Source organism: Dreissena polymorpha, chromosome 5 (assembly GCF_020536995.1).
Source record: "Dreissena polymorpha isolate Duluth1 chromosome 5, UMN_Dpol_1.0, whole genome shotgun sequence".
NCBI classification, from domain to species: domain Eukaryota; kingdom Metazoa; phylum Mollusca; class Bivalvia; order Myida; family Dreissenidae; genus Dreissena; species Dreissena polymorpha.
Genome location: NC_068359.1, coordinates 77,610,914 through 77,683,002, shown reverse-complemented (window position 1 = coordinate 77,683,002; position 72,089 = coordinate 77,610,914). Strand labels below are relative to the sequence as shown.

General features: G+C 34.9%; 4 protein-coding genes and 1 long non-coding RNA gene across 9 annotated transcripts in view; 3 read left to right on the top strand and 2 right to left on the bottom strand.

The window, feature by feature from the left end:
• The window catches only part of LOC127882432 (G-protein coupled receptor 157-like), a 68,446-nt gene extending 64,150 nt beyond the window's left edge, over positions 1-4,296 (bottom strand). Inside the window, exon 1 of one of the 2 annotated variants that reach the window (XM_052431068.1) lies at positions 4,277-4,296. The gene's annotated coding sequence lies outside the window, so the exon portion shown is untranslated. The remainder of the gene's footprint in view (positions 1-4,276) is intronic. The other variant, XM_052431069.1, reaches the window with a different exon arrangement.
• Positions 4,297-26,833: 22,537 nt separating this feature from the next.
• LOC127832051 (G-protein coupled receptor 157-like) lies at positions 26,834-30,451 on the bottom strand. 4 transcript variants are annotated; one of them, XM_052357199.1, is made up of 5 exons: positions 30,428-30,451; positions 29,701-29,908; positions 29,025-29,249; positions 28,382-28,596; positions 26,834-27,712 (listed from the first exon to the last, which is right to left on the bottom strand). In XM_052357199.1, exons 2-5 carry the CDS (start codon positions 29,903-29,905, stop codon positions 27,209-27,211), a joined length of 1,149 nt encoding a protein of 382 aa, XP_052213159.1. In that variant the 5' UTR covers positions 29,906-29,908; positions 30,428-30,451; the 3' UTR covers positions 26,834-27,208. The 4 variants fall into 4 exon arrangements, with proteins under 4 accessions (XP_052213159.1, XP_052213156.1, XP_052213155.1 ...); XM_052357196.1 differs by having other exon boundaries at positions 30,351-30,431; XM_052357195.1 differs by lacking the exon at positions 30,428-30,451 and adding an exon at positions 30,344-30,411.
• A 4,263-nt stretch (positions 30,452-34,714) lies between these two features.
• LOC127832437 (uncharacterized) lies at positions 34,715-36,487 on the top strand. Its single transcript, XR_008026896.1, has 2 exons — positions 34,715-35,687; positions 35,957-36,487. It is a non-coding gene; the product is annotated as an uncharacterized LOC127832437 (long non-coding RNA).
• An 18,411-nt stretch (positions 36,488-54,898) lies between these two features.
• Positions 54,899-58,794, top strand: LOC127830944 (TPR-containing protein DDB_G0280363-like). The gene is made up of 2 exons (XM_052355881.1): positions 54,899-55,623; positions 56,635-58,794. Exons 1-2 carry the CDS (start codon positions 55,116-55,118, stop codon positions 57,900-57,902), a joined length of 1,776 nt encoding a protein of 591 aa, XP_052211841.1. The 5' UTR covers positions 54,899-55,115; the 3' UTR covers positions 57,903-58,794.
• A 1,351-nt stretch (positions 58,795-60,145) lies between these two features.
• Positions 60,146-62,717, top strand: LOC127831794 (uncharacterized). The gene is made up of 2 exons (XM_052356864.1): positions 60,146-60,567; positions 61,282-62,717. The coding sequence occupies exon 2, from the start codon at positions 61,430-61,432 to the stop codon at positions 62,051-62,053; it is 624 nt and encodes a 207-aa protein (XP_052212824.1). The 5' UTR covers positions 60,146-60,567; positions 61,282-61,429; the 3' UTR covers positions 62,054-62,717.
• Positions 62,718-72,089: the final 9,372 nt, after the last annotated feature.

The following is a 72,089-nucleotide window of genomic DNA, read 5'->3' as shown; positions in this document are numbered from 1 at the left end:
AGTGATATAAGGAACTTATAAATGAACTGGCGGAGTCACAAAGGTTTATCAACTGGACTGATAACAATTAAATATAAGTTGCAAACTAATTTAAAAGTCACGATCTTATGGCTGTTTTGATGAAATGTGTCAGATATCGTTTCTACAATATCAGGGCGGAGATGTACAATACAAAAGAGCAAATTATATAACTGCATAGTTTCGTAGTTATACAAACAAAGTTGTGTAAAACTTATATGTAATGAAAATATCAAGGTTACTTGTCGCTTAACATTCAAAGCCATACATATCTAAAATTATTGGTGATTGTTTGTACTTATCGATATAATTAGCATATATATCAAAATATATGTATCATATCATAACATTATAAAAATCGGGAAGAACACACTTTCAAAAATGTCATATACACCTAACCAACAAATTAACGACAATTGAAATCAGAACGAACATGCTATAGATCCTATTTAATGTATTACATTAATTGTACGTTTACACAGGCGAAATCAAACTGTGAGTGAACAACACTAAAATGTTACAAATAACGTTGTCATTACAGATTCTTGCCGATTCGCATTATTACCTACATTCATACGGACAACTCTAGAAATGTCACTTGACATTTTTATTGTTAACATGCCTATATATTTGCAAACTTCGGTATCATAATGCTGAAAATGATTTAGTTTGAAGCTGTAGATTTTTTATACCATAACACGCAGAACTTGGTACATAAATGATATTATGTAATAAATTGCAAAATCAATGAAACTTTTGAAGTTATGCATGAAGAGGCCTTAATGCATCTGAAACACGTTCTACATTAAACCCTCGTTTGATTCTTTCCAACAATGGTTCACCGACTGATAAAGTTTTTCATGCCCAGGATTCTCTTTGTCTACAAGTTTTGCTCTTTCTGAAACATCTAGAATCTCTGAAGACGAGACCGACGAATGGCTGTCTTCAACACTTGAGTCAACAGAAGGCAAGCTTGAAGAGGCATCAGGCTCATTTGATGCACTCTGGGTCTTGCGGGGAACACAACAACTAATCGCATTGGCAATCCTGCCTCTTACCTCGGCGTCAAAGAGGCAGAAAAGAATACAGTTGAAGAACGCCTGTGACGGATCGCAGATCGCTTGGAGATATAATACAACCTTGCTGGGTCTCGTGTTAAGTAGTTTGTCATTCTTCGAGAAGGCAGTGATTATAAACCGAATTGTCCCCCATATCCAAATGGCAAGTAGTACTATCCAGACATACAGGAAATTCCTATGGTCTGATACTACAATTGCATAAATAAAAATACAAGACAATTCTCATGTTTAATTATAATATATATTTTTTTTCAATTAACGATTCAACATGCTATTTATGCTGCTAACTTCATAGCTCGCAAAGTATAAAACTTGGTTTGATGACTTACTATAAAATATTTAAATAAAATGCGAGTATTATTGACCTTACCAATTTCAATTTGAGGAGAATGTAAAATCCCGCTGTCAGAACATAACATCCAATTTCCCAAAACTTTCCAGTGAACAGCATATATAATAATGTATGTGTGAAATTGTCCTCATTAGTGCATTTTACCCTGCACCACGGTCCGGTGCCAATTGTGTATCTGTCATTTGCTTCACGACCCAGCATGTTTTGTTGTAAAGCAACTGCTATCACGACGCCTGTAGAAATATAATACATTGATAAATGAATTAGTTATTGCACCTTATACTGATGTTGTAAATACATTATTTTACTATGATTCGACAACAGCGCAAAATATACAGCTTTCATAAAACACAGTTTCCTACTTATTTATGTTTTGTATTCGGGTGCAAGTAGAGTACGATATTGAAATTTTAATATCATCATAATCATTTTCAAACACTTACCTCTTATAATGTTATTCAAATCACATTGTGCCATAACCATTTTATTTTAATATAATAGAACAATTACTTAATCACTCACATAAAGAGTTGCTGTTCATACTTTAAAAATGTTAAGATTTAAAGCGGGTATATACGATTTTGTCAAATATTTATGAATCTATATAAAATGTGTAAAAAACGTATTATATATATATACATTTCAAAATAAATTAAAATAAAAGTTAAGAAGGACATGTGTTGAAAAATGCGAAATAAGCCAGATATTTAATTCTGAAATTGAAAACGGCTGTACAGCCGAATTCGCCAGCATGTATATCATACATGTACGATGTGAATCTAAACTTAGTTTAACGGTTTATTTCAATTCCTGCAACGATATCTATTCATAGGACACATGAACACTAGCTCCAATCCTAATAAAAAGACGAATGCTTCGGTTATTGTAGGAAAATATGTACGTCACAATCGGCTCGGACCGCTAATTTGTCTTTGCTGCATTTTATGAAATTCGGCTTTAATGTATAATTTTTCTTGCCTATTTTGTGTGATTGTAACATATTCTATCAATATATTACAATTAAACACATATAAAAATCGTATATACCCGCTTTAAGTCCATAATAACATATACTAGATTTAAAAAGTTATATAACAATTATGAATACTGTGACGGTGAATTCAAAGTGTACAATTCTGATTTTTCTAGCAAAATATATAGAAAGCCGATAATACCCGGAATCATCTAGGACACAATATTTGTAGGCAGATAAAATCTTTTTCCAGGAACGGCCTCGCGGTAGATTGCAAAGAACAAATAGGCAGCAATAGCCACAGTGAGGAAAAACGACACCATGCTTGACTTTGTGGTAACAGCGCTTTGTACACGACAGAAAGTATTTTGATAGAACATAACCGAAGCGTATTTGTTTACCACAATAGCTGACAGGTATCCTGGAAATAACAAACATGTAGCTTCTAAAAATTAAACACTAGGAAATATGCATTATTTAACTATTTGTTTACAAATCATTATACACACAAAAGCTTATCAAACACATAGAGCAATATTTATATTTGTGAAAATAGATTGGAAACTGATGTGTTATTTAGAACTATGACGCTGCATTATATTAGTGTGATTCGGTTGTCTAATAAACGTTACCTAGTTATTATTTCCTATATTTTTGATGCACCATTGACTATTAAAGAACACCATGTATGGGCCTAGTAAAATAGGCATGTTGGATAATTAAATGATAACTATATTTTTTAATTGGTAAAACTGATTTTAAAGAAGTGTTCTGTAATGGTCGAGAAAAGTTATCTTAATTCGAATATCCGGCGTGAATAAATCGTGATATCTGACAAACCCGCTGAAGTGAAGAAATCTGCAACACTCAGTACAGTGAACAGCTTCCTGGTAGTATTACGGATGGTTTCCATGCAACAGTAAGTCAGCATGATGACAACCGCGCCAAGCATTGACAGAACCCAACTGACTGTGGACGCGATTTGAAGGTCCTTGCTATCGTCCGTAGCGTTCTTTGCGTTGTTTGGACAAACATTTCGTCTTCATAAAATCACAACAATCGTTGATCTGTAAAAGTATTATTGTTATCCGTAAGCATATTGCTATAGTGATTCTCTTATCAAATTAATTCAAATCTTGGATAAACAATATCAATTTATTACTATATATACACGATAATAAATATTTTTCTACATTTAATAAATAAAATTAAAACTTTGTCCTATATTTCAAGTGGAAAGAGTCATTTTAAGAGTGAATATTTTTTGTTAAAGGAATTTAAAAAACGCCGAATCAATATAGTGGAATGCGAATTGTAAATAATAAATCAAAATATTGTTTTCTCCAGTATGATGAACTGTGTAGATATTTCCTATTACTGAATGCAGTGTAATCTCAATAGGCCTACATGTGTCGAGATGTTTTGCTATACTCAACACAATATCAAACATGCTTATGTGTAAAGCTTTAACCGGAATGCATATAAACTTCAATGTAAACGCTAGACCGTATGTATAACTGAAAGTTCGTAAATTGTAACAGTCAGTCCTGGAAAAATCACCGGCTATGTTAATGGCTAATAAACATATGCCATTATCGTAATCATAACTGCAAAAGACACATCTGCATCGTCATTACACTAAGTTTATTGTTCAGTGTTTATTTCATAAAACATATTTGATTGAAGTATAGTTATAAACCACTACGGACTTAAATAGAGTATGTTAAATATGACAACATACCTGTTTAAGCACAGTGAACATATCAACATATATACACATAGTGGTAATATTAGAAAGTTTAAGTTAACATACATTAAGCCAATTGAATCCATCATTGAAAAAGTGAACGATACCTTTATGTAGTCCTTATATTTATTTCTAAATTAACAAACAAAATCTCACGGTAAACTTGTTTTCAATGAATATATCGAATGCATGTCTATTTAAGGTTGAAAACGTTTTAAACCCACGCCGCATAAGTTATACCTGCACTTTGTATCATTAATCACTGTTACATAATAGCCATATTGATATTCAATTGTGTTCTGCGCTATATTTATCACGCATCTCAATGTCAAAAGGTCAAGACAGAAGATTTCATTATTTCCGGTCAAGATGTCTTGGATTCCATAAAAGTTATGAAAACGGGAAAGGCATCAGGCCCAGACCAAATAAATAGTCAAGTCCTAAAGCAAATTGCATCTGAAATTGCAGGTCCACTACAAAATCTTTTTAATTTTTCTATTAGTAATGGTAGGGTCCCACGGAGCTGGAAAGAAGCAATTGTTTGTGCACTGCACAAAAAGTCTGATCCTCAGGATGTTGAAAATTATAGACCGATCTCCCTTTTAAGTGTTTTAAGTAAATGTCTCGAGAGAATTCTCCACAAATATATTTTTTACCATTTAAGGGCTATTGAATTTATAACCCCATTTCAATCAGGCTTCATTCCAAAAGAGTCCACTGCCAACCAATTAGTCTCTGTTTATCAGTCCTTTTGTAAAGCTCTTGACGAAGGTAAAGAGGTTCGAGCCGTGTTTTGCGACATTTCTAAGGCCTTCGACAGTGTATGGTATGAAGGACTTATCCACAAGCTCCGACTAAGTGGTATCTCGGGCAATCTTCTATCTTGGATAAAAGACTACCTACATGAGAGGACCCAGTAAGTTGTAATCTCTGGCTGCCAATCTGACCCTTACCTATACACGCTGGTGTCCCTCAAGGGTCTATATTAGGGCCCCTACTCTTTCTTATATATATATAAATGACATTGTACGAGATATTCACTGTCCTTCGCCTATTTGCAGACGACACCACACTATATATCATCGTCGAAAACCCTGTCGATGCGGCTAATTATCTTAACTCTAATCCTGAAAAAATTCGTCTTGGGCTGATAAGTGGTTGGTTACCTTCAATCCATCCAAAACGGAATTCTTAGTTATATCTAGAAAAATCAACCGCCCAATCCATCCCCCTCTTTTTTTCAACGACTGCCGAATCACTGAGGTTTCGTCTCACAAGCATCTAGGCTTAACTTTTTCTGATACGTGTTCCTGGCATGATCATATTGAATCTCGCTCGATAGAAAGTCCCTTTTATCGATATACACAACATTTATTAGACCAGTTCTTGAATACGCTGATATAGTCTGGGATAACATTAATACACAAGATGAAATTGAACTTTAGCAGTTTCAGCAAGAGGCAGCAAGGATAATAAGCGGGGGAACACGTTTGGCATCTTTGCAAAACCTATATAATGAAACTGCTCTCGAACCATTAAAAAACATAAACTTACCCACTTCTAAAGAAATGTATAATTCACTATCTCCCCCATACTTGTTCACACTTATCCCCTCTAGCGTGGGAGAAAGATCGGCTTATCCTATTCGTAACTCTAACAATATTCGCAGTATTCAATGCAGATCACAACTTTTTACACGATCTTTCCTTCCATGAACTATAAACTTATGGAACAATCTACCGGAATCGGTATAAACGGCTCCTTCTCTCTCTGCTTTCAAAGAAAATCTTTGTTAAGATAAGAAAATAATTCCCCAGCATTACAACGATGGGGAGCGGACGTCTAATGTTTTACATGCCCGTTTACGAATACACTGTAGCAGTTTAAATGAACATTTGTATCATATTGTCAATGCGGTGCGATTGAATATACAATTCACTTTTTCTTCAATTGCCCCATTTATACAGAAAAAAAAGTTATCCTTTTAAACAATCTGTCCAGTTTTCAACCCATAACTTTGCAACTACTTCTTTTCGGAGTAAAAGACGGATCATATGAAGTAAACTCATTAATATTCAAACATGTTCAGTCTTTCATCCGAGAAAGTCATTGATTCTAACCCAACTCTATCTCAGGAACAAACCATATTCTGCTAACGATGCCCCGTTTCCGCAACTGCTTCTTTTTCTTACCGCAACTTCTCTTATTCTGAAACTCTACTCTTTCACTTCTGTCCCTTTTCTTCTCATTTTATTAGCTATTATGCTATCTGCATTACTCTGTTATACTTTTTGTATTATAGCTTATACTACTTTTTCATTTCTAAACGGTATGCAATTACCTATCACTGTAATATATTGTTCGTAATTTTGACATGTCTTTAATTAGTTGTTATACGTTTGGTTGTTTACACCATTACAGCAGCGCTTCTAACTGACAGAAGAGAGACATATATAAGCCTCGAGCTTCCTTCTCAATTCGGTCCAGTTGTATTTTACAGCCTTTATGTTAAGCAATACTGCAATTCTACCTGCCTAGCATATTTTTAAAATAATATGTATGTTTGTATTGTATTGTTTTGCTTATATGTACTTTCAACGAACTAAATAAATAGTGTTTAAACCAAAAGGTCAAGGCAGGATGCATGATAGTGTTTATCCATATGATACATGGTACATGCAAAGGATTAAGTATATAATGCAATTTTAAAGCTACCGTCCATGGAATTAAAGCGAGTATATACGATAGTATTATGTTTATCAAAACAAATTAAACATTAATGAATAAAGCATAGATTTAAAGTCAAGAATAAGTACAACAAAAAATATACAAAGCTAGAGTTCAAATCAAGTGAAAATGATTTTCTGTAGTGCAGCATAAATCTCCTTCATAAATACAATGCATGTGAACTGTAGAAAAATCCCAGAAATTTGTAAAGATTTATTGATACGACACACTAACAATAGTTGTTCTGCAAGTAATACGAGTAAACGCATCGGTATCGGGTCAAATTGCTGTTCGTTATAAATTTAAATGATTGATACAATGTGAATGATATGATATAACACACTTATTCATATTCATATGTTGTTTTAAATTTGCCAGAATTAATGTTAATGTTGAAAATCGTATATACTAGCTTTAAGCCATTATTAGCGTGCACTTGTTATAATGTTGATTACCTTTTAGGAAATGGATCTAGTACCTTTTTTAGAAATCACTTTGTGGAAACGTTGTACCCTAATGTAAACTTTATTGTCACGTAATCTTTCATAGTTCATGGACGACACATAGTTATAACAATGTTCATTACTCTTAAATTACTGGTGTGTAGCCTATCATTCGATATCTCGTCATGCGCGTATTGCCAAGAGGACGAGTTTTGCATTAACTACCATTTTCTCGTGTCGCGCATGGGACAAGTCCGTCCCTCCCTATTTATGTTGGTTTCTCTGCATAACGTAGGAATAAATATTCAACAACACCATATATCAGTTTCTAGTCCAATTTAATGTCTGACTTAACTAATATTTCAGTTATACAAATACGTTGTGATTGCTACATGATTGTGTCTTTTTTCCATCTGTGCACCTCTAGGTCTAAACGCTAACTGAACTATTTCCCTCAAACATTTGCCCTGTGAAAGTCAGTTATGAATCCCATTGGTCAGTCTTCTAAATAAGCTCGTTGGCTAGATTACTAAGAATTCCATTGGTCAGTGTTGTATACGTGCTTGTTGCTGGTTGGTTGAATTACAACCTAGGACTGGAGAAGTCACTATTCAAGTATGTACACGCTAATCAGCATTGTGATACAAATAAATAATGCAAATACAGCCCATGCCTTGTGTCAACAGAATCGTTTCCTTTTTGTTGTTAAACATACACCAGATCTAAATATTTAATCTTTTGACTGTCATGTATACTCGCTATTGATAAACTTGTCAATATTTCTTACATAAAGAAAACCCAAATATTTCACCTAATTTCCTATCATTATGTGACAATATATCAGCAGCTGACGCATTCACCAATTATGCAACATCATGGTTTTTAGAGTTTATCAAGCACTTAGCTAATTTATGTATTAATGCATTTAAATTAAGAGCCGAAAACATATAGAGAATATTTTCCTCGGAATTGCAATTTTGTTTATAATTTATATAACTGCATAATTTTTTCTCTCCATCTATTACGGATTTCGAACATCCATTTAACTTTATTGAAAAGAGAGCATTCTCATACATATTACATTCTCACAAAAACCATATGTTATAAAAATGTATAGACATTTGTTTTGCTATTTTACGCATGTTTATTTATTATTGCTTTATTGTTATTTTGACGATGAGATGTATATGCTAAAGTTTTAAATAATCTGTTCTGTTCTAGCTGGGTAGTGCCTTACCACCCAACTTGTTGTAGTGGTTTGATATGTCCTGCACGCGTAATAATTCCATTTCTAATGAGTATACGTGCATAATAAGAAAAAAGTTGATCAATGAATTAACATTGTGTTCCCAGGCGTTATATTAACAGTAAATACAAATATCATAATCCAATAACTAATCATGCTCTTGCTTATTCCGAGGCATAAAGTGACACGGTCGCCTTTCCACAAACACAAAAACATTCCATTTAAAATTCACTTTTGTTAACAGTAAACTATGAGAATATTTTTACTTTATACATTTTGCACATTAAACATTTATTGTAGCGCATTTCTTATCTTATGCTTGTATTGATATATGGTCATAAGTGTCATCATTATCATAACTGGCATCTTTAGTGGACTGAAATGTTATGTGTGAACACCTTGGCACACTCATAATCAAGGTTGTTCAGCCCTCGCGATGTGCGCTGCTGCCGACGACTGCTCTGGCTGTTGAAACCACGATTGGTATTTCGTGGACTGCAAGTGTCGCTTCCGATACGGATTCGGAGGAGTAAATAGACCTTATAAACGATTTGGTGGTCATTTTTGGCTTTAATAACTTAACCAAATTCGTGCATCAATAATTAACTTATAAATATAAATGTCAAATTAATTATATTAATTTAGACCTTTGGTTAACATCATATGAAAAATATATAGCCAAAAATATATATAAAAACCATAACGTTTAAATGCAGTATCGTTTATTATTATCTACAACGATTATTGTGTTCTTTCTCGTTTGAAAAAAAACGAGTATTGTTTAAAAAGTTTGTACTGAATGTCACAAATTTAATTGGTTAATCATAAATGCTAATACAGGTAGGTGTGTTTGAATTAAATTTTGAAGCAGAAGGGTAAGGTCCATTTATGAAATGCGGCAATAAAACTGCTGTGTTGATGTCAATTCCAACCACAAATTACACTTTATAGAATATATGAACACTTTTCGTTATGTACGTTATGCACTTATTTGCTACGGTGCGTATTTAATGTCATTTAATGCGAGATAGACATTATATTCAGGTAATATTTACCTTCGTATAATGTATACGGAGTCAACATTTTGTGAAGTCATTCTAGGAGAATGTCTTGACACAAAGTATAGTAATAATTTGACCATTTTGTCTTATTTCTCCGCTCATTGCATTATTTGATTTTGGTTATATCTGATTAAGGTAAACGTTGTTTAAATTATGTTAAATTCTTAACATTAACAAAGATAATTGTAATATCAAATACCGTGAAAATATACGGACTTCAGCGTTAACATTCAACACAAAGCTCTAATTTTCCCCATAAATTTGATTTGAGTGCCTCTTTAAGCTTAACGCTATCAATGTCATAGGGCTAAAATAGGCTTTAACTAGTAAATAAAGTGTTATGCCATTGTGAGTAATACACCTGATTTAATTATTTCTCACATAAGCATAGCGGGATTTACAAGCAACGCCACAATATAAACATCAAAGGCGTTAACACAGTCTGTATTGCAATATTGGGTAAAAATAAAGTTGTTTAAAATTAGCATAGTTATTTGTTATATGCTGTACATGATATTGGCGAAATAATCACATGTAAACAAGAAGGTTTCTGGAGAATAAAATATAGTTTGTCGCTCTAGAATGCTTTCGTTACATACGGCGACCTTGAACATGGGTGCACGATTAATAGTCGTGGTAACCCACACAATGGCGCTCTTACCGGTGGTTATCAATCATATTTATTAGATAGTGCAACATGTTACGTTTTTCTTGTTCAGCCACGAAACAGGCACTGGATTATCATTACAAAAGAGAACTAAAAGAAACTGTATTTATATTGATTAATCTGTTAAGTAAGAAAATGTCACTTCCTTTTTCAAACCGAATAAGGAACTATGTTATCATTAAATAAAACAAAGTAGAAATGTACTGCAAATGTACTGCAATTATTATTTTTATACCCGACCTACATTTACCATAATTTTCGTTGATGTATTCGTCTCGTTGGTTCATTTTTATTGATAATTTATAGAAAGAACATTCCAGTTCCTTAATCGATTTGAATAAGGAATAAGGAACCAGTTCCTTGTTCCTTATTCCAACTTAATAAGGGACTTGATTATCATTCTTAGAACTATGTAGAAATGTATTGCACTTAGTATTTTAAATATACAACCTATATATATATAGTGCCAGTTACGCGGTCTCGGTAGTTTTCAGACGATACTTACGAGGTCAATATAACCTTTAATTACTATGAGGAGGGTGTAGGGGAGGTAATGCAACCAAATGTCACGATAAGGTCTTAAATCGAAAACCACAATCACGTCTGAAATTGAAATTTTATAAACCTCGCAATTAATGTCGCTATATATTTTCTTGTATAAGACGTTAAATAAATGACGTACATAATATATTATGTACCCTATATATCTTAATCCGTGCTTATATCGGATAAAAAAGGGTATGGAGATACATGTATTTAAACTGGGAACCCCATATCCTATTTCTAAATCAGAGACCCCGTAACTGGCCATATGTGTGAATATATATGATATTTGACTAGGCCGGGTATCAAATATTTATCAACACGATTTATATAAAAACAATAACATCAAAGATTTATTCTCAGTTGTAAATCACGATTTTTTTTATCAAGATAGTAAGCTTTAAAAAGCACAATCTGATATAATAACATAAATGTATGAATTCATAAAAATAAAAATATAGTTCATTTTGCAATACCGTTGACCGAAAATGATAACGCGGCGTGTTATTGTGGCTACACAATCGCAATTGTATTATAGTGACATATATAACGCAGAACACGCGATTAAATATGAAGACTAATTTAAGAACTCATTAGCTTCGGTTTAGCTTGTTCAAGTATGGCTTTGTTTACAGATATTGATATCATAGAATGTTGAAAACCATGAATATTGCTCGTACACGATTTAAGAAATTAATAGTAATTGAAACATCATAGGACGTTCGAGTAGAGGGAAAATTAGGCTTCTGGGACAGAACCGTTTCCCATCCGTTTCCCATCCGTTTCCCATCCGTGTCCCAGGCAATTCTATATATAAATGTATAATATCTTTTTCAAGATATTATATATCCCTCAGGAAATTCTATATATATATAAATGTATAATATCTTTTTCATATTTCAGGGCGGCATCCCATTCGCAAACGCGGCGGCTCGAGGACTTTTGACCACTACCATTATTCGTGCATTTTACAAAAATAAAAAATAAAATAAAAATGACTTAAGTATTTTTTTACTATATAAATTGGATGACAAAACGGTACAAGAATTGATTCAACGGCGTATTCAGCAAATTGAAAATCCACCACCAAAGGTGCATCTAAATAAATTTTTACAAGACTTAAAATTTACACAAAAATTATTTAATTGCAAAAAATGCAAAAGCCATACATTTGTTAAAAACAGTTGGATTTATGATGAACGTGTTATGGATTTAGTAGATTTTAAAAAGGATTAAGGTCCATTTCCAAACCCTCACTTGGGTATGAAAATGACTATTATAAATCTATTAGGTTTTTATTGTCAACCCATGAATTAAACGATTCGGGATATCCAAGCCACTTGACTAACGACTTGTCCCCGCGTTTTCTAATAACTTTTTCTATTCTATATACTTCTTGACTTGTTTTTTGAAGTTCTTGTTCATAAAACGTACCCTGTATTTCCTCATCATTGTAATCAGTGATTTTATACGTTGGCGGATCTGTATATTGAACTTGTGACACTGTAAACACCTCCTCAGTCCATCTCGGTGTATATCCTTTTTCAAATATTCCCTTTTTCTTAGTTATTCTTACCTTATCGCCGACTTCAAATATTGGCTTACCGTACTTTTGTGGGTGTTTGGAGTACAAATTTACCCAAACAACACTTTCATTTTTTTTATCACTAGCATCATCAGGTGTCATTTTGATTGATGAATGCTTTGTGTTGTTATAGTCATTGACCATTTCATCTAAGACATCAACATATTTTTTGGTAGAGTTGGCTGAAAAGTATTTGAACATTTTTTCCTTCATTGTTCTGTTCCATCGCTCTACCACGGAACTTTTCTCTTCGTTTTCTGTGGAATACAACTCGACTCCCAACGCCATAACGTTTTTATTGTAGAACTCCTTTCCTTTATCGACCCACAACTTTTGAGGTTGTCTGTTTTTAAATATTTTGTTAAATGCTTCAGCAACCTCAACTCCGGTTTTACTCTTTAATGGAACAATCCATCCATATTTTGAAAATACATCAATAACTGTTAGCAAGTATTTTACACCATTATTAAACTTAGCAAAAGCTTGCATGTCAACTAAATCCGCAGCCCATATGTTATCAATGCCATGGGCAACGACTATTCTTTTTCTAAAACGTTTTACAACGGGTCTATGCAGTTCGACTGCGAGCTGATCAGACCATTTTATTTCTTTAGCCACGACTTTTTTTTCCCATTATAACCCAACCCAAACTTTGCCTTGGTAGATATTATCGGCTTTATTATACTACGCTCAATTTTTTCACGGAGTGTTGGGTCTTTAATAGCATCCATTTGTTCAAGCATAATTTGATCAGCTACGTTTCTACCTGCTGTATCTGGAAAGTGTTGGTAAGCTAAATCATGAAGGTATGCGGCATTATCAACTCGATCAACTGGTTTACTCCAGTCTTTATATGCGCCAGTTGAAGTTAATCTCTCGTTTAAATTAGTTCCAGGTCCTGCAAAGTTCATTCCTGGAATATGCATTTCACCGGGAAATTTAGCCCACGGAAGCTTGACTTTACTCGTCACCTTATTCAACGTCGAAACCAAGTCTCCGCCAGTTTTAGTATGCATTTTTACAAACTGTGTTTTAACACAACCGCAAACGGAGCACTTTCCGCGAAGCATTGGTTTATTGTTCTTACTGACAACATTTTTTACATCAACCGTTTCAGTTTTGCTTTTGCACTTTACACAATACATTTTTTTATGAAAAAATAATTTATATTTAAAAATGGAAGTTACAGATCTTTCGTGGAATGATGATATTTCAAAAAGATGCAACAGTAGACTTTTACCGAGATCAATACGAGGTCTTATTATTGGTAAAAGCGGATGCGGAAAAACTATACTATTGTTAAACCTTTTACTACGACCAGGATGGTTAGACTACAACAACTTGCAAGTTTTTGGCAAGTCGCTATTTCAGCCGGAGTACAGAATTATTAAGAAAGCGTTTGAAGAAAAGCTGTCTAAAGAAGAGATTCTGAAATTGTTTGCCAAACAAGACTATATAATAGAGAATGGCGTTTCACCAGCTCTTTTTGTTGAATTAATTGCTAAAAGTTTAGATAAGCCAGCTGATATTGAATGTAAGTTTTTTGAAACGTCTGATGATGTACCTGATCCTAGAGACTTGAATAGCTCTAAAAAGAATTTAATGATTGTTGACGACCTTCAGTTGGAAAAACAAAACAAATGTGAAACTTATTACATAAGAGGACGCCACAGCAATGTAGACTGCTTTTATCTCGCACAAAACTACTTTAAACTTCCAAGACAAACAATACGTGAAAATACAAACTTTATGTGTTTGTTTCCACAGGACATGAAAAATATTAATCACATCTACTACGATCACGTTTCAACTGATATGTCAAAAGAAGAATTTAGAAATTTTTGTAAAGTAGCCTGGGACCGCCCTCATGGATTTGCTGTTATAGATCTTACTAGTAAAAAAAATAATGGTAAGTATAGATCAGGATTTGACTATTTCTACATACCTCAATAAAAAAAAATATATATAAAATGGAACGAGTACTAGAACAAATGTTGACGGAAATAAAACAAATTAGAATTAATACCAGTCCGAAAAATTCTTTTTATATTATATTGCAGGGTAATAGCTCAAGAATTTGTACTTCTTTAGGACCCCCAATTCAACTAGATGTAGACAAAACATATGAAATGGCCCTAGTTAGTTTGGAGACCTACTATTCATTTCCAAATATAGACTCTTCAAACAATAACTTTCGCTATAGCCCTAACGACGGAAAAAATTATGTTGATATAAATATTCCCGAAGGTTCATACGAATTGGATGATATAGGCGATTACATTCAACGAATAATGAAGGAGAATAATCATTACAAATCTGACACGGACGAGTACAATATAACCCTAGAGCCGAACGACAACACACTCAGAACAGTACTAAATATAGCACCAAAGTATAAAATAGACTTTACACCTGCAAACTCTATAAGATCGTTATTGGGTTTTAATGCTAAAATATACTCATCAGGATATAATGAGGCTGAAAATATTGTCGAAATATTAAGTATTAGTAGCTTGAAAGTAACTAGTGATATAATTAGCTCATCATATGTTAACAATTCGACTGAAAACGTAATATACAGCTTTTTCCCTTCGGTTGGACCTGGGTATAAAATTATGGAAACACCAGCTAATTTGGTTTATTTACCTGTTAATTTGTCGACAATTTCGTCAATTGAGACAAAACTCATTGACCAGAACGGAAAACTTATAAATATGCGTGGTGAAAATATTTTTATTAAATTTCATATAAAAGAAAAGTAAAAAAGTTTTTTTTTATATCATGTATAAAATGAGTCGTTTCGTAAATGTACCAGTAAATATTAGCGAAGGTCAGAGAGAAAAAATCAAAAAAGCTATTCAATCAGGAGCTCCCGTGTCTATTCGCCTATCACACGAGGATTTATCTGGAGAACACGTGCTAGCCCTCACTCAAGCACAGATTAACAAAATGACAAAAGCTTACCAAAGTGGTAAAGGAGTGACGATTAAAATGTCAAAAACACAAATAGAACACAACAAAACAGTTGAAGGGGGATTTATTGGAGCTATTTTGCCGATGTTGGCTACCGCGGGTAAGTTTCTTATGTCAAGCGTTTTACCAGGACTTGCAACCGGTTTGCTAACCGGCGTTGGAGCCGCAGCCGGTAGTAAAGTTATCGACAAAATTAGTGGATCGGGTGTTTTGTATTTAAAGAAAAACGGAAGCGGTTGTAAAGTAATACAAGCAGGTAAAGGATTGTATTTAGCTCCGTGGAAGAAAGGTAGTTCGTTAGGACAGGGGCTGTATCTTAAATCTGGAAAAGGAATGTACATGAGAGCAGGATCAGGATTGCTACTAGGACCGAATTCACCATTTAGCAGTATTCCAATACTAGGAATGCTTTTATAAAAAATATTCACATATATAAAAATGCAAAGATATAGTATGCCACCAATTCACAAATTTATTCACAAGCATAAACGACCAACACCAGCGTCAGTTAAATGGCTGCCACACGAGAATCTTGCACATCCTGCAAAACAACTGAATGGTAAATGGATTATTTCGATGCAGCAATCGCTCACTATTAAACCGAAAGAAGCACTTCCTATTAAATTAAAAATAGGTTTACGGCTAGTTCAAGGTGTTTGTTCGGTATCGCTCAAACAAAGTTTAAAGGAAAAGAGATGAAGTTTACATGATGGAATTATTGCTGAATCTGTTGACGACATAATTGTTACAATTCAAAACAACAACTTAGACGTTGCAGTTGATATTGTTGAAGGTGAATCTTTTTGCTTTGTTACACATCAGTCGCTTTAAAAAATATTTTTTTCAAATATAAAAATGGAGTACAAAGAGTCAAAATGTATTGCTAAATTATATCCATCTTTACCACCAGTTGCCGTTCCGTCGGCTCCTCCAGAACCGACTAGCGATGAAGGAACTGCTCAGTCATACAGGCTTCAAAAGATAAACGAAATTCAAAAAGAAATTGCCACAGAAAGAGACAAGCGTGCAAACTTGTCTAAAAAGTATCACAGAGGAGTGAGAGTTATAGCAGGAGTGGACAACGCTCTTGTTGTTTCTTCAATGGTGCTAGGTGCGGCGGGGATAGGAGTATTGAGCACAATCATTGCGGCACCAGTTGCAATAGCAATGGAGGGAGCTGCAATAGGTATAGGACTATTGTCTATCATTGGAGGTCAAACCAATAAAAAGCTATTAATAAAAGCTGAAAAACACGAAAAAATTAAAACACTTGCAGAAGCAAAATTAAACACAATAAGTGATCTTATATCAACGGCATTGGCAGACGATCAAATTTCCGATAAAGAATACTCACTGATTCTAAGTGAACTAAACAAATTCAATCAGATGAAAGAAGAAATAAGATCTAAAATAAGAGTAGGTATAGACGAGGAAACAAAACAGTCCCTTATTGCGAAAGGACGTGAAGATGCAATTTTGTTGTTTCAAAACACGTTTAGTAAATCGAAAGAAAAACAGACGAACACCTCTCAATCGACGTAATTTTTAACGTATAAAATTACGTCTCAATTCACGTCAAAAATTACGTCTCAATTCACGTCAAAAATTACGTCTCAATTCACGTCAAAAATTACGTCTCAATTCACGTCAAAAATTACGTCTCAATTCACGTCAAAAATTACGTCAAAAATTATGTCAAAAATTACGTCTCAAATCACGTCTAAAAACATTATTATTTCTATTTAAAAATGTCGTTTTTAAAGATAACAGATCCGGAAAAAAGGGACTCCATGGTGCATGAGTATCTTATGTTAAGAAATAAAATTCGTCAAGACTCTTTATCTGAAAAGCTAGGAGACATTGATCAACACATAGAACTAACAAAACTTTACAAACCTATCACCGATTCGCAAAGAGAGTTAAAAGAAGCAACGTCAAGTGCGATACAAGCACTGCCAGCAGCATTAGCAGCTACAACACCAAATGCTATTACTTTCCCTCAATACCCAAGCATACAAGCAGAAGAGGATAAAAGACCGAAAGAAACATTAATAGAACTAGGTTCAATAGCAACTGAATACTTGAGATCGATGGCGGGCAAACAATTAACCGATAAAACATTTGGACTGTATGATAAAGGTGGCGCTTTTTATATTGGAGATTCAGAGGTAAAACTATTTGGAGATGATATAATTGTTGGAGAAACAAAATATAATGGAACCCAAGGACTTTGGGAGCTAATAACATCGAAATATCCTGATTCCGATAAATATACTTCACAAGACATTGACTCCTACAAAACAATTTTACTAAACACCAATGCTATTGTGAATCCTGACACGGGAAAGGTTAAATCAAGTTCAGGAGAAAAGTACAGAAAAATTATTAAACCAATCTATGAAGAATATTTAAAACCTAAAAAGACACCCAAAATAATGAACTTATTCAAGAAAAAAGGAGAAGGAATAGCGTTAATGCCTTCTGATCCAAACAGACTCGTTGAAATGCTTACATTACGAGTTAATAGTTATAATGCAGGTAATACTGGAGTAAAAAATGAAATCATAGACATAGCAGATGAACTGGTGAGACAAGCGGTAATAGACAAAGAATATTATAAAAAATTAATGTTACGTATTTAAAAAAATGATTGTTAAACGCAGGTATAAAAAAAATACGTTATCGGCGGTTCTGGAATGTTTGATACCGTCTCAAATTTCTTTAAGCGAATGGTAGGATCAACGGCTGCGAAAACTGCTGCAAATGTCGCAAAAACGGTGGCATCAAAAGTGAGTAGCGCATCGAAAACAGAAATAGGTAAAACGGCTATCGAAGCCGGAAAGTCGGTTGTAAAAGAAGTTGGTTTAAAAGCTATTGATGTTGGAAAAGATGTAGCTATAGCCAAAGCTAAAGCTTTAATTGATGGATATAATGCACCAAAAAATCACGAAGTAACGCAAGAATCGAGGGATGCGTTAGCGTCTCTCGTAAATATGGGTTCTATTAAAGAAACAAACATTAACAACTTGCTTGCGGGTTACGGCATCGGGGTGAAGAAAGGTGTCGCAAGGGCAAACGCAAGGGCAAACGCAATATCAATTCAAGATCTTGTAAAAAGGTTGAACACAGGATCCGGTCTTCGTCTGGCTTAAAAAAAATTATTCTTTCTTATAAAAAAGTAAGAATGTCGAGCGAAATATTAAATTTTACAGAAGCTATAACCGTTGATGAATCCATTGAAAAATATGAGTTTAAGGCGTATGAGTCTGTAAATGGTACGAATTTAAATTCACCGGGTACCATAAATATCGATATCGGGATGTATGATGTATTTGCTCATCCTGCGGAATCGTACCTACTCATTGAAGGTAGACTAACTAAAGCTGATGGGACTGCATACGCAAACGGTGACATGGTATCGTTAACAAACAATGGGCTTATGCATTTGTTTTCCAATATTACGTATAAGCTATCCGATCAACAAATAGAATCGTTGAATCATCCTGGACAGGCTACGACCATGATTGGAATGCTAAAGTATCCGGATGGGTTTTCAAAAGCGCAAGGACTCAATCAGCTTTGGATTAAAGATACGACGACAGCAATTGCAGATAACGAAGGCTTTAAAATCAGGCAGGCATACCTTATTAAGAAGCCTGACCCCAAGGGAACATTTTCGTTCGTTGTTCCGCTGAAACACATTTTCGGCTTTTGTGATGACTATGACAAGATTGTGTATGGATTTAAACATACGCTCGCACTTGCTAGAAAAACTGACGACGATGCCATATTTCGAGCAGCTACAGCAGAGGATGGATTGCATGCTGCGGGTAAAGTAAGCATTGATAAATTGGCATGGTTTATGCCTATGATTTTACCTGCAGATAGTGAAAAATTTCAACTGTACAAATCAATTGAATCAAAGGTAACAGTACCCGTTCCTTTTAGGTCTAGACATTGCGAAAGTATTACAGTGCCACAGTCTACATCGTTCAACTGGAGACTAAGTGTAAGAACACCAACCGAAAAACCGCGATACATTTTGGTTGGATTCCAAACTGCGCGCAGAAATGAGCAAACAAAAAATGCAGCGCTATTCGATCATTGCAATCTAAATAACATATATGTGACTGTTAACAATCAACGATACCCTGAGGCTGATTACAACTTATCTTTTCCAAACCAAAAATTCTCACGAGCTTACTATGACGCGGCTAGATTTAGCGAAAAGTTTTATGGAATGGATCCGCTGGTAACACAGAGTAACATTACACCGGCGGATTTCAAAGACATGTTTCCTATTATGGTGTTTGATGTCAGCAAACAAAGTGAGCGGTTAAAATATGCATCGGTAGAAATGCAAATCCAGGCAACATTCAACGGCCCGGATGGTGTGCCAGCGGGAACAGAAGCGTACGCAGTTGTTATTTCCGACCAAATGATTAAATTTACCTCTGACGGATCTAAAATGTATATAGTGATGAAATAATAAATTAGCTTAAGTTTTTTTTTATTATTAAAAAAATGAAGTACACAAAGAAAGTATTAATTAAAATGCTCGAAAGTATTAACGTTCCTGCTACGACTAATCAAAGTATAATGGAGTTAATGTTAATTGCAAAGGAAAACGGACTAGATTGGAAACGAGAAGATGTTGTTATACCAGAACCTAATGAAAAAAGACGGCGGGGCAGACCTATACAGTTTTCGCCTAAAGTAATTGTTAAGTTAACGAATGTTGAAACTGGAGAGGAAACAACCTATAACTCAAAATACCAAGCAATAAAAGCGCTTGGTTGTAATATAAAAAAGAGAAACAACGGACAAGTGGTAAATGGAATGAGGTATGAGGTCATGTTTTTATAAGCAAAACACATGCTTATAAAAAAATTGAAATGATCTAAATATTTTTTTATATATATAAAATGAATAACAAAACTGTAAAAGAGTTGAAGAAAGCCGCAAAAGATCAGGGTCTGGGCGGATATGCGAAGCTCACAAAAGCTGAGTTGATAGCGAGGCTGAGCAGACACAACGATGAGGATTCGGGTGATGATGTATGGGAAAATGCAAGGGAGGATGCATGGGATAATGATGTATGGGAAAATGCGAGGGAGGATACAAGGGCTGAACCAGCTAAAAAACCTACTATGATAAATAGGTTATTTAATTGGGCTGTTAAACCTGTAAAGACTGCTGTAAAAAATAGCTATGATTGGGCTGTTAAACCTGTAAAGACTGCTGTAAAAAATAGCTATGATTGGGCTGTTAAACCTGTAAAGACAGCTGCAAAAAATAGCTATGATTGGATTATTACACATACACCAGAGCCTTTAAGAAAAGCAATAAGCGAAAAGGCTAATGCGTTTAAAGCAGAAGTCGAATCTATTTATAATAATTACTATAAGAAGCAGCAAAGAAGTGAAAGTGCCATTAAAATTAGTGAAAGTGCCATAGTAATTAAAGAAAGTAAAACTGCACTTAAACGTTTTGCAAGGCAATATGTTATTGATGGGGTTGAAAAAACTGATGCTCCAACATTTTTAGATATTGTTAAACCCGAAGTTGTAAAGTTTATGAGCAAACATCGTCAAATAAAAATGAATCTAGTGCTAGTGTGTGAAATGGAGCGGCATTCTATGGAACATGAAACTGGTGTAATCGAAAAAATACCCTTTGTTTCAAGAACTGAAATAGTATTGGAGGGAACTGATGTTGCTGAATTATTTACCCAAATGGTAGATAGGATTTTGGAATCGTTTGCAAATTTTCAAATGAAGGGAAGCAATTGGAGGCTAAAGTCCGTCATTAGACTGGAAATTAACACCGGTACGTATAAGCCGTTAAAAGGTAAATCATACATTCCATTGCCGAAAGAGTTGGCTGCTAAAAAGGCAATTATTAACATAAAGAATGAAGATGACGAATGTTTCAAGTGGTGCGTCACGAGAGCATTAAATCCTATTGTAAAACATTCCGAAAGAATAACCGAAGAATTAAAGAAACACGCAAAGTCGTTAAATTGGGATGGTATTAAATTTCCTGTTGCAGTGGATGAAAATGTAATAAGTAAATTTGAAAGAAACAACAACTTGAACATCAATATATTCGGTTATGATTCTAAAAAAATGGATATTTTCCCACTAATAATAAGTAAAAACAAAAGTGAAAAGGCTATTGATTTATTGCTGATTTCAAATGGAAAAACAAAACATTATTGCTTAATTAAAAATTTTAACAAATTAGCTTCAGGGCGAACTGAAACCAGTCACAATAAAATGAATTATTGTAAAAGGTGCTTAACAGGTTATCGAACAGTTGAGGGTCTTCAAAAACACAATGAATATTGTTCATTACACGGCGCACAAAAAATAGTGATGCCGGCAGAGGGAGCCAAAGAGTATTTCAAGCATTACTGTAGATCAATGAGGGTTCCGTTTGTAATATATGCAGACTTCGAATCGTTTATCGAGCCTATTAGTTCTTGTAATCCGAATCCTGCGACGTCGTTTACACACAAGTTCCAAAAGCATACGCCTAGCGCGTTTTGCTATCACGTGGTATGCTCTGATGGTTCATTGTATAGTCGAGAGCCAGTTGTGTATTCAGCTAAGAATCAAACAGATGATGTCGCGCAATTATTTGTTAACTCGGTTGAACAAACCACTAAGGATATTTACAACAAATTTAAATTTTCCGCGGAAAAAATATTCACAAAAGATGATCAAGTTAAATACGATGCTGCAACCACATGTTGTATATGCGAAGGTGACAAAGGCAAGTTTAGGTTAGAAGACAACACTGATAGCTATACAAAGGTTCGCAATCATTGTCACTTGACTGGAAAGTTTAGAGGAGCGGCACATTCAAAGTGTAATTTAGGGTATAAAATCCCTAAATTTTTTCCAGTATTACTACACAATCTTTCTGGATATGACTGTCATCTATTTATTAAAAAGTTAAGTATTGGAGGAAAAATTTGCTGCATTCCAAATAACGAGGAAAAGTATATTTCGTTCAGTAAAAAGGTTGTTTTTGACACGTATACAAACAAAAAAGGACGGAAAAAGCCTATTTATCGTGATATTAGGTTTATCGATACCTTTAGGTTTATGCAATGTAGTTTGGATTCTTTATCAGGAAATCTTACCGATGATCAGTTTCATGAATTGGCTAAGGTCTATAGCGGTAATGAGTTTACACTCTTGAAACAAAAGGGCATCTTTCCATATGATTATGTGAGCTCTGTTGAAAAACTCGCAGAAACGTCATTGCCCCCAAAGGAAGCATTCTACTCAAAGCTCTCGGGTGAGGCTATTAGTAATGATGATTATGAATTTGTAAACAAAGTATGGAAGGCTTTTGGCTGTAAATCAATAAGAGACTACCTTGAACTCTACATAAAGAGTGATGTCTTGCTGCTAGCCGACGTTTTCGAAAACTTCAGAGATGCTAGCAATAAATACTATAAACTAGATCCGGCATGGTATTATACAGCGCCAGGACTATCTATGGATGCGTGTCTTAAGTTGACAAAGGTAAAACTTGAGCTTATAAACGATTATGACGTGTTGCTAATGTTAAAGCAAGGTATTCGAGGTGGGGTTAGTACAATTTCAACGCGTCTTGGTATTGGAAACAATAAGTATATGGGCAATGATTATGATGAAAGCAAAGACTCATCGTTTATCATTTATCTGGATGCTAACAATCTCTACGGGTGCGCGATGAGTAAGCCACTTCCAACCGGGGGGTTTAAGTGGATGAATGAAAATGAGCTTAACGATTGGAAAAACATTTCATGCACAGAAGGACAGGGGTGTATTTTAGAAGTTGACTTGGAATATCCTGATGAATTACATAATCTTCATAATGACTATCCATTAGCCCCTGAAAACATTATACCTAAGGGATCAAAAGTTAAAAAGCTTATTCCAAACTTGAACAACAAAACCAAGTATGTAGTACATTATGAAAACTTGCAGCAGTATGAAAAGCTAGGGCTCAGAGTTACCAAAATTCACAAAGGAATTAGGTTTAATGAAAGCCCATGGTTAAAAACATATATCGACTTGAACACTAAATTGCGAACAGCTGCAGCTAACAACTTTGAAAAAGACTTCTTCAAGTTGATGAACAACAGTGTGTTTGGAAAAACAATGGAGAACATCGAAAATCGTGTTGATATCCGATTGGTTAATAATAATACTCAGGCGGAAAAGCTCGTTGCAATGGTTAATTTTGACCGCATGACTATATTTGATGAAAATTTAATAGCAGTACATATGAGAAAAACCAAGTTATGTTATAACAAACCCATTTATCTCGGAATGTCTATTCTAGACTTGAGCAAGACAATCATGTATGAGTTTCACTTTAATTACATCAAGGCTAAATATGGGCAAATGGCCAAGCTATTGTTTACCGACACAGACAGTCTTGTCTACGAAATTAAAACTAAAGATTTTTATGCAGACATTTCAAACGATGTTGAAAGACTGTTTGATACAAGCGATTATCCAAAAGATCACCCCTCAGGAATTAAAACGGGTGTGAACAAAAAGGTTATCGGAATGTTTAAAGATGAGGCAGCTGGAAAACAAATAGAGGAATTTGTAGGACTCCGAGCTAAACTGTATTCTTGTAAAATGTATGAAGGAAAGGAAAACAAAAAGTGTAAGGGGGTAAAAAAGAGCGTTATCGAAAACACCACTACGCACAACGATTATAAAAACACGCTGTTTTCTTGTCAAAAAGTGTTAAGACCAATGAACGTTATCAGATCATACGCTCATGAAATATATACTGAAACGGTCAATAAGGTAGCTCTTAGCGCTAATGATGATAAGCGTGTTATACTAAAAGACGGTATTCATACAATGGCTTATGGTCATAACCTCCTTAAAAAAAAAAAAAAAATGAACAATAATCTCACGGACAATCAAAAAATAATAATAAAAAAGTTTAAGAGCGTGGGTGGGCGTGTTATCCCCCACATCCCCATATACAGCACGTTCTCAAGCACATCACAACTTATTGATGTCGCAAAGCAACTAAAAAGCTTAAACGTTAGAGTAAGGTATGTGCGCGACAATTATCCCAATATGCCGGGAACACACTGGACGGCATGAATCAAAAACGGTCATAAAAACAAAACATTAATAGCACTATATAAAATGAGTTTTAATACCGAAAAGTATATTAATGTTGAAGGAGTTGTCTTACCAAACGAACCTCTATCCAATTTCCAGTTAATAGATGCCGCTAAAAAGTTAAAAATTAAACACTTTAGGGGTGTCTATGTTCGCGATGAACTTCCGAAAAGCCCTAAAAAGGAAGAGTGTGGAATTCTAAATCTATGCGACTCGCGAGGAAATGGTACACACTGGACTGCATGGATCAAAAACGGTCATGAAAAACTGTACTTTGACAGTTATGGGTTAGCACCGCCTGTTGAACTCGTCAGCTATATAAGGAATCCTGTGTATTATAATAGCGAAAGAGTACAAACGGATGGTGAGGTATTTTGTGGTCACCTATGTCTTTACATTCTTAAACAATGTGAGAGCGTAAGCTTACAACATGTGATAAACTCATTGTATTAAAAAAAATGTGTATATAAAAATGTCTGTAAACATATTTGGTAAAACAAACGTCGGATCGTCGCAAAGAGTGATTTCAGGAGGGGTTACATTATCACAGGCCATTAATACGTTCTTAAGGCGAGATGGTAGAAATGCCGCTGACGCAAATATTAATATGGATTATCACAATATAATCAATGTATTGGATCCTATGAATGCTCAGGATGCTGCAACAAAAAATTATGTTGATACACACGCTGTTTCAAAGACTGGAGATACTATGACTGGTACTTTAGACATGAATGGTTGCGCTATAACTAATTTATTGAATCCTTCTACAGCTCAAGGCGCTGCAACTAAAAGTTATGTTGATAAGCAAGATAGTGCTCAAATCATAACTTTAAATTCTTATGTTGATACTCATGCTGTTTCAAAGTCTGGAGATACTATGACTGGTGATTTAAACATGGGTGGTAGGATGGTTAAAGGATTACCTGTTCATTATCCTCCAACCACGTACTTAGGATCTGAAGCATCTAGTTGGTCTCAAGTTACTCAGTTAGTAAATGCTGAAGTTCAAAATGCGATTAAAATAACAAAGGAACTCATTACAAAGGAACTCATTACAAATACACATAAAAAAAGTTATTCGGGTTATGTTCCAATTTTGGAGGAGAATATTAGTAGAACTGGATTTGTAACAACTGCAAGTGCAGTGACTACTGGTAACTTTCAAGCATACGGCGCATTTAATAGTCTTAATGCCGATGGATCTAATGGAAGCTGGGCCACACCTGCAAAAAAGGGATGGCTGCAAATTAAATGTCCTGAAGCCGTTACCATTTGGAGAGTGGCGCTCAAAGCTCGAGCTATTGATGGTAAAAATATAACTGAATGGAATTTTTCTGGAAGCAATGATGGAAAAACATTTGAACCACTGTTGACATCTACGACTAAGTTGTTTGGCTCTGCTAATGCTCCTTTGTTTTTCGATATTTCAACTACTACAGCATACCTGTATTATAGACTCGCTATACAAGCAAGTAGTGGAGCCGGAGATCTTGGAGTTCAAGTTATGCAGTTGTATGTTTTATCAACGTGATTTATAAGTATCAAACTCTAATATAAAACATGAGATTTTATCCGTTTTTTCTAGAATGTAGTAAGCGTGAAACTGATAAGGAAAATAAGAGGTATTTGGAGCTTCTAGGGTTCGGAAAATGTGGTATGATTATTGACAAAGACGATGGAACGTCTACCTTATTAAAATTCAATAAAACGTTTAAAATACCAAAAACATACAGCGTCCAACTGCATGATGAACTTAATCAAATGCTCTGGACTAAAAACGATGAGTTTGAAAAGATGGAAGCAACCATTAAAGAGTCAATGAAACAGTGGGTGAACGTTAAAAAACGGAATCAACTTAGGTTGATTGACAAATACGTGTTAAACTTAGAGTGTGATATAAAGGAGAAAAAATATCGCAAAGGTGCTATTACCACGGCATTCTTACTCGGAATGATCAAACCAAACGACATTGTTTACCAAGACTTTGAAATTAAACATATAAACGAAATATTTTTCAAAGGCCTTCACGAATAATGGTAGTGGTCAAAAGTCCTCGAGCCGCCGCGTTTGCGAATGGGATGCCGCCCTGAAATATGAAAAAGATATTATACATTTATATATATATAGAATTTCCTGAGGGATATATAATATCTTGAAAAAGATATTATACATTTATATATAGAATTGCCTGGGACACGGATGGGAAACGGATGGGAAACGGATGGGAAACGGTTCTGTCCCAGAAGCCTAATTTTCCCTCTACTCGTTCGTGCTCCAGCTCATGCCTGATTTTATTATTTCAAATATCAATAATAACCATAAAAAAACATAAGGAGCAAAGTTTTAAAATGTAACAATATTTACAAAGGGGTAAAATTGCACTCAAATACAAAGTTTATGAACACAAATGCAGAATTGTTTCTTTAACATGTTTTTCCAATCTCAAGAAGTACTTCCGTCTGGTGAACACCGTTGTATAAGTATATTGTTTGTGCACTTTAATAAAGTTTGTTTTCGTACAAATGTAGCTTTTTATGTATGTAGTACTGCATTAAAACACAACGTTAATGAACAGAAGCAGTATTGCATTTACGTGAAATTATATACTTGGCGGTCATGCACCTACAACGCAAGAGGGTTCACATTGAATGCTCGTTTGATTCGCTCCAATGACAGTTAACTGACTGATAGAGCTTTTCATGTCCAGGATTCTTTTTGTTAAGAAGTTTTGCTCTTTCTGACATCGCTGCTGATGGGTCCGATCTTTGGCTTTTATAATCACTTTGGCCAAAGGAAGACAGGCTGGAAGTACCGTCAGGCTCTTTAGACGCACTGATCTCGATGGGTACACTACATGTCATAGCATGGACAATCCGGCCTCTTACCTCTTTGTCAAACAGGCAGAATAGAATGCAATTAAAGAACGCCTGCGACGGATCGCCAAACGCCTGAAGATATAATATCACCGTGTCGAATTGTTTACCTTGAAGTATGTCGTTTGTCGAGATTGCAGTGATTAAAAACCTAATGGTTCCCCAAATCCGAACTGCTAGCAATACCAGCCAGACATACAGAAAATTCCTATCATCGGATCTCAAGTCTGGGTTTAATTGGTCCAACGAGTGAAATCGATGATGAAGATACTGAAATATCAATATTCAAACTCGTCATTTTGATTAAATCAATCTTTATTTTGCGATATGATAATTATGCGATATAGATACCTCTCTTGCCTTAATGAATTACTTGTAATGTTGCAGAACAAGTCTTAATACATTATATATAATAACGTACTTTAATAAATAAATGCGTATATCGCAATGAATTATGTGTATTACTTTGTATTAGCAAGCGAACAATATTGTGTTATGTTTCCGGCTTGGATTTGTTCTATTGCCCTGATCAATATTCAAACTTCGCATAACGTCATATAACTTAACATTAAGGCAGCGCTTACTGACTAATGAAAAGGAAGACCCAAGTCAATAATTGTTTAATTTAATAATTGTGAGTCAATTATTATAATTACTTTTTAGTTTTGTTTAATAATGATTTGAAATAAGATTAATGTAATTGTAATTTTTATTGCGCTAAATTATGTCAAATCTATTTTCCAGAAGAATAAAAAACAACTGATATTTTCCTGGAATTTATAAACAGTATTTTCCCTAAATATCTCGAAGACAATATTTTTTTATAATATTGTCCCTAAATTATCAAACACAAACTGTACACTTTCCAACTATACATATAATATCTGCTAACCAATACTTGGTCTTTCTGGGGTGCAATTAAAATTTTAAAAAACTTACCAATTTAAGTTTGAGGAGAACGTAAAATGTCGCTGTTAGAATATAACAACTGATTTCCCAAAACTTTCCAGCAAAAAGCATGAAGAACAGTGTATTTGATTGTTGTCTTTGGTCTTCATCAAAACATTTTACCCAGCACCAAGGACCGGTGGCAATAGGATCGTCGCCATTACGACCCAGCATGTCATGTTTTAGAGCGACTCCTATTACAATTCCTGCAGAAATAGCAGGGTTTTTAAAACTAATTTATGACAGATAGCTGCATATTATAATGGTATTGAAGATCAAGTGTTTATGTATTATCTAACATCGGCTTTTTAAAGTCATCTTGTATATCTGTAATAGTGTCAGTCGTTACTGTATCATATCATTTTCTTGTTCACAATTTAAACCCGTATACAGAAATTAAAAACAATGTTATGGCAATCGAGAAGTTCTTGATTCTAAAGTAAATTTGCATGCAATAACTAATGAAACCAATGAAAAAGTTGAATGTGATATTGTATTTTTTCTGACGTGCAACATATGTATAGCCGTACAGTTTTTACATATTATTATAAGTAGTAAGACCTACTTTCATCCATTTAATCTGTACAAAACAATATATTTAATTTAGTTAACAAACATAGAAACGAGTTTATACCTGGAACTATCCATGACACTAAATTCGAAGCTAAATAAAATCTTTTCCCAGCAACGGTTTTCCGAGAGATTGCCAAGAACAAATATCCGGCAATAGCAACAGTGAGGAAAAATGACACCATGCTTGAATATGTGGTAACAGCGCTTTGCAGCTCGCAGTATATGGTATCGGAGAAAGGTTTATCCACTCTAGTGTATCTTTGGGCCACAATTGCTGATATATATCCTAAAACAACAAATGTATAACTTTTAAAGTGTGAGTTTTGTTTCAAGTAATGTTTTGATATACATTTTATATTTCAAAATCAACAAGAATAAAAAAATAAAATCGAGCATGCAATCGAGACGCAAAACAACATGGAGCATACATTGTTTTGTATAAAACAGCAATCTCTGTAATATTCATTTGGTTCAATATAAGAGTCGCAAAAAGGATTTGAGTTTTCACTTGACATAATAATAATAGATGTTCAATAAACATATAATTATCACGTGATGATTACCAAACAATAATAATAGCGCTGTTAATGTTTAAATGTTTATTGTGAATTGTTCGCCATTACACTGTACGAATATATAGCGTATTTAATCGCTTTTTTCTCGTTTACATGGATTGTGAACAAGCAGTAAAACTGCACATTATTTGCAGATTCCACGAACAGTAATATTATAAAAACCTGCTGACGTGATGAAATCTGCCACACTTAGTACAGTAACAAGCTTTCTTGTAGTATTACGTATCGTCACCATGCAACAGTAGGTCATCATGATGACAACAGCGCCGATCATTGACAGAAAGCAACTGACTGCAGCCGTTATAAGAAAAGCGCTTTCTTCGACTTGAGGTATCGACGTATTCGTCCATTCGTATGGACAAAACATTTTCTATAAATACGATCACACAAAAATGTCATTATTTTCAAATAGCTTAATGCGTTTTGCTATCAACATACTAGTATTTCTTAAATTATTGAATCAATTTTAACATGCAGTTTGCCTGACCTTCATGTACTTACACATATTTAATGTACACTGAATATAAGTTGGACAGTAAATAGGAATAACTCAAGCACACACGCGCACACCATATCAACATAATAACTTACGTAATAGTCATTTCCATTGTCAATAAAAATCGTATTGACGTATTTGATAAAACTTATTAAAAAACACTTTTATTATAAACTTGTATTAAGTAAAGTATGAATGTCAATCAAAAATATGACAAAATACATTTTTCACGAACACTATCAAAAATATATATAGGTACCGACAATCCGCAACGATTTTGAACAGTTCATATAAATCAATTATAAGCACAATATACCTTACATAGTCTTGATATCAAAATGAAAATATTCACACACACACACGCGTTTATGTTAACTTTGTAAAATTGAATACCTATTCAATACCTATTCAACGTTTATAACGATTTATTACAATTTCGCTTATCTCGGTTTATCAGCACTTATTATAATAAACCATTATCACACAATAGCCATCGTTCATTTTTTTTTCTGGTCAATGTTTATCAAGCTTTTCGAGGTCAAGGCGCGATGTGTCATTATGTGTATTCATATGATCTGATCTAAGCGGTATTTGCAGTGGATAACACAGTTCGTATATTTTTAAGATAAATAAACATATCTTTGCTTACAAAACCACATTCAATATTTAATCAAATATCGGGTGTCCTCAGTTATAAGTTGTTCGCTTGAGAACAACTAAGGTTAAGAGCAATTTTTGCAAGCCAGATTTGATCATTCCCGAAACCTGATCACTGTCTGAATATGCGCTGAGAAATAACTCGCGGCGTTGTTTCAGTTCTTGAACTACTATCAGTTACAAATTGAAACATACTATGAAAATCGTGTTAAACGAAATGATTTTGAAAGGATCGTTTTTATAAAAAGTCAAAAAACAATCTTATAGCTATACGTGTCGCGGAAGAGTAAGTTTATGAATGATTAAAATAGTCCACTACATGCTACGTCAGGCAAGTGGTATTTTTGCGCAGCAACGTTCATTCCAAATCTGAGGCTATTAATACACGACTGCTGAATAACAATGTGATGTTGAGATTGCAATACCAGGGTGTAGAATCAATGGGGTTTTCAGTGGGTTACACAAGGGCTAGGCAGAATGTAAACACACCGTTAAGAACTTTATTTTATTATCTCAAGTTATCGAAATACATTTGCAAAAATCTTTAGTGCATAAAAGACAGTTTTTCTTGCAGTTTGTTCCGATATCTTAAGGTATAAGAATATATCCTTGAATACGTCTGAAATTGGTGACAACATTTCACATTTCGTGACGCATAATCGTCGATTCCAATAACGCCGTCCATTAAATCAACCAATGATAGCTTGATTTAAATAAAAGCGGTTTATACGGTGTGTGTTTTTTAAAGGATTATAAACACACACACACAGCCGATTCCTTTTCTGATCAACGGGAGAAAACTGAAAAAAAACTCAATACCATTTTACTAATTGATCAATAGAACCATTATTTCATTATGTAAAACAAAAACAATGTTAAAAGGAAAATGCTGTATTGTTATATGCATATAAATTATATTTTATTATGTTTCATAATGATACGTAATACTCTGTTAATTGAGAAAAATCGTGACAATGGAAATAAATTATCCATATCCGCATAACACACATTTCATGCGGTGAATATGCGACTAACAAGTGACAACAACAATAACAACAATTTCAACCTTTTTATAAATTAAATTATTGAAAAACCTAATTTGTAGCACTAATATTGGTGACGGGGTAGGGGTAGAGGAGTTACACGTTGATGTCAATACATGAAAATTAATAAAGATGAAATGGAAAGAAATTAAATGAAGCATTTAATTTCTTGCGAAAAATATTATAATGAAAATTAATGTGGTTGGCTTGAACAAGCAATTATCTTTCCAAACATTAAAATCACACTTTCATAGCCGCGTCATGCGAAAATGGGTCTTATGGTCTTTTGGCCAGCGTAGCTCAAGTTTTAATGTGGTTTGCTTGAGAATTTAATACAATGCTAGTTAATAGTTACTTATTAGTTAATAATAATAATAACTTAGTAAATAGTTCATTCTTTGTTAGACTCAAGCCAAGCGACGGGTAAACTCATGTAGTGAGATACGATAGTAAACAGCACATTTTACACTCAACCTGCATTCTCGCAAAGAAAGGGTCAACAAGGTGCTACGTTTCCTTTGTTTACTTCAGCTAGTCTAATCTGTACATTATTCCATTCATAAGGCCCCGGCTTCTGGATATGTAAAGTTTCATTAGTTGGTCATTAATAGAAGTTTACAAAGGCTTCATAGAAGTTTTTGCGAATAATACATCTCGGGGAAGTGTATTTTTTTTTGCATGATACAAATACGACGTCATAGTCGCATGGAGTTGACCATTAGCTACAGCTATAATTTAGACAGCTACACTCAATGCTTTATCATTTTATAAAAAGACATTCGGCGAACATGCTGACTTTGAAATAAAGTTTTAAATTTATATTTCTAAATAATTAAATTGAAAACAAAAGTAACACAATTGTGTTTTTTTCACTTGTTAGTCGCATATTCACCCCATGAAATGTGTGTTATAAGAGTCAAACCACACAATAGTGTCAGTAAATGACAAATTATACTACGGGAGTTCACATCATATGTTTCCTCTTATTGCTTATTATGAGTTTATTTCTTCACCATCGAAATATATCGTGTGTTAATATGTGACACACAGTTTTCTTTCAAAACATTCAAATCACACTTTCGTAACCGCGTCATATGAAAATGGGTCTTATGGCGTTTCGGCCGGCGTAGCTCAAGCCCATCCTGTGCATTTGCGTAGTCTGGTCAGAGGCGATGCTGTCCACTATAAAATCACTCAAGGTTTTATGGTCTCATTATGTATTTCTGACCAGACTGAGACATACGCATGCTGGATGGGCTATAGCTATGATGGGCGCAAATAAGACACAATTTCGCATGACGCGGGTCTTTTTAAATCTCATTGCGAGTTGTAAATGGTATATTTTAGCACAATGCATTTCGATATAAAATTGAATTAAAAAAAGCAAATAAAGCTAACTGGCAGATAAGGGTAGCATATTCAGGCGTTCGGGAACGATTTTCAGACGTACAGACCGAGTACGTCTAACATTTGTGGTTAGATAATTAAACGATTTTCCTCTAAACGTGACACTATACTATTTTGGTAGTGTGTTTTTCTCATCTTGAAAGCAAAACTGTGTTTATCGATGTAAATTGTGTCTTCTCCTAACGATTAAGTGACCGAGTACAGACTCTGAAATTCTGAGATGGACTTTAACGCGTAATTGTAACTGCGCAACAATTTGTGCCTATATGTCGTTTGAACATGCAGAGAGTAATCCGGAATTCCGTACATTGAACAGTGCTACATCCTTAACGCTATGCACAGACACAGTGATGCAACCAAATTTCAGTGGAATTCTTTCTAATAAGCCTATAACATATTCAAATGTATTAATTCGTGCCTGCTGGAATTATGTATAGGTCATTTAAAGTGAAAAGCTGGGTAAAACACCTACACTGTAAAAGCGCACGAGTGTTCTATACCGATGTTAAGGTCAGCGACTGTTTTACATCGTGTGAACTTCTAGGGTAACAAGTAATGCATAAACAACAAAGTACAGGTCAACAGCGTTGTCTTTATGACTACCTAATTCGTGAATAAAAAATACTGTTCGCAGATTTATTTATTTTTGTATTTTCATCAATTTACTTATTGTTTATTTTGAATTGTATATGGTGTCAAAAGTTTTGAAAAGGGAATTTTCATAATGAAATTATATTCTTAGTGTGATAGGTATTCGCCATATCCACAATATTCATTTAATATAATGGTGATTGCAAATTTTATTTTATATTAACTGTTTTCGTTATACCATTTTCATAATATTTTTTAATGCTTCCAGAACGTCTAAAAAGAGACATGTTTTTGTTATTTTGTTTATGTTATCTATATAACATAAATATGAGGATAAACAGTGCACACACATCTCGACCTGTGCGTTAAGTCACAATCTTTATAAATGTGAATGGGTTGTGTTCATTTCAAACTTGTGATTTAAAAAGCTATAAGATAATTTTGAAAAATGAGCTCCGTCTAAGATTTTGCAATAGCGAACAACTTCAGTGCCTTCATCGCTTTGATACTGTAAATAAGAATGGCTCGTAGTAAGATAGTCACTTAAATATGTTTTAGTTAAACATGATTTGCGAATGTTTATGTATGTATGCGAATATTTTCTCGAAAATAGTTATCACTTATGGTTATAATGACTGCTATAAGGGACAACGCGATGACACAATTTAGTCGCATATGTCATAGACTGAGCCACATCACGTTTTCTCCATAAACGATTATTTTGCTTTGTCATGTGGGCACTAAAGTCCGTGACATGATAATTTCTTATCATGTCAAAACGTTTTGATGTTTGTTGACATACATATCTGTCCAATTTTAATCACTATGTCGTGACATAAAATATTGCAAACGACATCTGCATACATTGGTATTTAGGAAAAATCCGTCACCTAGTCATCACCGGTTTCGAAGCTACAGGACTTCACACACTTGCAACCATGAATGTCGCAGCCTTCTTCGTTTTTTCTGTTCGGGTAAGTGCATGTCTAACGGCCCTTATGCCATCTGTTAGTTATGATTTATAATAATAACTTCTTTTTGAAACGTAAATAATTTTTCGATTGAATAAAAACAAACAAATGGATGAAATGGTGATTAATCAATGCATACTATAACAATATTAATTTTTGTGCATTCAAAAACCAAATAATATTGTACAGCTCCCGCTTATGCCGAAGAATGCCTCAGTGCGAGCGACTGTGAACACTTAACATGCCCAACGGACCACTCTCGGGAATGCGACTGTGAACACTTAACATGCCCAAAGGGACCACTCTCGGGAATGCGACTGTGAACACTTAACATGCCCAAAGGGACCACTCTCGGGAATGCGACTGTGAACACTTAACATGCCCAACGGACCACTCTCGGGAATGCGACTGTGAACACTTAACATGCCCAAAGGAACCACTTTCGGGAATGCGACTGTGAACACTTAACATGCCCAAAGGAACCACTCTCGGGAATGCGACTGTGAACACTTAACATGCCCTAAGGGACCACTCTGGGGAATGCGACTGTGAACACTTAACATGCCCAAAGGGACCACTCTCGGGAATGCGACTGTGAACACTTAACATGCCCAAAGGGACCACTCTCGGGAATGCGACTGTGAACACTTAACATGCGCAACGGACCACTCTCGGGAATGCGACTGTGAACACTTAACATGCCCAACGGACCACTCTCGGGAATGCGACTGTGAACACTTAACATGCCCAAAGGGACCACTCTCGGGAATGCGACTGTGAACACTTAACATGCCCAAAGGGACCACTCTCGGGAATGCGACTGTGAACACTTAACATGCCCAAATGGACCACTCTCGGGAATGCGACTGTGAACACTTAACATGCCCAAAGGAACCACTCTCGGGAATGCGACTGTGAACACTTAACATGCCCAAAGGAACCACTCTCGGGAATGCAGCAATAGGCAGTTCACATGCATTCACCGTAAGTTGCGTTTTTACAGATACAGATCCATATTTATTATTGTGGCAACTTAAATGCTTAACCTAGTTGTGAACATTTACTAAATCGTAATATATGTTAACACTATGTGTATATTTATAAACCTTATATATGTTTTTATTCTAGTACTATTTATAATAAATGATTGTGTTACAAGATTTGACAGTTTCGTCATACAGTATACTCATGTCGACAATAGACAGAGATCTCGTTTATAAAAACACATCGCACGTATAATGTTTATGTTTCAGTGACCCTCCGCTGCAGCATGGCTATCGACTGCCATATTTTTTCTTGTTATTTTGAATGGCACTGCGTGGATGGCAGATGCCAATGTAGATTCGGATTTGGGGGGAAATAAACAGCATTATTCGTTTTTTAACATTATGTATGGAGATATCTTTCAAGACAACTTGTTTGTATTCGTTGGTTTAACAGGAAATCGTAATATTTGTTTTGTACTTGTGTATCGCATGCACTTTTCTATTACTAATCCGATAACGATGCCTTTGATGTTCAAATAACATATATGAAGACACCTTAATATTGTGCAGATTACTTCATAAGGACGAAATTGTTAATTATTTATTTGTTAAGGAAAATGCATTACGGTTGCATGATAATTGAAGTATAAGCACAATAACAAAGTATGACAAACACTGATAATTATAAAATACATCTTTAATCAGACGCTAATCAATATCCTGTCATAAAATCGTATATATTGTCACGGCTTTATTAGTACAAGAATCTGCATTAAATAATAAAATAACTTTCTATAATTGATTGACAGAAGCTGAATACTATGTCAATAATACTTCAAATGGGACAATCGTCACGTTGTCGCAATTAATTTTACTTGTATAATTAGTTGATGGTATCTTATTTATACTCAGCTCAAAAGTCACCGACATGTTTTCCAAGTTTCTAACGTTTTGTTTACAAGCAAATGTTTTTATATAATCATACCATTGTTGTGGTACAATGATTAACACCCTATAGAGAACGTTTTTAAAATGTAATTTTAACGTTCGTTATATAGTCTTTATTTTACCTTACATTATTCAGTTGCTCAATATCGTAATTACTATTCAATACAGTTCACATAAGTCAAATGCTTAAGGTTAAACGCGTTGCCTTATTCTTTCAATACCATACATTACCAGAGTCGAATTTAGCGAAAATAGAATATTGTGTATTGGTTAATAGAGGCATTTGGCCATTTTAAGTAGTTTGCAAGATTCATATAAATATGTCTTCGTTTGGTTTGCGAGCAAATGGACAAGGCTGCCATAACAATAATGTTTTGGCAATAAAGTATGACATCATAAATACATCTTAGCGTTTATGAATCACTGATATATAGGCGATTTTTCGTTTTCAAAGTTAAATCAATGCTATTGATAACACGACAATGAATTCAAATTGATATTGTCAACTGTAAGTCACGATTTGATTTTATTCAGTATGATTCACATACATAAATCGAGATGATGAGCAAAGCGAAATTGAAGAAATATGTTATATCATTGTTCCTATATCGGGAAGGAAGTATGCAATACAATGATCGCACATGACCTACCTGTATGCTATCATAGCCGGACGATGATAATTGTATTTTACGGATACATACAACACAGCAATAGGCAAATACATGAATATAGTTTAAAGCATTCGGTTTCATCGTTTTATTTAAAGACATTTTCGTAATATTTTATTCGTCGATAAATAATACCGATGATCAAGAAACTTGATATGCACAACATTAAACTAAAATATCAACATAACACGGAAAACAAAATATAAAACTTATAGTTCTGTACTCATACACTAGAAGTATTCGAAAAGTAACCACACGTAACAAACATAATCAATGTTGGTAACATTTTTAATATTACAATATTACATATTAATTTCATTTAAATGCAAGGTTTATTAACAAGAATGGCGCACTTGTCCTTCATAATATGGTTGCATCACGGTACTTGTTTATCGTTGACTAGTCTCAGCACTTTGTGTTGAAATCGGTTTTATTATTGTAATCAAATGTTAAATAATAAGTAATTTGTTTGTAATAACCTAAATTTGTTGTACAAATGTTTTGCCTTCAAATGGTTGTAAATCTACATTACATTATAACTGATATGGTTAATGAACATTTTGCATAGTTTCGCAGTGGGCAATAAAAAATCTCACTGGCGTTTAAGCCAAAGATTTCACGTTACATCCGTTGTTGAATCGCACCAGCGATAGTTCACTGACTGGTAAATGTTTTGATGCCCAAGTCTGTTTGTCAATAAGGTACTCCCTTTCTGACATCTCTTAATTAAGAATCGACCGACTAATTACAGTGATTATAACTTGGGACAATGGATGGATAAAGCTAGAAGTTTTAAGATGCTCATTAGGTGCGTATTGGTCTTTGCTGGGGCACACCAACTGATTGCAATTAAGATGCAGTCTCTTTCCTCTTTTTGAAATAAGAAGAACACAATGCAATTTAAGAACGCATGTGAAGGATTGCCAATCGCTTGAAGATAAAATATACAAATGCTGATTTAAAATGCGAATGCATCCCTATATCCAAAAGGTAAGTAGTACGCACCAGACATACATGAAATTCCTATCTACTGGTCCTATGTCTGTATGTCATTGGTTTAATGTGTGAAACCGATGATGAAATGGTAAAGATATTAAATGAAATAAGAACTCACACAATTAAACATAATCACAATTTTTTTAACTGATTTTGAACAAACCATCCAATATTCTATTTCATGAAAAGCATGCTGCTATATGTATTGCTCGTAAAGTGTTAAAAGCGTTTGAAGAATTACTTTACAATGGTTAAACACAACGCGAAAGAATTGTTGTTACAGCGCGATATGCGAGCTTACAAATTCTAGATTGAGCAGAACAAAATATGCGGATATTAAAATAGAACAGTTGATTTCTAAACACTTTCTAGTGAATAGCTTGGAGAGAATTAATGACGATCTATTGTCACTGCTTTGACATTTCGAATTCTATAAATGTTTACTTTATACTGTATTATAGAAGATTCATATAATGTTGACCTTTATATCAATAAAATAGCATGAATAGTCGTGTAACAGTCTTGTATCTGGTCGTATGAAATTTAAATTTCACTGATTCCACTGATTCAACTGATTTCACTGATTCAACTGATTTCACTGATTTCACTGATTTCACTGATTCCACTGATTCCACTGATTCCACTGATTCAACTGATTCCACTGATTCCACTGATTCCACTGATTTCACTGATTCCAATGATTCCACTGATTCCACTGATTCCACTGATTTCACTGATTTCACTGATTCCACTGATTCCACTGATTCCACTGATTTCACTGATTCCACTGATTTCACTGATTCCACTGATTCCACTGATTCCACTGATTTCACTGATTCCACTGATTCCACTGATTCCACTGATTCCACTGATTCCACTGATTTCACTGATTTCACTGATTTCACTGATTCCACTGATTCCACTGATTTCACTGATTTCACTGATTTCAATGATTCCACTGATTCCACTGATTCCACTGATTCCACTGATTTCACTGATTCCACTGATTCCACTGATTCCACTGATTTCACTGATTTCACTGATTCCACTGATTCCACTGATTCCACTGATTCCACTGATTTCACTGATTCCACTGATTCCACTGATTCCACTGATTCCACTGATTCCACTGATTCCACTGATTTCACTGATTTCACTGATTTCACTGATTCCACTGATTCCACTGATTCCACTGATTCCACTGATTCCACTGATTCCACTGATTCCACTGATTTCACTGATTCCACTGATTTCACTGATTCCACTGATTCCACTGATTCCACTGATTCCACTGATTCCACTGATTTCACTGATTTCACTGATTCCACTGATTCCACTGATTCCACTGATTCCACTGATTCCACTGATTCCACTGATTCCACTGATTCCACTGATTCCACTGATTCCACTGATTCCACTGATTCCATATCATTAAAGAGCGATTATTGTACACATGATACGCATGAAGTAAATAAAGCTTTAAAAAATCTCAACAACTGCTCTTTCAACATGCAAATCGCAGGGGTCAATATAATTCAAAGCGCTGTATGCGCTGAAGGCCTGGGGCTAGGTTTAGTGTGACGTAAAATGCATTTAGGATATTTTGTCCGAATTTCTCCCTTTGTCCGAATTTATACGGATTGACCCTACCGGTTGAGTGCAGAAGCTCACAGACTGCAAGAAAAGACAATAGTTGTGTATATACTACAGTGTACATGGACGGTGAAGGACTACACTGTACTGGTTGTGGGAACGATAACCTTTTGTTCAACTCTACAGATCTGGTAGAGGTTCGTCTACATAGGCGGTGAAGATATACAACAACAACATGACCGCAAAACTGTTATTGTTGGCGTCAAATAAATACCTTTCAATAGCCTAAAATAGTTTTCTATTACATAATTAACAGATCAGGAAAACACTCATACTTCCTTTGTAATGTGTATACACAAGAAAATCCACTAAAGCCCAAGTCTCACTTTTGCCGATAGAGCCCCGGTCCATCCCGGTTTGCTAATGCCGGTCGACCGGCGAGGACCGGGATGATTCGTAGCGTAGACATTTTTAACGCAGTCACACTATTTCCCGGTGCCGCCCCGGTTGAAGCCGGCAGCATCCCGGCATAGCCCCGGTTGTCGCCGGTAGTGCTCCGGTGAAAGCCGGCAGCGTCCGGGCAGAGCCCCGGTATACTGTAACACCGCCGGCACTCACTGTGTCTTTACCGGCATCAGACCCCGGCAGAGCTACGGCAACGCCCCGGTTTCACCCGGTCGTCGCCAGTAATGCCCCGGCGGAGCCCTGGTGAATGCCGGTGGTATTCCGACAGAACGCCGGTTTTCTTATGTACCGTAGCTATACCGGGACTCTAACGGCATTCATTAAAATAAAAGAAAAGAAAATTGTATGAAGAAGTCGGCGCTTTCTGCGCAAATTGAGGGTGTTGACATGTTGATTTTCTCTTCTTTCTTCGCATATTTCTAAGTATTCTGGTATTCTGCATTGATCATTAAAGTTTAAATACAATTCACCGTACAATTTTTGTTGTTGACATTTTCAGTTTTGAACCTCCCAAATTTTTGTTCCTCCATTTTTTTGTGAACCATTAATTTACAACATTCACTCTCATTCATCCAAATGTTGAACAAACAGCACTTTTTTAGGATGTATTAAAAGATAAATGCATAAAATATACAAATATGATAGCTAATAACATGTGACAAAAGGAATAAAGAAACAAGGGCTGTTTGTAAAACATGCATGCCCCCCATATGGGCTGTCAGTTGTAGTGGCAGCCATTGTGTGAATACGTTTATGTCACTGTGACCGTGACCTTTAGCCTAGTGACCTGAAAATTAAAAGGGGTCATCTGCCAGTTATGATCAATGTACCTATGCAGTTTCATGATCCTAGGCGTAAGCATCCTTGAGTTATCATCCGGAAACCATTTTACTGTTTCGAGTCAATGTGACCTTGAACTTTGGACTAGTGACCTGAAAATTAAATGGGGTCATCTGCCATTCATGATCAATGTATCTATGAAGTTTCATGATTCTAGGCCTAAGCATTCTTGAGTTATCATCTGGAAACCATTTAACTGTTTCGAGTCACTGTGACCTTGACCTTTGACCTAATGACCAGAAAATCAATAGGGATCATTTGCCAGTCATGCTCAATGTTCCTATGAAGTTTCATGATCCTAGGCGTAAGCATTCTTGAGTTATCATTCGGAAACCATTTTACTGTTTCGAGTCACTGTGACCTTACCCTTTGACCTAGTGACCTGAAAATCAATAGGGTTTATCTGCCAGTCATGATCAATGTTTCTATGAAGTTTCATGATCCTAGGCGTAAGCATTCTTGAGTTATCATCCGGAAACCAATTTTACTTTTTCGAGTCACTGTGACCTTGACCTTTGACCTAGTGACCTGAAAATCAATAGGGGTCCTCTGCAAGTCATGATCAATATACCTGTGAAGTTTCATAATCCTAGGCCTAAGCATTCTTCAGTTATCATCCGGAAACCATCTGGTGGACGGACCGACCGACGGACCGACCGACATGTGCAAAACAATATACCCCCTCTTCTTCGAAGGGGGGCATAAAAATTAACAAACAAGTAATGTCATCATCCTTCGAAAACGAGAAAAATTGGAATCTCTAGTCACGAGACTTTTTAAAGATAAATTGTCAAACAAGAGCTGTCACCATAGGATGACATATGCCCTCTATAAACGCTTTGATAGAAGTTATAGCATTTTTCGAAACCTTAACGCAGATTTCGAAACCTAAACGCGGACCCTAAGTTCAAGATCAAGGTCACAGGGGTCAAAATGTTTGTGCGTATAGAAAGGCATTGTTTATATAAACATGCATACCAAATATGAAGGTTATATCTTAAGGGACATAGAAGTTATGAGCATTTCTCGAAACCAAAACGCAGATTTTGAAACCTGAACGCAGACCCTAAGTTCAAGGTCAAGGTCACAGGGGTCATTTTTGTGCGTATGGAAATGCCTTGTCCATATACACATGCATATCAAATATGAAGGCTTTATCTCAAGGGACATAAAAGTTATGAGCATTTTTCGAAACCTAAACGCAAAGTGCGACGGAAAGACGGACAGACGGACAGTCCGATCACTATATGCCCCCTCTTCTTCGAAAGGGGGCATAAAAAACATGGCAAAAGGAAATAACAATCTTCGAACAAAGAAATCAACAGTGTATGCTTGAATGAAAAATAGAGGAAACAAGAGCTGTCAGAGGACAGCCCGCTCGACTATTCGAGTGCTTGACAGTATAACATAAGCCATCATGGGGAAATTGTTCAAATTATTCAATAAGGTCAAGGTAATAGTTCAGGTATATTTTTCAACAATCTATTGAACAGTTGTAAAGACATAAAACAAACTAATAAGATTTGATTTCAAGTTTGATAGCAATAGCTTGGGTGGGATGTGTGGATGGTCCTTTTTGTTTTTTAACCATGTTTCAAAGAAAAAACTATTTTTTGGGGTTGGGTAGGGGGTGGGGTTAAGCGGGGGTATAATGTGGGGTGTGGTCATTTATTAGACAATCTTTCAAAAATATAAAAGGACAAAAAATTGGGTGGGGCTGCAGGGATTCTGGGTTGGGGCGTGGGGTATTGGTTTGTTTGGGTGGAGTCCATTGTGGTATTCAGGTAAGTATTGTATTGTCAAATTATGAATAAATATTATCATACATAAAGAAGTAATAGCAATTTAACTATAATTTATTCTTGTGACCTTGAGAGTCAAGGTCATTCAAAGGTCAATGTACAATTTAACTTGCCAGGTACGGTACCCTCATGTTAGTAAGAAAATATTTTAAGTTTGAAAGCAATAGCTTTGATACTTTAGAAGTCAAGTGGATCAAAATACAAAATTTAAGAAAATATTCAGTTACTAAGATAAAAAAGGGCCATAATTCTTAAAAATGCTTGATACAGCTGTCTGCTCTTGTTTATAGATTGGGGGTCATGTTGGTAAAAAAGTTTGCAAAATATGAAAGCAATATGTCAAGGGATATTGAAAATATTTTAGGTGGTACGCAAATTTTAACATAGATTCATCAATAATATGCATATTCTTAATGGAAAAAGGGCCATAATTCTTACAAAATGCTTGATACAGTTGTCTGCTCTTGTTTATAGATTGGGGTCATGTTGGTAAAGAAATTTGCAAAATATGAAAGCAATAGGTCAAGGGACATTAAAAACATTTGAGGTGGTACGCAAACATTAACATAGATTTATCAATAATATGCATATTTTAAGTGAAAAAATGGCCATAATTCACACAAAATGCTTGATACAGTTGTCTGCTCTTGTTTATAGATTGGGTTCATGTTGGTAAAGAAGTTTGCAAAATATGAAAGCAATATGTAAAGGGACATAGGAAATATTTGGGGTGGTACGCAAACTTTAACATTAATAATATGCATATTCTAAGTGAAAAAAGGGCCATATTTCATACAAAATGCTTGATACAGTTGTCTGCTCATTTTAAAAGGCTGTGGTCATGTTGGTGAAGAAGTATGCAAAATATTAAAGCAATATGTCAAGGGACATAGGAAATATTTGGGTGGTACACAAATTTTAACATTTGCACGCTCACGCTAATGCCGACGCCGGGGTTAGTAGGATAGCTCCACTATATATATTTCATATATAATATGCTTTATAATAATAAACTAAAAATGGGGATCACCAGTGAAAACGAAAAGTTCCCGCTTAACAATCAATGTTAGCCCCCCCCCCCCTTTCCAGAAACGCCATATGGAATTTGAGATTTTTATATATGAGCATAAAGATAAGCTAAATGTTTAAAAATTATTATAAATAGATAAAAAAAGAGGAAAAGCATATAATAAACTCATAAACATATAAACATACATGCATCAGATATATCATATGTGAGATGGAACCTACCCAGTGCAGTAAGATTTGCTAACCTAGTTTGAAATTGCACGTGAAATGCGTTCTTCTATAAATAAGACTTGAAAATGTTACAGGGAAATAAGAACATTAATAATTAAGTAACAAGGCGCACATTTAATCATTCAATCAAACACGTTTAAAGGAAAATAGATGTATCAATTTATCAATGACTTTTCATACTAGTGATAATAAACATTAAACTTATTATGACAAACAAAAAAATACATGATTGTCATGGTAGTTCTTTGAAGAACTTCGACAGGTTGGAATAAGTGTCTCCAAAAGACGCTTGGATTTGGTGACCCTGGGCTGACCGTCAGAGTTATTCATTATAAAATTGTTCTTGAGACCATCGCGTTCAAAGATCATTTTAAGATGCATAAGGTTGAGTCCAGAGCCAGCTATACTATTTATGTTGTTGCAGCATTGAACACATGACTGAAAACAAGAACACTCAGTGACTGCAAGTTCCTAGCTTTTTTTACGGGTTGAATTCGAGTCCATAATCTGTCTGGTTTCATTTTCCTCCTTCACAGATAATCAGCGTACAATGTATCACTGAAAAGATAACACCATTGTTCCTTTGAATTTGTTATTCGACTAGTACATGTAGTTATATTCAGGCAGGTTCATAAGAACTTCAATAAGTTTCAGTCGAACAAAATTATGCATAATTGCAAATTGTGTATGAATAATCTTAACCATTTTTATTTATTAAAATAAAAATATTTGGTCTTTTCTTATTCATTTGGCTTCAATAAGCCTTTTCAAAGTTGGTTCTATAAATTGACAACATTTTCTTCACGTTATGTAACAAAACAATCATATACAGATGTCAAATACACAAGCACTTGTATAGGAGTAAGAACTGACATTAGTGTTTCATGAGAAGTGTGACATAATCCATTATGATATGCGTCATCGTTTTTATTTATTCAGACATTCACGACATAGCATGTCATTACTAGTATTTTATATGATACACCCTTTTAAACTGGATTAATAAGTAAGTGTAAACACCACATATATACATTCTCCATTTAAATGTTAATACCAAACACATGTATTATCCCTACTGGATATGAAACTGACTATTAACGTTTAATTTTATTTATTACTTAAAACATTGGTTCTACATTAACAATCACATAAATCAGCGAAATACCTACTTCTTTTCCATCTTATAAGCCTGTCTGCTATAAAGGAGATAGTTGAAACTTGATGAATGTACGTCCTTCCCGCATGTATTTCCATTTTCTTCAAGTTCAATTGATCATTGGAACATACAGTGTTGACAAAAAGTAATTAACCGTTCCTGGACCACCAATGTTGTTGATCATTGCTGAAAAGATAATAAATATGCAGCATTTTAATTTGAATAACCAGAATACATAATTTTGGTGATCACACAAATAGCAGTCATTGGCATATCATTTTCAGAAAAGGACTTTTAGTATTTGGGACATCATATAATTTTTTGTTGTTTGTTTAAGGAAAACATCATTACTTGGTCATAAAATTCAAATATGCTGTCCTTGATTTTCATGCATTTACAACACAACTTTTTCCTTACATGGCATATTTTCTTTTTCAAAATGAAAGCAAATACGAGCCTGATTATGTGGTAAAAATCACTGACAGGGTGCACTTTTTCTACAAAATCTACTTTACTCCAATTATGAATAAAAAAATCTGTTATATTGCATTACCCTTGTACCTTCCTGTTCCGAGCTTTGTGTTGATAGCAAAACAAGGCATGCCTTTCTTGAAAAGTTGAAGACTCTACGTGATGGGTTTTGCCGTACGATAACCCGTGCACATGGCTACAGTCATCACACAAGCATAAATCCACTTCATCCCCTTTTACTGCTCACCAACAATATTAAATGTTGTAAGTGACACGGATTCTAAACGTTATTCTTCACAGTGGTCAAAATTTTAGCGTTTGACATTCGTATTTCCAGGAATCGTTTTCTTCATAAATATCAACACTGCCATGCATTAGTTGACGTTTAACATTAAGTCCAGTCACATTAATATGAACAATAATAACACTTTCATTAATCTTTCTCTTTCAATATAGCAAATTGCTTTTTCTTTAAAGGACCCAATCTGTCAGGTACAATGTCGGCCATATTTGTTGTCATTTTATTTAGGTAGCGGATCCTACATTTAGTATTTCATAGCGTTTTTATAGAATATTCCTAGTTTTCCGCACACACACACACACACACACACACACACATATATATATATATATATATATATATATATAGATATATATATATATATATATATATATATATATATATATATATATATATATATTCATATATATATATATATATATATATATATATATATATATATATATATATATATATATATATATATATATATATATTCCGTACCTAGTCCGTTTTTTATACGAAATAAGTTAAATTGCTCACAGTCATGATAATTTGAAATGTTTAATCTTTGACTGTATTCAATACAACAAATTGAATACAATTGCGTAAAACAATAAAAGCACAACTTCTTATGTCTAACAAATATAAACACACAATATTGCATAAATTGCAGTATATTAAATATGTCAGCGTAAATGTTTATGTTTAGGACACTAAAAGTCGCGAAATATGTACATGTAACGGTAATATGAGATAGCAATTTAATATACACTTGGAGACTTTTATAACGTAACACTTCAAAATTGAATGGCTCAGTTATGAGTAAAGTTAATGAGTTTGCGGGTTTTATTTGATATCTTGTTTCTGACGGGTGTTTTAACATTCAAAGTACTTAGGGATTTCTGAGGAAGATGATATATGCATTTAATGGAATAATGGTAATACTTTTGTCAATGCATGTGTTTAAATGCAATACATTATAATTCAATTCGATGGTTGATAGTAATTATCTACAGTATGACTAATATTGTGTTTACGGAACACGTTTAATTTTAATAATCTCTTTTGATGGATATAGGAGTCGCATCATGTTTGGGTGTAAGTTTGGTTTGTTGACTGAGTGGTTGCCGTCTGTAAGGTTTGTTTGTTGACTGAGTGGTTGCCGTCTGTAAGGTTTGTTTGTTGACTGAGTGGTTGCCGTCTGTAAGGTTGGTTTGTTGACTGAGTGGTTGCCGTCTGTAAGGTTGGTTTGTTGGCTGAGTGGTTGCCGTCTGTAAGGTTGGTTTGTTGACTGAGTGGTTGCCGTCTGTAAGGTTGGTTTGTTGACTGAGTGGTTGCCGTCTGTAAGGTTGGTTTGTTGACTGAGTGGTTGCCGTCTGCCCGAATGCTGCTTTTGCTTAGTCCCCATTACATGCCTGACATGTTTGTTGTATAACATCGTTATTTCTTATGACTTTTTCCATCCTCCTACATAAAACGTTAAGGTCAGAATTAAATGTCACAGGCCATGCATTTTCGTTTCAGCTCTGAAACTTGTACATGTCTAGGAGTATTGTAGTACTTCCCATGACCATCAAATCTCATGATTGTCTCTGCAATATCAAGGCCAAATGTTCAAGATCAAAGGTCTTTCTTCAGTGTTATTTGTAATATCCAGGAGTTTAACACATTATGGTATGACTTTAAAAACACACACGCTTGAAGATATCAAATCACCGTGTCTTACTGTTTGCCATGGAGTCGTTGTTTGAGATTGCAGTGAATAAAACCCGAATTTTCTATCATATCCGAAATAACTAGACAAACAGGAAATCCCTCTCGTCTGATCGAAAGTCTGGATGAAATCGCTCTTATGTGTGAAATCAATAATGAAGGTACTCAAATGTTGATATTTGTACATGAGTTTGTAAAACTCCAGATTTAAAATCTGGCTACTCATCATATATGTAACTTCATCAAACTAATTAGACAACATTAAATAAGTGCAGTGTTTTAAAATGTTAAAAAAAGCAAACATAATTTGGAAAATGTAAACATGAATTTTGTCCTTGTTATTGATCAATTTGTTAACATGCCAATTTAGTTTGATCAGAACGTAAAATTAGGCTATTAGAACATAACGACTGGTTTCCCTACAGCATTTTGTTTTTTTGTGCGTTGCCTATATCGTTGAATGTATCCAGCTCCAAGGACCGGTGCCAATCGTGTTTGCTTATTTTTTTCCACGACCCAACATACTCTGTTGTAATGCGACTCCTATCACGATACCTTCATAAAATAGCATATACTTAAAAATAAGGCGGTATCCTTATGACTCTTAATCGTAAAGGCACTAAAAGTCAATCGCTTTAAATATACTTGGGAAACAATGCAAAATATCGTTTAATTGTCAAACACCGTCTCGTTTTATTACGTTTTTTGTGTCAGTGTTCGAATATAACTTTTCAAACTCCACAACATACCATTTTAAAAACTAAATAACTAATACAATTGTTAAAATTGATTTTTAAAACAGTTTGCATACAGACTAGCGTATATATTGCAATATATATATATATATATATATATATATATATATATATATATATATATATATATATATATATATATATATATATATATATATATGATAACATTACTGTAAAATCCGTTTCGACAAATCAATATGTATAGTGTTTCAAGTATAATATTTATAAATAAATGTGTTATTACCCGGAATTATCCAGGACACAATGATTGTAGTTAAATAAAATATTTTCCAAGAACGGCGTCGTGAAAGTTTTTCACATAGACAGCAATAGCAATAGTGAGGAACAATGACACCATGCTTTAATATGTTGTAACGGCGCTTTGCAACTTGCAGGATATGTTTTGGATGAAGGAAGTAGAGGTGCATTTGTCGACCACTGTAGTTGACAAGTAACCTGAAATTAACAACGACAAAAAACTTTCCGAAAAAACTTAACACTTAAACAATGTACTTAGGTCTTTTAAATTAAGGTATGCATTAAATGCGATAGAAACATGAGCTGATGTGTGTATAAATGTGTGGATTAAACAAATGTATGGCGGTCTAACCGTTTTAATCCGCCCACGCCCGTACTATGAACGCTTCACAATAATTCCAATCACACAGTGGAATCGGTTACAGGATCTAACCGAGATATACATGGCAACAAGTAATATCATTTTGCGAAATATTACAACTGACAATATAGACACATGAATGGTAGCCAACTGCCTACTCAGTTGCAGTTTGCAATACGAACCTGCTGACGTTATGAAATCTGCCACATTCATTACAGTCATCAGCGTCCAGGTACTATTGCGGATTGTCTCCAAGCAACTGTAGGTCATCCCGCTGACGACGCCAACCATTCAGCGGATGCAGCTAACGGATATCGCAATGGGCTGATATGTGCTGTCATCATTTGCGTTTGTAGAATTAATTCTTATGCAATACATGTCTTCTGTGAAATGGCCAAACGTTGCTAAAAATTAATACAAATGCTTAAAAACGTCTTTGTATCAAATTGCCTATGTTTTTCATTTATCAATTGATTTTAGTAACGATGACTACTCTATTTTGAGTTTTTACATAATTAAGCTTATTCATTAGAAATATTGTTTCATGAAATGGTAATATTTGTCCCATATATGAAGCTTAAAAAACTTGTTTGTACGCATATTCAAAACGCAGATACATCAACGACAACTGCAGTGTATAACTGCTATATTGAATTAACAGAGAAAGTAAAAAATAAGTGAAATGTTCTTTTAAAAAAATGAAAATGGGTATGGAGATTGAATCCGGTCTTAGGCATTCGAAGACCATGCTTTATTTCTGAACAATAACCAAAGAATTGCAAATAGTAGAAAATGCGTCTTGGGAGCTTCTTGAAAGAATGCATCGAACTGACTTGACCGTGTTATTTGAAATTGAATAAAGTAACCACTATGGTATTTCAATCAGTCCAATTAAAACTTATCATTTTTATCATTTGAAACTATCTTCTTATCACTTTCCCAATCGTTGACGTGGCAGTTTTAAAAGCATTACGCTTTTGTTTATCTACACGCAATCAAATATGAATCATTATGAATACACGAAAGCCATCGTACTTTTCTACATGATCTAATTTTATCACTCCTCTCACGATATATCAAACGCAGCGTTTGTTATTATATAAAAGCTCCATAGAAATTTGCTACCTTTGATTTTATTCATGTAAACATAGTAATTAAAATCACCAATTTAACAAGATTTTCAAGTTGCGCTCCATTCAGTATAAACCGAGTCATTTTAAATTCTCAGTTTTCTTGTTCTAAAGTAAACAACTAACATAAAAGCGCTGCAAGAGTTCTTTTTTTAGTCGTGGTTGATAACATGTATTGTCCAAATTTATAATTAACTTGAAGCCTTTGAAAATCAAGCAAGACAACTTCGCCTTTGTTAGAGGTCATGATATTAGAACTAGACACATGGCATTACTTAATGAGTAGGATGCCTGTTTGATTAGGATTATATTAACCATTGACAACAAACCCTGCTTTTTATATTTTATTGACAATAGCGTGTTTCTCCGTCACTTTGATAGACCATCGTTAGTTGTTTTCGTTACAAGTTGTTTTGAGATTCTGTTATAACATTACGAATAGTGGAAAATTGGCGAATTTTCATCGAGCTGGATTTAACCGGAATTGTAATTATAACTTTTATTATGCAAAATATGTATTTAAATTGCTGGGCTAGTCGCACATTGTAAGTTTGCTTTAATAGCCTGGTTTCATGCACATAGCCGTTTTTTTCGTGTAAATTGCTTACTTTGCATATGCAGCTGCATATTCTTTTGAATTTTATTTTGAAGTAGCTGGATTTCATTAATATATAGCAGCTTTGCGTGTATATTGCAGATTATTCTAATAGAGACAATATTACTAGTTGACATTGGATTTTATTAATGTTCGCTCGTCCTGTCTGTGGCCACTAAAATGCAAACCATTTCCGGAAACAGTTACCGTATTCACTCATAATAAGAATATCTTTGTAAAGTTTTGTTATTTGATAAATGCGTGCATCGAGCGTATTTTGTGACAAGTTTGTACTCTCGTTTCATCAATGCTATTTCAAACATAAATTAAACCCGTCGGTAAGTTTTATTATGTTTAGAACATAACAAACAAATAACATAAGTTTGCAAAGCAATGTTACTTCGGAGTTCGGAGCGTCATCGATGCACGCTTATTTTTGTAATTAATTTTAACATAATTACAACAAAAAGTGTTTAATATAGGCACATAATTGCAATTCTTATTGAAATAGTTGCTGAGAAAACGCATTTACCAAACTATTGTGTAACAATTGTATTATGCTAATTGCAATGCAAATCGAAACAGTATCCTAAACACATTCAATACAAATTTATATGCTAAGCTTTGTTGATAATCTACTATATGCAAATAATTTATTCGCATATGTGTCAATTAATGTTATTGTCTGATTTTCTTACAGCACTTACATATCGGATATCCTGGATTTTCAACTCTATAAGGCTCTGGTTGTAGTTTAGACACCACCATGTTCGCTCCCGCCGCTGACTTTTCCGTCAGCTGTGATCGCGACTCGACCTGAGTTAATTTGTATTCAAATGAGGAAAATGAACATTCAACTAACACGAGTTTCTCCTTTGTTTTAAAACAATATGATGTACACATTGCAGTAATAAAATGTAGTGACCCAAATAGCCTATATTTTGACTTAAGGATCCCGCCCTCAATTGTTTATGGGAAACTTTGAAAGATATTTATGGATGTTTATCTAATTTTGGTTATTATAAATTGTTTTTAATTGTATAAGACTATTACGACCACTTAACCTTAGAGTACTGATGTACACTTGGAATTTAAAATAAGTTAACAACAAATCAACACACATTACCATGATAATACTAGATAATACTCAACTACAAACGTTGTATTAAAACAGTGACTGTCTCCGCGTTGACGTTTCTAAAAACAAAATAAGTCCAAGTAAACAAAATCTTCTTTGGAGAAGATATTCGGCCTGTGCGTAATGACCTGAGTCATGCAAAAATGGTTCTAATGTTGACTTTTAAAAAGCTATAGTGTACACATATTGATTGATAAAAAGTGTGACTAATATTATGGTTTAACTATGTTTTGACGTTTTAAGTGATAACTACACGTATCATTATTCTGTGACAACTTCGTGCATTATTAACCCATTTATGCCTAGCGTCTAGAATAAAGGACTTGGCAAACAGCGTAGACCCAGATGAGACGCCGCATAATGCGGCGTCTCATCAGGATCTGCGCTGTTTGCTTAAAGGAATTTCTGTGAGAAATATTCTAAATATAGAAATAAATATACTAGACATCCCTAATATTGGAAATAAATGGATCCTATTTAGAAGGATGGGCGAGTCCACTAGGCATAAATTGGTGAAATTGCAAGTTTAATTACGACTATTTAGTTCTTTGTTTTTAGGAAAATCGGCGTGTATCATGTCATAATTATCTACTACGTGTCCCTAAATATTTTTGTTTTAAATTAAAATGTGAGTTTTGCCATCGGCTGTCTTTGTTTATATCAATCCATTATGCAAACATGCTGTCTGCACGTCCTCCGCTTAAATTGTTTTTTAACAATGATAGTATACATAGAATACGCAGAATAAAACGCCCAATCCCAAATGGCGAACGTCATTAAAACGGTATGAAACACGTCGGAGCGGACGTTATTTACGTATTTGCTAGAGTTCATATTTAATGTTATTTAAAGCGATATGTTCACACAATGTTCGATTTTATATGATTTTTACAGAGTGCCAAGGTTTGTGCGCACATTTGATAGTACAATGTAGTAGTAGAGTTTGTTCCCTCGATATGGCATATTGCAAAGAGGTTTCAATACAATATTATCATTTCATTAAAAATAATGTATTCACTATTAAATAGCATATTGTTTGGATATAAATACTAGAGTATACATTCAACCTCTATACTCAGACGTCTAATACCTTGCCACGGCTTACTCATGAGGTGTATTACAATTAAATGGGGATTGTTCGATATGTTACGACATGTTAAACTGTTTTTAAGCAATTGATGATGATATTGTTTTTACTGCATTGAAATGCCTCTGAAAGTTTAATATTCAGTTACTATTGTGCATATTTAAATGATAGTGTTATTGAATTGCAATTATGTCGAATCTTGGAATTATTATTACATGAGATTAAAGGGGCCGTCCAACAGATTGGTAAATTGACAAATTAAAAAAAAGTTGTTTCAGATTCGCACATTTTTGATTTTGTTATGATATTTTTAAGGAAATAGTAATACTGACCATTTACCATGCTCTTAAATATAAATTATATATGCATCTTTTGACGATATGAAAACCTGAAAATTATAAAGCGTCGTGCGACGCGAAACGGTTGAATAATTTGGAAAGTTCTGTTGTTGTAGTTATATTTTGGGAAACTACGAGGATTGCTTATGTTTATTATAAAAAATTTCTCCGCTCCATGCATAAGCATGGATGGTCGAGTGGTCAAGGCGGGAGACTATTTACTCCAGGACTCCAGGGGTCAGTGGTTCGAGCCCTGTTGAGGGTTACTTTTTTCCTTTTTTAAATTGTATTCTTGTTTGCTTTTTTACAGGAGATTTTTAGGTCAAATTTTTAAATTTATCAATATGAAGCATTTAATGACATGCTTCAATACATTTTGTTATTTATTATGGGCTAATATTTACTGTGAATAAAGGCCGAACATGTTTAGGGAGTTTTGTTATTCCTATATCAACAAAATTAATTGAAAACTGCATCATTTTTTTTTTAGTACAAACCAAATTAAGAAAACTAAGTTCAATAAAACTCTACGATTTTTCGTCAACTGTTTATTCCCGACTTAACACATAACTATTCACAATTCGTCACTATATTTTATGATTTATGTGATGCTATAGTGTGTTTCTACTTTTCGTAAGTGTGCCCATACCTGCTTTAAAAGAGATTTATCGTATGTCAGCAATTTTTTGGAAATGCAAAAAACAATTGAGATCAACATTCGTACAGACAAAAATGCTAAAATGATAAACTATTAAACATATACTTACTCTTCTGTGTAACATGCTTTTCTTAAAATAATGATATGAAAAAAATGCAAACAATTATTTATACTCGTATTCTTTATGGTCCAATAAACGTTCAAACATAATCCTTTCGAAACGAGTTATGACACTAAATACGCTACTTTATTGATTTGTGAAACGACAACGGTATTTAGATCTTCACGTGTTCGTCATATATCAAATCAAGAAACCACATGTACGTTTGTCAATTTCGATGCTGACGTAAATAATAGTTTTGCACTAAATCCTAATTAGTTATCACCAGGGATTACTATGACAAGTACCGAGGGCGTCACAAAATACAACACCAGATATTCAATATTTATGGTCAAGAGTTAAAAGCTGCTTTAAAGAAGCGTGTTTATCTGCGTCATCTTTCGTTGTCACCAATAAGATTGCATTTGATCCCATTTGCATATCAATCTCAATTTCAAGAGTCATGCCAAATCGTATATTCTTACGTATGATGTTTGCGGACGAATGAAGCGATCGATTCAAATATAAAAGGAAATGACATTTCATAGAGACCTTAAATTAAGTGTGTACCTAATAAAACTTGACGCTCTAGACATTTTCGTATTTGTTTATTGTGATTTTAAAGTCAAGAATTGTTTAAATGCCAAAGAAGCATTTTAAACAGTGTAACATTATTTAAACAATATTTTTCTCAGCTTATTTTATTGAATACTGCATGTGCAATTAAGAATTCAAAAGTCATAAAGTGTGTGACTGTTAATTAATACACAGGTTATAAAAGAGCTACCGAAGTGTTCTTCGTCGTAAGACAATGGGTTTCCAAACGAGAATACGGAGCTGTGGAGGAATTATGTTCCATCTGCTGATGATTTGTTCTGGAATTCCAACTTCAAAGTTTCAAGGAAGTGGATCGGTCTCCAACAAAACCATGACCAAGGACTCGCATCCTATGCTGGCATCTTTGTTCAACACCGCCACTAACCCTCAAGAAGTTAACGTTGATTTCGCTGGAGTTCGGAACACCGAAACCTTTACCTCGCACCACGACAACCAACAACAGAAGTTGTTTGCATTGCCGGTGAAAACGCAAACTAACATTTGGCCAACGTTTCAAGGAGGTGATTTAAAACCTTTGCCTCAGATTTCTATCGCTAACAAACTTATCGACGGCAAACCGATGAACCCGATTGGATCCAATCCTATTAATATCTTGGACACATTTCCGAAAACAGATATGCCGAATTTGCCAGATTTTATGGTAGGAATGGTGCAGAAAGGAACAAAAGGCGGGCTGGATATATTTAATCCTTCATGGGACGGTAAGAAAATTTCTCTTCATTTTTTTCTAAATGTTTACAAAAAATGTGTTTACTTAGAGATGGGTGAAAACCAGGCGGGCGTATGGGCTTAACGCTAAGGTTAGCAATTCGTATCAGTATTATTGGATTCCTGTGATTTTATTCTTTTTTTTCAAGGCCTATTTGTATAAAAAAAAATTCACACATGTACATTTTATTATCGTGTTTAAATTATATCCCACGATAAGGCGGTCATCGCAAAATCATATAAATAATTCCAAACACTATTTTTCTTACCCAACTGTTAGATTTGTAAATTATTCCAAATAAATGTCGACCGCACTCTGTGAAAAAAGGGGGTTTAATGCATGTGCGTAAAGTGTGGCCCCAGATTAGCCTGTGAAGTCCGCACTGGCTCATCAGGGACGACACTTTCCGCTTTTATGCTATTTTTCGTTTACAAAAAGTATCTTCTTAGCAAAAATCCAGTTAAGTAGGAAAGTGTCGTCCATGATTAACCTGTGCGGACTGCACAGGCTAATCTAGGACGTCACTTTACGCTAATGCATTTAACCCCTTTTCACAGAGCAAGGATAATATTAATTAGGTAGTCACAGCGTTGCACAACATTTTCGCATGAGATAAATACAATTTTGTGTTTTTGATATGTTTTCTTCAGTTCTCCAGTATGCATATTTAAATTTTTTCACGCTTCAGAGTAATTTTCTATAAAACGGTTCGAAGCAAGTACGCGATTTCACATATTTTGTTTCCTTAGTTCAATGCTTAGAAAAACATGTTATTGATCATAGTGATACTTATAAATACGACTAGTTCTATTATAAGTAAAAGCCTACATTAACCCATTTATGCATAGAGGACTCTACAATCCTTCTAAATTTGATCAATTTATTTCCAAAATTAGGGATGTCTAGTATATTTATTTCTATATTTAGCATAATGCCTTTTTTCTAGACGCTAGGCATAAATATGTTAATATTGTTTATTAGATGCTGATTTTATTTTTTCCAGATACAGGTGGAAATGAATTTGACAAACCTACTGTTTGGAACCTAGCAGATATGCTGTGTCGATTGTGTCAACTTCGCAATGACACTCCATGTATAGAGAAGCATTGCTTCAACGCAAACACTAACACCTTCGTACCAACGCAACGATTTGAGTCTGGTCCGATATTCAACACAGACATCCGGGTACTCGTAGAGCAGAACAGATTACGCGAGCCCACACGAATAAATCCCATCAGTGGCGCCACCATGAATACAATCCGTATTCATCCGGTATCCTTAGTGCCTGCTCCGCAAGCAAATGTTAATCAGGAAAGAGCTGAATTGCAAGACGAATGGGCACCACTTGAAGTTAAGATCGGTGGGCTGCCGATTATATCAGACGGCACACGATTTTTCGGTGTGCCCTCGAGTGAGCAAAGTATACAACAGTCCACATTGCAAGATGCTCAACGAGGCGTCCCTTCTCTGCCGCGAAATGTTGTAGCTGGCACAGGGATACGAAATGATATGATACTGACTGGAAACCTTCCGAATTTTCCAATACGCCAGCCCGTAAGATTACCAGAAGCATCACAAACTCAAATCCCGTTTTCGTCTGTCGATAATGTTCAAACGGGTGCGGCAAATATTCACACCGCTATCAACATTGGTAATCAGCATTCTCACGCTGTAAATGCAATTACATCAAATACAAACAACGTGGTTTTCGGAACAATACCTACTGGAAATAGTGTGGTACCTGTGATGACAGCCATTCCAAGAGCTCAGGATATCTTCAATTCAAAATCTGAAACAAATGATTTCGGTTTTGTTAATTTTCAGACTGACGGATTTCAATCACTGTCTGATTCTGGTTTACTTGACAACACACAGCTAGTACAGCAACAGCAGCAGCAACAACAACAACAGCAGCAACAACAACAGCAGGAGCAATTACAACAACAGTTTCAACAGCAGCAACAGTTACAAAAACAACAACAACAACATCAGCATCAACAACAGCAGGAGCAATTACAACAACAATTTCAACAGCAGCAGCAGTTACAACAACAACAGTTAAATCAACAAAATGTTTTGCAACAGCAGCAACAACAGCAGCAGCATAGTAATTCTGTGGCTTCCATGGGGACATTCCCATCGGGATTTGTAGAAGAGCCTTTCACAACCACGACTGGTTTCCCAACCATTCCTCCTAGAAGGAACTTTGAACTGCAGAACTTTGGTGGACAATTTATATCCGGCCTTAGAGCTGGACTACGAAAAACGTAAACATGAACTATTAAATAATAATAGATTTAATTTATTGTTGTTACAAGAACCCTTCAATTTAAGACGAATGTTGCAACACTATACCACTTTTTTATGGTCAGTGACAACGATTTTAAGAATTGTTGTAATTTATGTAGCAACAAAATTACCACTATGTGATGTCTCTAACTGAAAATTAATAATCTAAAAAAACTTGTTTAAATGTATGTTTAATTTGCAGTGAATATGCTTATAAGTAAATGGTAATTAGTAATGACATATTAAAATATCCTCATATATTGATCGTAGTAATATTGTATCAGCCTCGTCAAGCGAAAAAGGGTATTATATTATATACGACCAGCGAAGCTCCAACCTAGCCGGCGCAAACGCCATGCGGTCAAGCAACATTTCGTGGTCTCATCAACGGACAGAGTAGCTCGTGACAAGACTACGCGATCGCACAGGCTGATCAGGTGTTACTCTGGCCTCGAGTGTCTTAAGACACATTTTCGCATGACGCGGTCATAAAGTCATATTTTATACAATATAGTAATTAGTTTACATGTAAATTAAAAGATCGTTCGCAATTAAAATAATTTACACTCATTGACAAACTAATGGTTAAATTGGACCAGTTAAAGACCGTGCTTATTTCTACTTATTGAATGAAGCAACATATATATCACTACTGACTGCATTTGATAAAAATACGATGTGACATTATTTAAAAGTTATCTTTATATATTTCGTTTATAAACTTGACTTTATCAGACCCAATTTTAGGTCTCTAAAATGTCTGCGTCCATGTTCAATGCCGTTGCTTGGTGAAAAAACACTATTTGTATTTATTCAGTACATAAATTTTCTTTATTTAAAACCTTTTGTCTGTGATGTTTTTGTATATATAATACTGCAGTTGTGCAATACATTTAATACTATTTCAATAAAATGTTTTACAGTCGATCGAGTTTGATTGTCCATGGATTGTTTCTGGCCTTATCGTCATTGGAAGGTTTGTTGGCGATTATATGACGAGTCAACGTATATTGTGAGTAACAGAATGAAAATTATGTAAATACATCATACCATTCAGTCTGCTCGTACATAAACTTACACCTTGATGCAGACATACCGCGACAACCACTCCAATCGACTACGTAAGACGTTACATTAATTAATCATGTATTTCGTAAACGTCGACTTGCGACCATCTCACAACGTCAATCAATTATATCATTTATTTCAACCACAAGTTGATGCAAACTCATTTGCTCGCATGTTTACATTTCATGATCGTTAACCAAAACTGATCTGAACGATGAGATGAATACACTCTGTTACTTTACGTGCAGTACGTTTCGTTAACCACAGACGCTGACGTAAATAACACGATAATCGCGGTATTGACATAAATTACCGTCTGTGTTGGTTTCATTTATCTTAAAGCGATAGGACTATTTTTACTCATAGAAATGGACCTTTTCTAAAATTTGCATTATAATATTACACAACAAACTTCCGTTATTAGTCAAAACCACGCACAAAATATCAAAACGTTCATATATAATAGCTTACGTCAAGTATTTTTCATGATGACACATAACTATCTGCTTGTATTCTTTTGCAGAACCACGACATTTGCAAAACAAACATGTTTGCATTTCGTTCAAAAGAACAATCCCGTCCGATTTTACTGTAGAATGTCAAAATGATGTTTCAAACTTCTTAATAAAAATATTATACAATTTCAGTTTCAGTATACCAATTTAAAGGCCACTGCAGTACTCAATGTACCATTTTATCAAAAATTGACAAAATAGTGGAAAAGTAAATATTACTGACTAATCAATACTAATCGTCAGTTAATAAAAATAATTGAAATATAAATTCATTATAATGTGAAACGTCTTAATCAGACAGGTAAACATGTCTACAATCGGGAACAAACGTTATGCACATTATCACAGTTATTGCTTTACACACATGCAATTATAGTGTCGCTTTAAATCTTGCAAAGCGTTACCTTCCATCATTCAAACAAAACTATAAAACAGTCAAATTGAAATACAATACACTTTTTTTCGACTTTCGAGAGTTTTGTCTGTCAAGTAATGGAAAACGTACAATTCAAACGATTGTAAACGGATTAAATTAACTTGATTAGACACGTTTCAGTTGGTGTTTACAGACAGTGAGTTTGAGTGGTTACGTTATTCGCATGTTGTCAACATTTTGTTAATGGCTTAATAAGAATATTATTTAACGGATCACGTGTATTCGCCAAACTCTTACTTATTGTGTTGCCAAATAAACGTGTAAAGCCGGAGTCTACATATACACGAGCTCGAGTAAACAACTATTTATGGAAATAGCATTAACCATATTTCTATAATTAGATAAACAACGCCACTGGTAATAATGAGCAATTCAAAAAAGCACCATTGTGTTTTAATAGTGCTTTTAATGATTACGTGTATGTGTGATGGAGAACCATTGACCAGAAATATCAATAGTGACCATGATCCAGGCATCGCTGTTATAAAGAACTCACATCCGATGCTAGCTTCTTTGTTCACAGAAGCTAACAACGTCTCCGATCGGACAAACAATTCTGGCTTCGGTTCGTCAATGCCCGAAACAGCAAATAAACAACAAATAGCTAATTTAGCTAATGTGACAAATGGTAAGCTTATGTACTTTCATTGTTTCTTCATATATTAGAATTTTTGCATAATGATGATTTATAACAGTTATTAGTTTCATTTTTATAACAGATAAAGTCGCCGTGAATACAATTATGCAAACGGTGTATATACTGTTTTGTATTATGCACGCCATATTCAACTTACCATTTATCATCTTTCTTATACAAACGATAAACTTAATGATACGAAGCACACAGCTTATTTTGTAAACGTAGTTAACATCAAAACGGTTTATCGGGTTCACAAAAGCTATTTTGTTGTGCTGCAAAAACGCATCATTTATACCATAAAATGTGTAATTAACAGATTAAGGGCAAACAATTTGGTAAATGCTAAATTTGTTTATTGTATGTTATGAAATGAATGTTGGTTGCTCTAAGTAGACTGCTTCATTTCGACATTTTCAAGATGAATTATACATTTAATACGATTTATTTAATACAACCCAAGGTTTGAATATGTATTACCACTACATGTATAGAATAATTTGTTAAATATCTGGTTTTATTTTGTACTGACATTGTACGATATTTCTTATTAATAAAACATAGCCTTAACAATGATCAAAGTGGGCAAAATTTTTATAAATTACAACTTGGCGATTCAGGAAATTAAAGACATGTTATTTTGTAAAACGTCGTTTATATTTTCTGAAACACAACATATTCTTTGTATTGTATGCTTATATGTAGGTCAAGAATCTGCTATCGGTGATTTGCCTGAATTCTCTGTGAAGCGTGCAGATCACAACATACAAAGGAATGCATAAACAAGTTATGCTTGAACACTGCCCTTCAAAGGACCAGCTCTCCATCAGAAGTCGTGCCTCTCGCCATTCCTATGGGTGGATTTGAACAACATTTAATTGGATCTGGCTCGCCTGTACGTCTCGATACCTCTGTACTGCTGAATGATTCGACAAAAATGAGTACACAATCACCAGATAGTGTTTCCGGAACTAATAAGGCAAATGCACTGGATGGTAAACCAACATCAAACCAACCAGATACGGCATCTTTAGACAGAAAAGTGCATGAGAGTAATTCTCATATGGAAGTCATCGTCGCGCAGGCTTCACAATCAGAGGCCGCTGCAAAGGTTACGCAAATGATGGGAGGCCCGCATGATGTTCCTGTTGTAAACTCGCCATCGATCGATGTAAATGATACACACATTAACATTCCTAGAGCTCACGACATATTCACGACACAAACAGAAACGGAAGATTCAGTTGTGGTCAGTCATCCGGTGGATCAAACATTGGAGCTACAAGTACTAAATCTTCTGTCAGGACAGCAAGGATTTAACGCAACCGATGGTGCACACTCTGCTGCAATTCTTGACCAAAATGTTACAACAAGCACACCAAGTCCAACAATTCCACCAAGACGAAATGCTGAGCTGCAAAACTTTGGAAAGAACTTTCTTTCGGGACTAAAGAGTAGTCTACGATCTAAATCGTAATACCTAACCAAATACTGCTTTTATTAAGAAAGTAACGTAAAAAGATGATATTTTTAATGTTTAATATTGTTCTCCCCTGAGGCGGAGATGTTCGTGCATTATAAAAGTGATCTTATGGATGAATAGCTTTCTAAGTACAAAGTACACACGCAAGATTTTATGTAATAATTAGAGTTACGCAAATTCGGGTAATAATTTCAAGATTTTAATACGCATCTCTATCATCCATTAATATAAAATTGTTGAAAATTTTACATTTACCAAAAATACAAAACTATGTTATGGAAAGTTAAGCATTTTCTTTTAAGAATAATGATTAAACAAACGACATAAATTTTTATTGCACATGTGGATGATAAAATGAAAACAAAGATTACCCTTAATTAAAGGGGCCTTTTCACAGATTTTGGCATATTTTGAAGTTTGTCATTTAATGCTTTGTATTGATAAATGTAAACATTGGATCTTAAAAGCTCCAGTAAAAAATCAAGAAGAAAATTAAAACAAGGAAAAAAAAGTAGCCGGTACCAGGGCTCGAACCAGTGACCCCCGGAGTCCTGGAGTTAGTCTGAAGTAAAAACGCATTAGCCCTGTCGACTATTCCGCCGACTATACATAGAAGAAGTATTTTATACGTTATATAAGCAATCTTCGTAGTTTTGTAAATTTAAACGACAACAACAGAACTCTCAAATTATTCAATCGTTTCATATAATGGCTATAGTGGACTATGGTAAATGTTCAGTAATACTGTTTCCTCACAAATATCATAACTAAAACGAAAATTTGCGAATCGGAAACAACCTTTTTCAATTTTGTCAATTTACCAAACTGTGAAAAGATCCCTTTAATTACCGATATTTGATTGTACTTGTCAAATAGTAAATTTATGTGGCTTTGTCGTATAACACAATAAAAAAAATAAACTCAATAACTACCAAAGTTGATTGCCTTTTATTTTCAGAGAAGATTTAAAAAGCATTTAAGTAACATTATATTATATATAACGAATAAATCCACCTCCATGACTCTCTGCATCTCTTGCATAGCCAGTGTTTATCCGATTGGCATTCTTTACAGAGGGTCAATCGTTGTTTGGTTTAGAAGTGTATACATATTACATAATGTGTCCCCAGTAGATTACCAGTTTAGGTCCCACCTGCATTTATCAAAAAAGCTTTGCAGATGACTGGTAAAAAACGATACACGACGCCTGAAACGCGGGTACACGGGAATCCACAACACTTACTTTCTGAGCTAATAAAAGTTGGATACGTTAACCTTTGCTGTTATGTTGATTTGTATGTAGACCTTGAGGTTTTCAGCCCGAGTGCCGTTAATTATTGATCTCACCGGTGCGTTTATACAATCTCACTTAGAAACATAAAACAAGTGAAGCTTTATATTTTGTTTTCTGATTTGAAAACTAGTGTGACCGCAGAAAAAAGTAAAAAGTATTACTTTTTTAAAGAGATGGGAATATGACTATGTTACAAACGGTTTAAGCCTGTAATGACTAGACATATAAAACTGTGCAATATTGAATTGTAATAAAGAGGATTAAACCAATACGCATCCACAGCAATAATTTAGCATAGACAGTAAAATGTATTATTAATTATTGATAATTTTAGTGAAAATGCGAGTGCAATAAAGATTACGAAAGCTTCAGAATGAAAACGAATGTATTGTTTAAATAGTCGGGCAAATATTTGAAAATTAGACCTCAGAAAGTATATTGTGTCAAGATGGCGTCCACAACCTATAAATGATGATAACTATGTGAATATCCGCCCAAATGTGATGATTTTTGTGTCTATAGCTAGGTAACGGGGGAAAATTACACATTTTGATAATCAAATTATGTAAGTTTACTACGCAACACAGAAATTCAACGTGGCGTCCAAAGCGCCACTAAAACAATGACACCACATGCATAAATATCGACTCAAACGTGATGATATAGAAAGTGAGCCATTGTAAGGTAAGTCCAAGATGGTATTCAACAATTCAAAACCATGCGACAAATGTTTCAGTGTCAAAACCAGTGTCTGGTTTTAGTCGACTGAATAGGCCCATAAGCCTAAAATACTAAGAAATTCAAAAGTGAACGTATTGGATCATTTTTTAGCAATATAAGAGCGTAAACTTTTTTCGAACATTCGTTGGGTGCGTTCGCACCCAATGTTTTTTGACGAGTAAAAAGACAATTGTACTATAAGTTTCAGCTAACTTTATTCGACGCAAAAACGTTTATTTCTCTTTTCCGCGGAATGTAGTGAGTCTTCGTATTTAAGCGTTAAAATAATGTTGCATTCAATATGCTACCAACAGGTCACCATAAAATTAATTTCTCGATGAAGTTATTTCCAAGATAGCTCCACATACAGAACTTTCCACAAAGTTTTTATAATGTCAAACTTGACACTTGAAAATATTCCTACTCTTAAACATTTGTAAAAATAAATTTAAAACGTTATAACATAATTATGATCAGTTGGACGTTAATGTTAAATGTTTATTAACTGTGACAGATCTTGAGCATAATGGGCAAATAAGTCAGCAGTTTGTGGTTATAGGGTCTCTATGAAGCCTTATTTGTTATATGTTTCTGAAATTCGTTTAGAAATATATAACTATTTAGTTAAAAATAGTTTAAAACAAGAGATGTGTTTGTCAGAAACACAATGCCCCCTACTGCGCCGCTTTGATTTATTAATTGTTTTTTTTTTATCATTTGGCAGGTACAGATAATTATCTCCATTTGAAGCTTATTACTTTCCTTGGATTTGTTTTTTTGACCTTTGACCTTGAAGGATAACCTTGACCTCTCGCCACTCAAAATGTTCATCTCCATGAGATACACATGCATGCCCACTAACAAGTTGCTATCTGAAGGGACATAGAAGTAATGAGCATTTTTCGAAACCTACACGCAGGAACCTAAACGCAAAGTGTGACGGAAAGACTATATGCTCTTATTCGGGGCATAAAAAAATAAAAGTAACCAGTTTTACCATTTTGATTTCTTTTTAGTATTGATACAGATTAGAGAAGACCAAGTTTTGTTAATCAGTGTTTGATGTACAATGCATAATGAGCAAGTTTAGAGCAATGATAGGCTTCTGGTGTTATCCATAGTAGCAGACAAACAATTGTTTAAAAAAAGTCAAATATTTCCTTTTAATTTGCTTGATTTAAGAATGGTAGAACTTTGGAATGGTAAAACACACCAATTTTATCAAGATTCCATTAACTAATGATATTTTATACCGTTCTTATTGTTGATTTTACATTCTATAAATATGTTGTTGCATATGTAAACAAAGTATGTGCGCGCATTCTAGTGTCGGATTAAACACCGTATAATATTATGAAAAGTGTATTTCCGTGACTGATCGAGAAAGGAGGTTATTGAAAAACGGTAGTGGGGAATTCATGTATGTTATATCATATTCATGTCCATCAGTCACTGAGTATGATCAATGAAAGTGCAATTTCATATAAAAATGCTCTATAACTTCAGTCTCTTAATACAAATAAAAAGTCACCAGAATGCAGGATTTTATGTTTCATTTTCAAAATGTTCTAGGGAAAATGCGCACCCCCCTTTTTCAAAACCCTGCCTACGGGCCTGCTTAGATTTTGTTGTATGTTTCTATAAAATCAATACGTATGCCCATCATTTTAAATTCTAATTACGTGTATGTTGTAGCATATTCAATACGTATTCTCTGTATACCATTTGATAAAATCATTGTAAAACTTATGTTTGTTTCAAATCTGAGTAACAATAACATCTTCTGTATGAATGTATTTATTTGCTTCGTCATTGCTACAAACAGTGCCAACAATGTCAGATCAAAAGTTTCCAAAACGTATATAACATAACAGTGTTGCTTTAAATAATGCAAAAACATAAGACACATTTCGTTTCATCGAATAGCGTTATATTCATTCAATACCCCATCTTGCGTTAAACAATCCAACATATTACAGTGTAAGTCTTTATTCTGCGCATGACAATGCTATGCTTAATTAAATTTAAGTTCATCCCGTGTGCAGTGCTTTAACATGTTTAATGATATAATAATTTAAAGTTTAAACTAATTGAGGGTTTTAACTTTTCTTTTCCCAATATCAAAGATCGCAGAGGTACTCCCCCTTTATTAATACCATGCATGTCATTTTGTACATTCAATAAACGCACACGACGCGTAATTTAAGACGGAAAATACACACTTTACTTCCGCAATTCTTATCCTCAATCAGGGTGCAGAATGAACGGGGTTTTCAGAATTTACACACGGGCTGGACAGAATGTAATAACAAAGTGAAGAACTTTATTTTTGCAAATATCTTAAGTTACTGAAATACATTTGCAAAAATATTTAGTGCATTTAAGACAGTTGATGTCATTCAATACGTGATCCTGAACCCTGTCTATTCTAAGATCGTAAATCAAACTTCAGCCTAAATGTTATACCTTAAAATAGAATAGAAAATCAATACCTGTTGTCGATGATGTACGCAAGCTTTCAATGATTATTTGTAATTGAAACGATGGGTGAAAACATGTTACTTAGACAATTGAAGGCTGTATCATATATCAAATAAAACAACGTGCAACGACATATTATACGATTTCCGAAAGCACACGGTGATCATCTTCGTAAATCATAACACATAATAAAATCGTTTATTAAAACAGAATACACAAATACTGTGCACACTAGTATAGTGTGGTATTTCTTAAGATTTCTTTTAAAAACCCATCAACGGCCGTTCTCATCTACTTAGAAGCAAACTTCATAATATCCGTGATAGCAACACGTATAAAACTTCTTTTCTCAGACGTCATCCAGAATAATGTACTCATCAGCTAAGCCCATCAATTAATTTTATAAAAATAGGCCTGTCTCATTTAATCTTTTGCAATTGAGCAACAAATAACAATGAAACGTCCATTTTGATAACGTTTTAGGATTTGCTTCAGAAAACATGTTCACGACGAAAACATAGCTATTAAACAGATCGTATAAACCTCGAACACTTAAAATGTGTAAGCCTTTATCTATTGTTTGGTGATCTTGCTGTTGTTTAAATTTTTGAAAATGTGACGCACAAAAATTATGAATTTAAGACAGGAAACACGTGTATTCCTGTATTCTTGTTTACGTAAATAACATTTACTTGGAAAAGGGTATTTGGAAGAAGTAAAACGTTTTTATAGCAATCGTGTTGATTTTGTTACTTATTCTGGTAAAGCTCGAAGCAAATCAGCGTTGACACAACTATTACACTTAGAATGAATATCAAACCCTCCCACACGTTTTTTTCCGTCATAATAGCGTATCGATACCCATTTCACTCATAGACTAAAAACCTACTAAACCCACATCAGCAACAACACACAAAGGTCGATTTAACAAATACTTATTCCACACCATAACACCGAACTTACTGGGCGTAACCCTACACGCACACGCAACGAGAGGCTGAAATCTTACATCTCGAGACAACTTACCTCACAGTCACTTCTTTACTCCACAGAAAAAGCAAAATATCATAATGAAGAAATTGTGTTACCTGACAAACAACAGAGCTATAACACAATGTGTTAACTAAGTTGTCAAATAAAAACAACTTGATTAAGTTCTATTCAATTGTCAATAACAGTAACATAATATGTTACAAACAGAAAACAAATGATTCATAGAAAAATCCTGATATTGAGCTGATTCAGCTGTCTGGCTGGGCTGAAACATGCGACCGGTTTGTGTTGGTGCATGCTGCTTGGTTAAGTGGGGCGCACTTCTGATCTTTCCTGGAACAGCCTGTTTAGTTGGGTTAGTGCGGTTCCGAACTGGCTGCTTGGTTGCCATGAGACAAGCTACTACACCGGGCTGTGAGTGGCTTCTCCGTTGCTCTGGTACATGCTACAAATGTTGGCTGAGAATGGCTACTAGGTTGATCCGAAAGTTGCTGCTTGGTTGCCTTAAGACAAGCTACTACGTCTGAATGTGACAACCTTATTGGTTACCCTGGGAAAGATTACTTCTGTCGACTGTGACTGACTGCTTGGTTGGGCTGGGACTGGCTGCTTGGTTGAGATGGTACTGACTGTTTGGTTGATATGGGTATGGCTGCCTGGTTGAGATGGGACTTGCTGCTTAGTTGAGCTGGGACTGACTGTTTGGATGGGTTGGGATTGGCTGTTAGGTTGGGATGGACTGGCTGTTTGGTTATGCCGCAACTGGCTGCATAGTTGGGCCGGGACTGGCTGCTTAATTGCGCTGGGGCTGGCTGTTTGGTTGGGCTCGGACTGGCTGATTTGGTGCGCTCGGACAGGCCACTAGGTTGGGCTGGAACTGGCTGGCAACAGCTTGGTGCAGTGGCTGTTAGCTGTATGATCGGGTAAGGAAAACATAGTTGGCTAGGAAAGACAGTCTGCTTGATTATTTAGGGTAAGATTGCTGGGTTTTGTAAGGGCAGCTTACGTGTTGGGCTGAAGAAGCTGCTTTGTTGGATGACTGTAGGATGCTAATTAGATTTGGGAAATACGATTGGTTTGGCAGTCAGCTTGGCTGCGTAGGTCAGGCTGCTTGGTGGTATGAAGTTAAGTTGCTTTATTTGACTGTCTGTCTGCTCGACTGTGTGGATGGATTAAGGTAAGCTGCGTGGTTGGGTTGGAAAACTTCTTGTATTTGTGACGGCCGGATGCTTGGTAGGATTGTTGATCGTTTCTTTGCTAAAATAAGCGGGCGGCTTGGTTCAGTAGCATACGGCTGATTTTTTGGGCTGAGGCAGTTTGCTTGGATGGGTAGGGCCAGGTTCGTTTAGTGAGAGCTTACTGCTCGGGTGTGCTAGGTCAGACTGTTTGGTTTAGTTGGAGAATATCATTAAGTTGGGTTTACGGCAAGCTTGTTTGGAGGGGTTGAAGCGGGTAAGACAGCTTGGTTGGGCTAAGGCATACTATCTGGCATGGGTAGAACATGCTGCTTGGTTTTTGAGGTCAGGTTTCTTTTTCAGGCTGTGACAGGTTGTTTTATTGGGCTGGGACAGACTGCTTGGTTGCGTAGGGGCAACCGACTGAATGTGTGAGGGCGGGTTGTTTGGTTAAATTGGGCGGCTGCTTGGCTGCCTGTTTGTAGTTTCCTGGAATGGTTGGTAGTGACAGGTTGCTTGTTAATGTTAAGGCACTATGTTTGGACAGGCTGGTGACTGGAGCAATGTCCTTGTTTGGGCTGGGACTTGGTTCTTCTTTGTTGATCCGGTGATTTGTTGGATGTGGCTTCTTGGATGGACCTGAAAAGGGGGCTTGGTTGTCTGACGGCAGACATTTTGTCTGAGTGATTGTGGCCTGTTTGTTTGCTCTGGGACAGGCTGCTTAGTTGGGGTTTTGTTTCGCTAAACAGGATGCTTGATTTGGCTGGTACTTGCTTAAATGTTCGGCTGAGTCAGAATGCTTGAAAGAGATGGGATATACTGTTGGGATTGGTAGAGGAGGACTGCTTCTTTGGATGGTGGCAGTCTGTCTGGTTTGGCTTGTACCGGAGGCATGATGCTGTTTATGTGAGAGCAGTCAGCATGGTTGTGTGAGAACAAGCTGCTTAGTAAGGTGGAGCAGACTAATATAGTTTTAAAATTAAATTGCTAACCTTTGGACTTAATAAAAAAAGGTGATTTAATAATTATTGATAATCAGATAGCATTCGGAGTGATCATAGAGCCAAAAAATATTTTTAGATTATAATACTATATTTGGTCCATTGTGTACACACCGGTCTTACTGACACGCTGTGACGTCACCATCTATGTATATAGAGAATAACAGGTTAGTGTCCCATCGTTTTGTAATATATCAGGCGAGGCTTAGAATAATATAACGGCGAGGCTTGCCGAGCCGTTATTTTATTCGTGCCGAGCCTGATATATTACAAAACGATGGGACAGTAACCTGTTTTTCTATTTATCATACCACACTTTCCTAAAAATCTGCAAAACACTCCTTTTTTATATTTAAAATATACGCGGATTTTGCTGATCCGGCTTTTACACGTTGACACACATGTAGCAACGGCGTTCGAAAGGACGTCACGAAAAATCGCTTATTTTTAACATCGTATGGAGAAAAAAAGTTGTTTGCACTACGAATTGGAAGAGTACACCCGCTTTAATTATAAACATCTTGAATTGGAGATCAGGAATGGACTGCAGCGACAAATTTAATCGAAGAATACACTTCACCGAATAGTTTAGAGACGCCATTTTGGAGATGTGTACTGAAATTGACATTTTGATGATGGTGTCAATATTGACATAAGCGTGTTAAATCGTTTCGTTAAATAGTTGAGGATTAGCATACAGTTATCATTTGTCTTGAATTTCTTTGCAACACTTGCGAGTGCAATGACTATATCGATATTTAAGATGTCTTGTCTCATTGTTGACGTCATTTAACTTCCGTATTGCGGGCTGTGGTGATTTTCTTTTAAATAAACGTTTTTGTGATTTATGACTTTAAACAATAATAAAATATGTACGTTCTTGGTATCAAATTGTTTGTTTTGTTGAACCTGATTCATGTTGATAGAAATAGTTGACTTTATTGCAAAATCAACGTAACTCCAAACATTGACTGATATAAGAACTTCCTGTTGACTATGATATAAAAAAATATATCAGGCGAAGTTATATCAGGCAGATATCAAGGCGGTGGTATGATAAAGAATGATATTTGGTCAAGACAGCAAAGGGGAATACCAGTCCTGCTACAGACGCGCGACGAACATTGTTTTCATAGACCGTTACCATCGTGATTGATCGTCTATCGAACCGCAGTTAAATTTCTATCGCGTCATATTATTTTAAAAAGCACAATTGGTGACGCGACGCACGTTAGCTTTTAATAGTTTTGTTATGAAATAATTGGGGAACATCCCGATATCTCCCGGTTTTTTTCATGATAGACACGGCTATAAATACTCATATCTTCAAATTATACAGCAAACGAACTTACCATTTAGTCTAGTGTCGTATCTCTTAAGACTAAGTATCTTTTTGTGTAATGTATTTCCTTAAGAGCCGAACCTTTTCTGTAGCACTGATTATGATACTGCCGCTCATGTATGCATGCCTTCCGGCGGATTTGCCTAAGAGTTTCGATGAGTAACGTATAGTGGTTTAATTTCTTTTCGTGTATTTGAATCCGTACTTAACCAATGTATGCCTAGCGTCTAGAAAAAAGGCCTCGGCAAACAGCGTAGACCCAGATGAGACGCCGCATGATGCGGCGTCTCATCTGGGTCTGCGCTGTTTGTTGAAAGGAATTTCAATAAGAAATATTCTAAATATAGCAATAAATATACTAGATTCCCCTAATTTTGGACATACATTGATCCAATTTAGATAGATGGGAGAGTCCACTAGGCATAAATGGGTTTAATATCGAAACAATAATCAGCTTAGACTATACCTATCAGTGGTATGGAAATATTCGTATCTTGAAACATATTTCCAATTAAGTAACTCGCTTCGAAATAACTTAGGTATTATTTAGCAATTGTTTTAGTATTCAACGTAAATAAACATGTGTTTTTTTTTAAATATAAGATTAATGTTTTTATTATAACCAATACCAGGACCCAGAAAGTGTATGTCTTTCTGTAAGCGGGTTGTATATTAAAGACGACTAAAGAATATAAAAAAAATATTGGAAACATCAATTTACGACTGAGGGAGATTGCTTCTTATTTCGCGGCCCTCTAGCGTCTTGCGTTACATGCGAATCGTTAATTGTTCAATTATGTACTGGGTAATATACAGTGTTGCATGTGTAAACATAACGGTAGTTGCGAGCAAGTCTTTTATAAATAACAATAAACAACAATAATAATAACATGAGCAACAAAAAAGTGAACGCAATCGTGATTGCAATAGACCATACAATATCACTTTTAGGAAAGAAATTTAATTTCAGATGTCTGCGCTAATAACATAACACCATCCTTTTTATCCCATTCATGCCTAGTGT

What these genes read in the sequence shown, in the direction of transcription:
- LOC127831794 (XM_052356864.1), top strand. Translation starts at nt 61,430, where the DNA reads ATGGGTGGATTTGAACAACATTTAATTGGATCTGGCTCGCCTGTACGT.
- LOC127830944 (XM_052355881.1), top strand. Translation starts at nt 55,116, where the DNA reads ATGGGTTTCCAAACGAGAATACGGAGCTGTGGAGGAATTATGTTCCAT. An exon ending in ATTTAATCCTTCATGGGACG is followed by an intron (nt 55,624 to 56,634) that starts GTAAGAAAATTT and finishes TATTTTTTCCAG; the next exon opens with ATACAGGTGGAAATGAATTT.
- LOC127832051 (XM_052357199.1), bottom strand. Translation starts at nt 29,905, where the DNA reads ATGTTTTGTCCATACGAATGGACGAATACGTCGATACCTCAAGTCGAA. An exon ending in AGATTTCATCACGTCAGCAG is followed by an intron (nt 29,250 to 29,700) that starts GTTTTTATAATA and finishes TTGTTGTTTTAG; the next exon opens with GATATATATCAGCAATTGTG. An exon ending in TTCTCCTCAAACTTAAATTG is followed by an intron (nt 27,713 to 28,381) that starts GTAAGTTTTTTA and finishes TTGATATTTCAG; the next exon opens with TATCTTCATCATCGATTTCA.